The 60,948-nt window shown below is 41.1% G+C and overlaps 1 protein-coding gene across 1 annotated transcript; it reads right to left on the bottom strand.

Moving 5' to 3' along the window:
* Positions 1-3,276: 3,276 nt before the first annotated feature.
* ADGRG2 (adhesion G protein-coupled receptor G2) lies at positions 3,277-54,375 on the bottom strand. The gene is made up of 16 exons (XM_082244372.1): positions 54,335-54,375; positions 50,842-50,884; positions 39,347-39,813; positions 36,673-36,802; positions 33,893-34,049; positions 30,007-30,150; positions 27,935-28,063; positions 27,784-27,823; positions 26,578-26,690; positions 26,027-26,151; positions 25,140-25,411; positions 20,563-20,662; positions 18,509-18,789; positions 8,112-8,213; positions 6,468-6,620; positions 3,277-4,159 (listed from the first exon to the last, which is right to left on the bottom strand). Exons 1-16 carry the CDS (start codon positions 54,339-54,341, stop codon positions 3,996-3,998), a joined length of 2,427 nt encoding a protein of 808 aa, XP_082100498.1. The 5' UTR covers positions 54,342-54,375; the 3' UTR covers positions 3,277-3,995.
* Positions 54,376-60,948: the final 6,573 nt, after the last annotated feature.

Below are 60,948 nucleotides of genomic sequence, written 5' to 3'. Positions count from 1 at the left end.
ATTTAGATTCAGAATGCATTAATCTTCCCAAAGGGAATTTATTATTATACTCAATTTCTTGTTTTTTTCAGAGAACAAAATAAAAAATGGGTAGAAGATGGATTTGTTAATTGTACAGATGTACTACACGGGATCATAAGGCAGTGATCCCAGAATTGGACTAAAAGTTTACTATGGAGTGTTAAAGCTGAACACCGAGTATGTTTTTATTGCATACAGTACTTCCATAGGTCCAGCTTGGACCAATGTATGTATGCAGACCTCACGAGGGACCACTGGGGAAGCGGACAATCACAGGTAACACATTATAATGTTTACAGTTTCCACCAAGCAACAAGCAAAATTTCCAGATTCTCAACTGGCCCAAGTAGAAACTTCAACTCCCAAGTTCAAGTATAACAGTGATAAACCAATAGATTAAGAAGTTCATTATTTTGTTGCCCTGGCCCAGAATATCATAGACAAAAATGTGTATAAAAATGCAATTAGCCTTTAATTTTAAATCCCTTCATTATCTATAGTATCTGTTACATACCCCTAGTAGGCTCAGGCAAAGCTAAAATCATAAAACATTATTCCTATTGACCGAATGATGCTTTCCTCAAATGTTGCTTAGATAAAAACATTTTGAATGTATACAATGTTCTTAGGAATATGGTGCTATTGCTGACAATGTAGAGTGCTCATATGTACCAGATATTAGCCTAACATTTATATGTGCAAATATGCAAATACGGTTTGTGTTTTTTGCACACAATGGGGGTTATTTACTAAGACTGGAGAGTGCAAAATCGGGTGCAACTCTGCATAGAATCCAACCAGCTTCCAGGTTTTATTGCCAAAGTTTAATAATTAGGCTGAAGTTCGAAGATGGCTGGCGCTACCATGCACAGCTGCACCAGATTCTGACTGCACTCCTTTTAGTAAATCTCCCCCTATATCCCAAACAAAGACCATGCATCTTTATTATCGTACCAATACTTTTTACGCATCTAACTCCCAAATCACTAATAACCATTTATGTCAAAAATATCAAACTTTCTGGTAGGTGGCAGTGTTGGTTTTTGTTTTACTTGATCACTTCAATCAGGTACTTGATTGCAAGTTTTAAGAAAAAAAAATTAAGAATGGCTACATATCATCACTTAATATTATGAAGCTTCTGCTTAAAATGAACATGCCACTACTCCTTCCATAGTAACGTCTGTTAAACATCTTATAGCAGGCACCGCAGTGTACCTGACTATGGGGTTGATTTACTAAAACTAGAGAGTGCAAAATCTGGTGCAGCTGTACATGGTGGCCAATCAGCTTCCAACTTCAGCTTGTTCTATTAGGCTTTGACAAAAAAAAAAAAACTGGAAGCTGATTGGTTTCTACCCGATTTTGCACTCTCCAGTTTCAGTAAATTAACCACTATATCTTTCTTTTGTGTAAAAGATGTTTCTGTCTTCCCTTGGCATAGAACTTCTTATTTTAAATATGCAATGTGGAGGGAGGGAATATCACAGCATTTAACTTTCTAAGTGATTATTTACATTTAGCATGAGCTAGGGCTATTGGTTGTTTCCAAGGGGGCACATATGTGCCTGCCATAATCGGTAAAGTGATTGGCATTACTTTATTAGGAATAGTGACAAGTTTACTTTAAAGATAATCTGCATTGAGATAAACAGGCTGTCACTGCTGACTTTCTTGTGAAAAGGATAGTTGCCTAGCTGTTTCTCACCGTATTACCTTAATTCACATCCCTGACAATGCTAGTAATACAGGAAGATAGTCAGAATTCTGTCAGAAAAAAAACAAAACCTTTAGATCAACACAGGGATTGATTTACTAAAGGCAAACAGACTATGCACTTTGCCAGGGAAAGACATGGCCAGGTGGGCATTTGCCCCCTGGGCCGCTCTTATGCTCTGTAATAAAGGCTGCACTGCTTCTGCCACAAACATGCCTAAAGGATTCCTAGTGAAGAGAAGTAAAAAGTCCCTGCTGCTGACCTACTGAGTGCGGGATGAAGACAAGGACAAAGCACAGGTCTCCTCCCCCCCAGCACGGATGGTGTAAACTGTGTCTGAGCAGATGCAGGTTCCATGCTCCACTGGAAACTCTTCTGCCCCGGCCAGTCCCAGATGAGCTGTCCCACCTCCCCCGGCTGGCGAGGTCAGGTACCCGGATTCAGCAGGTAAGTAGAGAGTATCTAGAGCAGGGCTTCTGCTTGGAATGGGGGTCAGGAGGAGGATTGGGAGAGTGGGAGGGGGGATGAGGGAAAGTGGGAAGGGGGTCGAGTTGCTGCACTATGGGCCTCTGGTTTGTTCTTGCCCCCTGGGCCGAAAGTTGCCAGTCTGCCCCTGCACTTTGCAAATGCAGTTGCTCCAGAGCTTAGTAAATGAAGGGAAGCTATGCTGACTTCCACCATCCAATCATGTGCAAGCAAAAATTCCGTTTTTTTCCCTTGCAGTGATTGGGTATTCATTGCAAGTGAAGCTTCACCTCTTTTGCTAAGCTCTGGAGCAACTGCTTTTGTAAAGTGCAGAGTCTATTTACCTTTAATAAATCAGCCCCATAATATTTAGGCAAATATAATTTTGAAGAATTCAGTAATGACAGCATACGATTTTTCCTGGGTACAGGTTTCCTATAAAGGTGACATGGAAGGTCTGCCTTAATGATAGCGCCACACTGCCTGTATGAAAAAAAGTTACCTAAACACAAAATAGAACATGTTAAGAGCCGGTTCACATAGGGGCGACCCGACTTGCCGGGGCGACCTGTGAAGTCGCGGTGCGTGCCTCGGAGCGACATGCACGGACTTCATATCATTGAAGTCAATGCAGGTCGCTCCAGGTCGCCCCAAAGTAGTATAGGACCCTTTTTCTAAGTCGGAGCGACTTGTGTCGCTCCTATTAGAACGGGTCCTGTGCTAATCTATGGCAGGCGACCCACGGCGACTTTTCAGGCGACCAGGTCACCTGACAAGTCGCCCCAGTGTGAACCAGCTCTTAGAATAACAAATACTTTGGAAACCAGCTTCCTATGTTTCTGTGAGGCACAGGTGATGTCACATGGCTCATTGTCGAATATGGAGAGAGCTGGGTCATGAAATCCCAGGAAAGTGTGGTCCATCACAATAAAGGAGAACATTCTTGTGGGATCTGGAGCACTCAGCTCTCCTGATATGCAATTGTGACCCATAGTCAATTCACCTGTGCCTCCTGGGAACAGCAGAAGCTAAGGTTTTCTTTTATTTTTTTCATTTATTAATTTATTTTTTATTTTTTCCCAGGGGGGTGTGGTGCTGTCACCTACATTTCTGTAGAAGGCCTGCTTCAACGGAAATTGCTACCCAGATGCATTTTCTCTTGTTTTCAGGTAAGTAGTTACTTAAGAAAGGAAGTGTACATTCCCCCTAGATAATCATTTTCATGATGAATCAAGTCTCCTCTGCATATTTCATTTTTCTTTTTAAAATGACAGGCAGCTAGAAGGCAGCTGTCACATTTACAACTTAAGAAGAATACTCCATACTGTGTCAATTGTAACATGTAAATGACTGCCAAGGGAGGACATGCACCTTTTTCCAGAGTAACTGGGTTTCAAGAAATCTGCAGTTGTATAAGAAACCTTTTTGGCCATTTCATACATCTCACAGATCTAGTTTTTAACATGAAACTGTACATCTATAGCAAAAATGACAATATATAAATTAAATATATATATAATACAGTAAAGGAGAATATTATGGGGTGAGCAATCCATCAAACAAGCAATACAGACACAAATTAATATGTCCATGTCGTCTGTCCACCTTAGCTAACTCCAAAGACACTTAAAAAAAAAAAAAAAGAGGAATGACTGTCCTTTCCAATAAAAGTGAATTTCAGCTGTTCTTCATAGTCCAAGGCAGCTACGTTCAATGAATGTAGAAGTAGGACAGCCAATGCTTCTCACACATGGAGAAATAAAATTTCAAGTCATAGGAGTAAAAACTAAAACTAGATTTGATCAACAAAATGCACACTGCCACGGTTAGTCCTTTTCATAGAAGTTCTCTGGTAATCTCCATTCCAGGTGGGTGATCTTCCTTGAAACTCCTGCAGCTGGACTTCTCCATTCTGAGGCATGAAGGTAACGCCATTTCTTTCTTTGAAAACATTGCCTTTAATGATAAAAAGGTATGCTTGTGAAACATTTATAAATAGACTCCTTTGTATCCTACAAAACCAAAATATAATGGATGCAATGCAATGGATGCAGTATTTAAGAAACAATTACTAAGGCAACATAATAGATCATTTTCCTCAGCTCAATGGATCACAAAAAAGTGGTCACATGGGGGAAGATTTAATCAACTGCTCCACTGAGTATCTGGTGCATCTGTGCATGGTAGCCAATCAGCTTCTAACTTCAGCTTGTTCAACTTGGAAGCGGATTGGTTTTTATGAAGAGCTGCACCAAATTTTGCACTCTCCAGTTTTAGTAAATAACCCCAATGGTTAGGGGCTTGGGAGAGTGGCTGTTCCTGTTGAGTAGACAAGTGAGGTGCTCTGCCTGTACTCTGTACCAGTTTTTTGCAAAAATCACATGACCAATGCATCAAATTACCTATTTCTTAGGAATTATTTAACAATTAATTATATAAAAAGGATTGTTTTAATAGCTTATATATTTTTCCAGGGGAAGATGGTCTAAAAGATCAAAGTCTGTTTAAAGGGGCAGCAAACAAAGAACACAAATACGACAGTAAATATCTTTGCAAGTCTGCCCTAGTAAGAGAACCTGTAAGTAAAGTAAGTAAGAAGAGGGATTTCAAACTATTTTACTGCACAAGGCAGAGATGATCGTTTATTTCAGGGATCCTCAAACTATGGCCCTCCAGCTGTTGCGGAACTACACATCCCATGAGGCATTTTAAAACTCTGACATTCACGGACATTACAAGGCATAATGGGAAATGTAGTTCCTGAACAACTGGAGGGCCATAGTTTGAAGACCCCTGGTTTATTTGATGTCCACCATTTTCAGAGTCCTGTGCTGAGTAAATTCCATGTTTGCTATTAATACCATGTAGCCCATTTGCCAACAGGAGCGGCTGTGTGTTCAACCCCCCCAAGCAGCTGGCTGTGTGCAGGCGATTGTGTATGTCAGCGTCCTGCCCACCTCACCCTACCACTTGGTTGTGCTGTCTGCAAGGAATTAGGGGAAATGTAGTCCAGATGGGCTGCTGTACAATCAAAGCTAATGGAGTTGCAGACTCTAAAGCTGGATACACACTATACAACTTTTATTGTTAGATTTCCTTTAGATTTACTTTCAACTATGTAGTGCAAGAGCCTGCCTGACTGCATACAAATTAAAAGTGTTTAGATTTGACCTCCTATTATATGGTTTTGGTAAATCTAAAGGAAAAAATCTAAAGACAATTGTATAGTGTGTATGGCCCATAAGGCCCACAAGTCCCTGCCACATAGAACAGAACTTTTCCCTGGCTAACTACCGGAGAGCAAGGCAGACAGTGTAGGGAAACCAGTGCATGTGGACCTGTTGCTGTGTATGCCTACAAAGAGAGAAAAGCTTGGTGTGTGGGGACCAGAACCGGATATACTTGCTGTGTCCTTCGAGTAGAGGAAGGGCCTGTGAGGACCAGAGTGACAAACTGAGTCACAGAGAGTCCTTGTATCTTGGTACCAGAACAGGGGAGACCCATTTCCGTATGTGCCTACCTCAGTGCGGAACTGATCGGTTAGGACTGAGACTTCGGGGACGGCAGACCGCCAAGTGATCTGGACCAGATTCTAGTGTTCCAGGAGGGGTGAGCTGAATCATTGGTGCTTATCTCAACACTAACCCAGGTTATGCAATAGAGACTGCTTCTTGTTTAGCAGCCCCTCAGCCATGTGTTGCACACTCTGAAAGGGAGAGCTACTCGCGCACCATCTTACAGAAGGGCCCAAACGACAGCTGGTTAGCATTGACAATTGGGTGCCAGGTACTTAGAGACACCTCCAGGGAATGTATATACCTACTTGCTATTGGAGTTGTATACATAGTGTGCACATGAGGACCTGTATTTCTGGGTTAGCAGATGCCAATACTTTTAACCCTGTTTGCAACAGTTAAATTTGGTATAGCATCACTACAGTTCAATTGATTGCCAACTTATAGCTAAGCGCTCATTATCCAGTACACCATCTTTAAACCTGTTAGATTTCCTGTTTATTGATTCATGCATTGTTAAACTGTATTGCCTTAATACTTCCTTCCTTTCATTCTACTATCTAGCTGCTTGTGGCCTATTTTCTGTGCATTGATATAGAGTGGTAGCATACTAACATTTAAGTTATACAGGTGTGTGAGTGGGGTCCCAGCAGCTAAAACAGTCATGGCAGAACAGAGAAGCCACTTTATCTAGCGTCTCCTGCAGGGGTAAGCATTAAACCAACCCCAAAAAGTATAGTATAACTTACCATTGCCATTAGGGTGCATTGAGTATTCATTGGATACTAGCAATGTCGTTGAGTTTGAATTACTTGTTGACTGAATGGAGTTGCTGGAACTACTGGACACTCCTTGCTTGGAAGTTTGTTTCTTTAGTTTATTTGTTGCTGTTTTACTCCAGTCTAAATGAAGTTAATACAAAAGGCTTTTGTTACAAAATAAAAAATATATCCAAGGAAATTTTATAAAATTATATAAATGAAAAATATTTAACAAATGTATATTTTTAATAAATGTGTGTGTGTATATATATATATATCTATATATATTTTTTTTTTATTGGAATACAATATTTTCGTAGCACCAACACTATCTCCCCTTGAACTTTGACCTCCAACCCTTAAACCTCACTAAAACTCCTCCCAGCTGGCCCTGATGATAATTCATAAGGAGCCCCTGGAACTACTGGACACTCCTTGCTTGGAAGTTTGTTTCTTTAGCTTATCTGTTGCTGTTTTAATCCAGTCTAAATGAAGTAAATACAAAAGGCTTCTGTTACAAAATAAAAAATATGTACAAGGAAATTTTATAAAATTATATAAATGAAAAATATTTAACAAAATGTATATTTTTAATAAATGTGTGTGTGTATATATATATATATATATATATATATATATATATATATATATATATATATATTATATATACGATTTTAATTGGAATACAATATTTTCGTGGCACCAACACTATCTCCCCATAAATTTTGACCTCCAACCCTTAAACCTTACTAAAACTCCTCCCAGCTGGCCCTGATAATTCATAAGGAGCCCCAAACACTACGTCACCCCCCCCCCCCGACCTCTCACTCCCATATTCTACACTCCTCCCACCTTCCTATTGTTTCTTACCTGCTAGGACTCTCTCACAGTTCTCCTCTCTGCACAGGCTACTGTATGAACAGCACAGTGATGTCACTGCTACTTTTACAGGGTAATATATAGGTTTGCAAAGACATTTAGTGCACAAATAATGGATTTTTATCCTTTGGGGCTATTGAGGAACCATGTTTATTTCCCTCAAGATTTTCAAATATTGTAACTGGATATTTTTTTATGGTGATATTGTTGAAAGCAAACTCCAGCCCAATCTTTTTTTAATCTAATTAGGGTGGTAAAGGCTTAGACCCCTGTTGGATTTGAAATGTTTTTTTGGAGAGATTCCCTTCACATCCTATTCTGTCTTACTCTCATCACCTGGAAAGAGATAGGCTGGATACACACGATACAACTTCTGTTGTTAGATTTCCTTTAGATTTACCTTCAACTATACAGTGCAAGGGCTTGCCTGATTGCATACAAAGTGAAAGTGTTTAGGTTTGACCTCATATTATATGGTTTTGGTAAATCGAAAGGAAAATATTTAAAGAAAATTGTATAGTGTGTATCCAGTTTATGGGTACATTTTCTCGATGATTACATTAAGCAATCTAAATCTGAAAAAATGTTTTTCATATCCCTGTCTGTCACCATCAGGGAATTTTTTGCCCACTTCCTGTTCCGTAGACAGATACGGCAATGAACACAGCTCTAACCAGCCCTGTTCTAGTAAAAAAATAAAAATAAATTATCTGGAGTTGATGTTTATGTATTTCATTCAGTTAAAAACCTTACCAGAATTTTCAGCCAGTCTGAACTTTCCACAGCAAAGATATCGTCTCCATTGTTTGCGGACATTTTCCTTTGCCACGCAGTAGAAGAAAAATATGAAGAAACCTGAGAAAGATAAGTTATTGGAATCATATGAAAAGAAGTTTCTAGAGTCTATAGTATTACCCTATTAACTCAATGAGTAGTGATCATAAAAACGGGGCACACAGCAAATTATCATGTTCTCTAGATTGATTATTAAAAAAGACTTACAAAAAAAAATAAAATTGTGTAACAATTTCAGAAATGTACAGATGAAGAAGGCAAACTTATGTAACAAGAGCTATAGTGTTAAAGAATATGTTCTCAAGACAAATGCATTTGATCTGTCCTTCTCTAATATACTGGGTTATTAGTTTTTTCAATTTATAGGCTAAAAGACTAATGTCTTATGCACATGAATATAAAAAATGCTGCTTTTACCAACATACAGCATTTTTTTTGTCTCTAAACACAGCTCTATGTTAGCCTATGTAGCCATGAACTTTTGGAATTTGAGGTCTGTTTTAAGAGCAGCGTTAAGAGGCATAAAAGAAAAAAAAAAGCACCAAAGCTACATTTGGGGTGGAGCTTGCAAGCATCATTTATGAGCGTAGGATAATAAACGTGCATAAATGTGCACAGCTTAATAATAGCATGCAATGCCAAGCTGTGGTGCCCAAAGTAAGCAAAGTCCTTTCCTGTATTAACAGAGGCATGGACTCCAGAGTGAAAGATAGCATTTTTCCCCTGTACAAATCATTAGTAAGACCTCATCTGGAATATGCAGTTTAGTTTTGGGCACCAGTTCTTAAAAAGGATATCGGGGAACTGGAGAAAGTGCAGAGAAGGGCAACCAAACTGACAAGAGGCATGGAGGAGCTCAGCTATGAGAAAAGGTTAGAGGAACTGAATTTATTCTTTCTTGAGGAGAGGAGATTAAGGGGGGATATGATCAACATGTACAAATACATAAGGGGTCCATATAGTGAACTTGGTGGAGTTATTCACTTTAAGGTCATCACACAGGGCAAGGGGGCACTCTTTATGTCTAGAGGAAAACAGATTTAGTCTCCAAATATGGAAAGGTTTCTTCACCGTAAAAGCTGTGAAAATGTGGAATAGACTCCCTCCGGAGGTGTTTCTGGCCAGCTCACTGGATTTCTTTAACCGCTTGCCGCCCGCCCGCCGTCATATGACGGCGGAGCGGAGCGACCATTATCCTGGGCCGCCGTCACTTTAAGCAGGGCAGGCGCGCGATAGCGTGCGCGCCGCCCTGCACTGCCGGTGTCGGGGTGTCCCCGGGACACCCCCCGTCACCGGCAGGGGGGAAACAGCCAATGGGCGTGGCTGTTTCCCACGTGATCAGCTGTGTTCCAATGACACAGCCGATCACAATGAAGGCGCCCACAAGATGACCGCGCATGCGCGATCGGGAGCTACACAGCTGTCACCGGCGGTAGTAAACAGTCACTGACAGTGACTGTTTACTATGTGATCGGCTGTGAATCCATTCACAGCCGATCACAAAATGTAAACAAAGAGCAGTAACTCACTGTTACTAGCTCTTCTCTCCTCATACAGTTTCCAGTATGAGGGGAGAAGAGCTAGAAATAGTGAGTTACTGCTCTGTGTACCTGCAAAAGTAAAATCACACTAATAAATGTCCCCACACAGTCCTCAGCCCCCCCCAATGTCACCTGTCACCCAACAGTCACCTCATCCTCCTTTTCAGAGAAGCCTATCCTACCAACCCCTAACAAATGTACCTCCTTTTTCTCCATCAACCCATCCCCCACGGTTATTGCCTTTTGTTTCACTTGACCCTCCCTTCTAGATTGTAAGCTCTAACGAGCAGGGCCCTCTAGTTCCTCCTGTTTTGAACTGTATTGTAACTGTATTGTCTTCCTTCACATTGTAAAGCGCTGCGCAAACTGTTGGCGCTATATAAATCCTGTATAATAATAATAATAATAATAATCAGTGCCCAGAAAATGACACCCATAACGTTCACATGTGAGCGTAGCGATCGTGGGCAGAATCACAGCGATTCTGAACTGCGATCCGGAAATCATTGCAAATTGCGGGACGCCTGTGCGTTGCCCGTGATTTGCAATAGCACCCCAAACGCTGTGCGATGTTGCCGCCATTTCCGCCTGCCGAATCGCGGTAACATCGCGCAAACAACGCATGACGCCCAAAAAAGGTACAAGAGTTTCTTTGGGGCGTCATGCGTTGTTTGCGCGATGTTACCGAGATTCGGCAGGCGGAAATCGCAGCAACATCGCACAGCGTTTGGGGTGCTATTGCAAATCACAGGCAACGCACAGGCGCCCCGCGTTTTGCAATGATTTCTGGATCGCGGGCAAAATCGCAGTGATTCTGCCTGCGATCGTTACGCTCACATGTGAACGTAGCCTAAAGTTCACCGGTCACCAGAGACTGCCATCAGTACCGCCGTGCACCATCGCCCGTCACCTGTCACCCATCGGTGACCATCGCCCGTCACCTGTCACCCCATCAATCACCGTCACCTGTCACCCCATCAATCATCGTCACTTGACACCCCATCAGTGATCGTCACTTGTCACCCCATCAATCATCGTCACTTGTCACCCGGTCAGTGATTGTCATCTGTCACCCCATCAATCATCGTCACTTGTCACCTCATCAATCATCGTCACCTGTCACCTCATCAATCATCGTCACCTGTCACCCCATCAGTCATCGTCACCTGTCACCCCATCAGTCATCGTCACCTGTCACCCCATCAGTCATCGTCACCTGTTTGCCATATACATGCAATCACTTACTGACCGCCTAATGACTATATGTGTCGGCCATTAAAAGCGAAATACTGGGGTTATGGCAGCAGATAGCCCCCATAACCCCAATATTTTTTGAAACGGCGGGCGGTCGGCTTTCAGATAAGGGTGGTCCCAGTGGCGGATTCGCCGCGTAATTACCCTTACGGTGCAGGGGAAGAGGTGCCCCCTCCCCTCCTGCCGCGTCCCAGACGTTTTCCCAGCTTACCGGACCCGCCGGCAGCGGGGAAAACTATCCGGTCCCGGATCCTCAGAGACAGGAAGTCGAGTGAGGGCAAGATGGCCCTCACTCGACTCTATGGTCTTGGAGGACCGGAGCTACGTCAAAAGACGTTGCCTAGCAACCGGTTTAAAGGGACGCTTTTTTTTTTCTTTTTTTTTTTCCTCTTTCAACAATTTTTTTTTTCTTTTTTAGTGTAGTTGTGAGGTGTGAGGTCTTTTTGACCCCAGATCTCACAATAAAGAGGACCTGTCATGCCTATTTCTATTACAAGGGATGTTTACATTCCTTGTAATAGGAATAAAAATGATCAAAACATTTTTTTTTTTTAAACTGTGTAAAAATAAAAAAATAATAAATAAAATAAATAGGAAAAAAAAAATTAAAGCGCCCTGTCCCCGTTAGCTCGCGCGCAGAAGCAAACGCATACGCAAGTCCCGCCCACATATGTAAACGGTGTTCAAACCATACATGTGAAGTATCACCGCGATTGTTAGAGCGAGAGCAATAATTTGAGCCCTAGACCTCCTCTGTAACTCTAAGCTAGTAACCTGCAGACATTTTTAAAATTTTGCCTATGGGGATTTTTAAGTACCAATGTTTGGCGCCATTCTGTGAGCATGCGCAATTTTGACGCATGACATGTTGGGTATTTAATTACTCGGCGTAACATTATCTTTCACATTATGGAAAAAAATTGGGCTAAATGTACTTTTTTCTTATTTTTTAGTTCAAAAAAGTGAATTTTTTTTGAAAAAAATCGCATTTGGAAGACTGCTGCGCAAATATGGTGTGATAAAAAAATATTGCAACAATCTCCATTTTATTCTCTAGGGTCTCTGCTAAAAAATATATATATATATAATGTTTGGGGGTTCTAAGTAGTTTTCTAGCAAAAAATATGATTTTAGCTTGTAAACACCAAGTGTCAAAAATAGGCCCAGTCTTAAAGTGGATAAATGGACAACTTTGTGTAAAGCGCTACTTGGATGTTAGGCCTATGTATGTGGCCAGGCTGTGAAAAAGTGTTACACATGTGGTATTGCCATACTCAGGAGGAATAGCAGAATGTATTTTGGGGTGCAATTTTTGCTATGTACATGCTATGTGTTAGAAATATTGCATAAATGGACAGCTTTGTGTAAAAAAAATGTGTTTTCATTTTCTTTCCACATTTTCCAAAAACTTGTGGAAAAAAATGACATATTCAAAAGACTCATTATGCCTCAAAAATTATACGTTGGGCTGTTTGCTTTCCAAAATGGGGTCATTTTATGGGGGTTTCCATTGTCCTGGTGCTCCAGGGCCTTCAAAATGCGATAGGTTGTCAGGAAATTATATGTGTAATTTATGCTCCTAGAATGCCGGACGGTACTACTTGGATGTTGGGCCTCGGTATGTGGCCAGGCTGTGAAAAAGTCTCACACATGTGGTATCGCCATACTCAGGAGGAGTAGTAGAATGTGTTTTGGGGTGTAGTTGCAAGTATACATGTGCTGTGTGAGAGAAATAACCTGTTAATACGGCAATTTGTAAAAAAAAAAAAAAAAATCTTCATTTTGCAAAGCATTGTGGGAAAAAATTACAACTTCAAAAAACTCACCATGCCCCTTATTTAATACCTTGGAATGTCTACTTTCCAAAAAGGGGTCATTTGGGGGGTATTTGTACTTTCATGACTTTTTAGTGTCTCAAGAAATGAGATAGGCCTTCAGTACATCAGGTGTGATCAAGTGTGATCAATTTTCAATGATTCGCACCATAGCTTGTGGACTCTATAACTTTCACAAAGACCAAATAATATATACTTACTTGGGTTATTTTTACCAAAGATAAGTAGCAGTATAAATTTTGGCCAAAATTTGTGAAGAAAAATGACTAATTTGCAAAATTTTATGACAGAAACAAAGAAAAATGCGTTTTTTTCACGATATTTTCAGTCTTTTTTTATTTATAGCACAAAAAATAAAAAACCCAGTATTGATCAAATACCATCAAAAGAAAGCTCTATTTGTGTGAAAAAAGGACACAATTTTTGTATGGGTACAGTGTTGCATGACTGAGTAATTCTCAGTCAAAGTGTGAGAGCGCTGAAAGCTGAAAATCGGTCTTGGCAGGAAGGGGGTGAAAGTGCACTGTAGGCAAGTGGTTAAAAAAGGCCTGAATTCTTTCCTGGGTGTACTTAATATGAATAGGTACTAATATTTATAGGTAAAGTTGATCCAGGGAATATCATATTGCCTCTCGGGTTATCAGCAAGGATTTTTTTCCCCTGCTGTAGCAAATTAGATCATGCTTTGCTGGGGTTTTTGTCGCCTTCCTCTGGATCAACTGCGGGTATAGGATTGTGTATATGGGATTGTATGGTTGGGTTTTCTTTACTGTTTTTTATTTTTTATTGGTTGAGCCAGACTATTCAACCTGACTAACTATATAACTATGTGTGCTGGTCAATAGAATGCATTTACACTCAGCACTTTGAGTATACATACGTGCATAAACACGCGTACATACGTGACATTCGAGGCATTTTTCTGGCAGAAAAAATGCAGCATATTTGGTGCTCAAATTCATAAGCCCATGTGCATGAGGCCTAGAAGTGTAAGTTCACCTTTTCACAAAACATTTAAATGTACTATGACCCTCCCCGCTGCATTCACCTCCATGGATGATTCCTTTTCACTGGCCATGCAACTGGTGCAGCGGCCCGGGGATTTGAAAGCTGCAGTCTTCCTACCCTTGTTTTCTTAGGGACACCGGGATGGATCAGAGCGATTCAGATTGGTCAAAGTGGTAAAGTGCCAGCGCTCAATGCTCTGATCTGCCTGGACATCCCAAGGAAAGAAGGGGAAGAAGGCCATGGCTTTCAAATCCCAAGACTGCTGCATTGACTTTATGAGCAGTAAAAGCTAATCAACCATGAAGATAAATGCAGCAAAGATCAGGGGCACAGGGAGGGTGTAGTGTACTGTATACAAAGAATGGACTGTCTAACCCAATTCAAGTACTTGGCCTCATCCTAAACATGTTTTGGTCAGTAGTGATCTTAACCACTTCTGGCCCGGAAGGATTTGCCCCCTTAATGACCAGGCCATTTTTTGCGATTCGGCACTGCGTTACTTTAATGAAAAATTGCACGGTCATGCGACGCTGTACCCAAATAAAATTGATGTCCCTTTTTTTCCCAAAAATAGAGCTTTCTTTTGGTGGTATTTGATCACCTGTGCGATTTTTATGTTTTGTGCTATAAACAAAAAAGTTCTAAATTCAAAAAAAAAAAAAAACTATATTTTTCACATTCAGCTATATAACATTCCCAAAAAAATAATTAAAAATTAAATTTTTTTTAATATTTTAGGCCAATTTGTTTTCTGCTACATATTTTTGGTTAAAAAAAAAAATCGCAATAAGCGTATTTTGATTTGTTTGCGCAACAGTTATCACGTCTACTAACTAAGGGAAACATTTATGTCATTTTTATTGTTTTTTTTTTTTTTCTTACTAGTAATGGTAGCGATCTGGGATTTTTTGCGGGACTGCGACATTGCGGCAGACAGATTGGACCCTAACTGTTATTTTTGACACTTTTGGGGGGACCAGTGACATTACTACAGTAATAAGTGCTAAAAATATGGACTGGTACTGTAATAATGACACTGGAAGGGAAGGGGTTAACACTCTGGGTGATCAAGGGGTTAAATGTGAGCCTAGGGGAGTGATTTTAACTGTATGAGGGTTGGGCTTATGAAATGATCACAGAGACATGTGATCCTATATTGAAGGATCACAGGCACTTTGTGATCATTCCAGAGAGAAGAACGGTCAGCTGTGTTTACAACAGCTGACCGTTCTCTCTCAGCGGGGAGCGATTGCGAGGGTCAGGCGGCAATTGGAGCCGCCTGCCCCGTGCATTGGAGTCCCCACTGAGGAGCGGGGGCAGGATCGCGCTGCCCCCTAGCTGCAGGCGCGCGCCTGATGTAGAGCTACGTTGGTTTGCGCAGGAGGGGCTGCCTGCAGCAGTAAAACTGCGGCGGGTGGTCTGGAAGCGGTAAAGATCCAAAGGGCTAACATCTAATTTCCCAGCTGTTTTATAACCAAATATGGGTTCATTGTTGTCAAATTCAGCCTAACCATCCAAATTTGACAACTAACCTATACTACTACTTTTTTATGTTTTTAAAAATACACTTCCTGCCTAGGGTTATCCATACATTATTCAATCCTAAACTATGTAATGCAAGGGCCTGCCTGATTGCATACAAATTGAAAGTGTTTAGGTTATTAGTAAATCTAAAGGAAAATTGTACACAGAAATTGTATAAGGTATGGCCAGCATAAGAGCAGACACTTCTAGATGTCTGGTCTTTAAGGCTTCTACTGTAACCTTCAGTGATTTAGTTTCCCTTTGTTTATGGGGCCAAACTTCTTAACTGAGCTTGATCAACAACCGTTCTACTGACCAGTGAGACTGTACGACAGAGGAGGTTTTCTAATATTCTAATAAAGGTCATAGGTGGCATATTGTGGTATCTGCTCTTAGCAGGACTTCTGAAAGTGTAAAACGGAGTATAAATTCGGTTTAATGTGGAAGTAAAATATTTAAAATCACCCTTTAGTCCAATAAAGCTTACGTTCGAATATTCTGAAAACCTTTTTAACCGGTTGCCGACCGCCGCAAGTACATATACTGCGGCGGTCAGCCCCGGCCAGGCAAAGTGACGTACCGGTACGTCACTAGCCTGTCACTAGCTTGTGAGCCAATAGCGGGCGAGCGCGTGCCCGCGGAGGCGCGCGCCCGCCCCGGCTTGTTCCCTAACAAGTCAGTGCGTGTGACCGGCGGACCCGATGTCGGCCGGTCACTCGCGATCGTTCGCCATGAAGGGAGAAAGGCAGGCGGCTAATGTAAACAAAGCCGCCTGTCATTCTCCCCTGTGTAAAAATGGAGATCATACAGTTCTACCATGTAGGACCGTTGATTTCTGTTCTTACACCAGTAGCCATGTCCAATCACAGTTAGAAACACGCCCCTAGGGACATACTTAACCCCTCCTTCCCCAATAAAGTTAACCCCTTCCCTGCCACTGTCATTTTTACAGTAACAGTGCATATTTATAGCACTGATTACTGTAGTAATGTCACTGGTAACCCCAAAAGTGTCAAAAATGTCAGTCAAGGGTCTGATCTGTCCGCCACAATGTCGCAGTCCCGCAAAAAAAAAAAATCGCAGATCGCCGCCATTACTCGTTAAAAAAAAAACAATAAAAATGACAAAAATCTTTCCCTTAGTTAGTAAATGCAATAACTTTTGCGCAAACCAATCAAAATACGCTTATTGTGATTTTTTTTACCAAGCATATGTAGCAGAAAACAAATTGGCCAAAAATGTTAAAAAAATTAGATTTTTACATTTTGTTTTTGGGGAATTTCATATAAAAAAATTTGAAAATATTGTTATTTTTGCAAAATTGTGGCTCTTTTTTGTTTATAGCGCATGATCAAAAAATCGCACAAGTGATCAAATACCACCAAAAGAAAGCTCTGTTTGTGGGGGAAAAAAGGACGTTAAATTCGTTAAGGTACAGCATCGCACGACCGCGCAATTGTCCGATAAAGTCACGCAGTGCCGAATCGCAAAATAGGCCCTGGTCAAGAAGGGGGTAAAATCTTCCTGGGCTTAAGTGGTTAAAAATATTGCTAGTATATATGCTAGCATCAGTAGCAAAATGATGCTCTTTCATAGATCAGCAAGTAAGCAGGTGACTCCAGAAAATACAAAGTTAAAATAGTGAATCGTGTTGTCACTATCCTGTCTTTGCAGTGGATTGAGGTGTATGACTCACAAAACTAATTTAGACTCCATTCACGCTTGCGCGGCTACAAAGTCACGAGATTTCTAGTGCGACTTTGGAGCCTAAATAGGCTGCGACTTGTCATGCAACTTTGATGTCCCAAGTCGCTTGACAAGTCACACAAGTGTGAATGGAGCCTTAGCGTAATTACACATACATTGGTTTATAGGAACAATTCAAATATAAGCATTGCTAAAACAATGCTGGAAAAAACGCTGGAATAAAAACGTTGGTAATAGCTTTTTGTGGTAGCGTTTAGGATTGTCAACGTTTTATTAGCATTTTTGCTGTTACTTTAACTACTTAAGGACCAAGCCTATTTCTGACACTGTTTAAAAGGTTAAAATCTGTATTTTTTGCTAGAAAATTACTTAGAACCCCCAAACATTATTTATATTTTCTTAGCAAAGACTCTGAGAATAAAATGGTGGTCGTTGCAATATTTTTTGCCACTCGTTATTTGTGCAGCGGTCTTTCAAACAAAATTTTTTGGGAAATAATACATTTCACTGAATTTTAAAAAAACGAAACAGTAAGGTTAGCCCAATTTTTTTGTATATTGTGAAAGATGATGCCAGGCCAAGTAAATAGATACCCAACATGTTATGGTTTAAAATTGCGTACACTTGTACACTACGGTACTTAAAAATCTCCATAGGTGACATTTTAAAAAATTTTAACGGCCACCACTTTGGAATTACAGAGGAGGTCTTTATCTAGAATTATTGCTCTCACTCTGGCGATATCTCACATGTGTGATTTGAACACCGTATTCATTTGCAGGCTCAACTTACGTATGTGTTTTCTTTGGTGCGCAAGCTCATGGGGACGGGGAGGCTTTCAAATTATTTTTTTCTTTTCCTATTTATTTTATTTTTAACACTTTAAGAAAAAAATAAAAAATCTGATCACTTTTATTGCTGTCACAAGGAATGTAAACCCCCCTTCTGACAGTAACAGGCAGCGACGGGTACTCTTTATGGAGGGATCCATACCCCTCCACTGCACTTCAAATATTCAAAGTCGAGATCCAAAGTCAGCATTTTTGAATACCGACACTTTTTTTAAATTGGCACCATTGGCAGCCGAATAAACCAGAAGTGACGTTGTGACGTCGCTTCTGGGTTACATGATCGGAGACCGATCATTCTACAGGCATCACCATGGTACAACCACTTCTTCAAGCTGATTTACAGGTACGTCGGTTTGTGGGAAGTTGTCAAAAAAAAGGGAAAAAAAGTTTAAAAAAATGCTATTAGTGTCTAGGAGCTTTTCTCCTGGGAAAACGTTCCAAGAAACTCTACAAAAACATTTTTTTCCCTTCTCCTAGACACTGAAGCTCAAAAAATGGTAATAGCCTAAAGTAGCGTGCACGGACACATAGGATAACACTAATTCGCTTCTAGGAAAGAAAATACTAATAACAGTTTCTAGGAACTTAAAAAAATGCTAGTGTGCATGGTGCCAAAGAACTGTATAAGAACAAACCTTGCAATGAGTTGAAGATTGTGAACAAGTACTGGATGACAGTTTTCCCTGGTCCAAAGGAAAAGAAGCCGAGGCCCCATGTAATACCAAGGAGGCAGGTAATGCCGGCCACACTACGGACATCCTGGAGCATGGTTTTTCTCTGGTAGCCTAGCTGCTTCTGTTTTTTAATGCGGCAGAGTTGTATAAGAACCACCACAAACATGCTGACATTCAGCAGGAATATTATGCAAAAGTATCCAACTACTGTGATCCAGTATATAATGCCATTCATCCAGCAGCTGAAATGAGAGGAAACACAAGGCATTTGTGCTATTATTGTATGTAAAATTATAATTAAAAATTGATGTAGAATTATCTTTTTTTTTATATAAATAATGTGTGCAGTGTCTTTTCTTCACATCAAAAAAAATTGGAAAACAGGTACCAGCCCAGTGGTGAAATTGTGAACCGAATGCCTAATGAGCTAATCAACAACCCGTTCAGCCATAATCTTTTCTGGGATTATTCAGATTTTTGAAAAACAACACAGTTAAATAAAGTAAGCACAATATTTCCAGAGATTTTATGCACTGCCCCCTGTACCTGATAAAGTCTGATATGTAAGCCCGGAAAACATAGTATTTACCCAGTTTTGTAGGATTTCCATCCTCCTTTCCTTCTCGTGAAGGGGTCTTTGGATAACTACTTGATGGGAACAATTACTCTAAGGGTGGCCATAGATGGATCGATAGTTCAGCAGGGACCAGACGACTTTCGATCCATGTATGGGCAGGCTGGTTGTATAGAAGTCGATCTACCAATCGACTTCTGTACAACCAGCCTGTTGGGTTTTTTCAGTGCTGCAAACTATAGCTGCCAGCACTGATCAGTGTATTCTGACAGAAGGGAAGTCTTACCACCGTCAGAACACAATAGCACAGGGGGAGCGATTTCCCTTTCAATCTGAATGAACAAAAAAATAAATTAATAATGAATGGTCAGCTTAGCGGTAGGTGTTAAATGAGTTGCTATTTTACCACTATTTGCTTTACTAAGCAGTGCAGCAATGTGCTGACATACCAAGTACTGAGGAGTCACTTCTCTAACTCATGTACTGTAATTGTTTACATTTCAGATTGAGCTATTGAACTCAATATACAACATTTTTTTCCAGCAAAGCAGAGAAGGATAGCCAGGAAAATATGTGAAAGGAGCCCGAGGCATGAAAGGATAAGTTCACTTGTCTAAACATCTTTCATGTTACATATTAAACCCATATTTAGGGTGTAACATTTATCATGTTCAGCATCTGACCCCTCTCCCCCTGATCCCGACACTCATTGTGACAGTGAACCGGGGATCTTCTCTCTGCACTCACTGTAACAATTCAAAGAGAGCGCGTCATTGAATCACAGATCACTGTGAATCAATAAACTACATACAGCATCAGCCTTTGCAGCTGACAGCTTCTGGTTCTCAATAAACTACCAGGGGGTTGATGAGTGCTCTAGGTAATTCAGTGAGTTTCCAGTCATTCAATAATTGCCTGCCCATGTAGGAAGTACAGGCAGACAACTACACAGTCTGCAGGAGCGTGGCATTACACCCAAGATCAGCAGTGTTTACAGGTTCAGCTACACAGTCTGCAGAAGTGAGGCATTACAACCACGATCAGCGGTGTTTGCAGGTTCCTAACAAAAAAATTTATAAATGCACGTTTTCTTAGATGCAAAAAAAAAAATGTAAATTTATTTATTTATTTTTTAGTAAAGGTGAACTTATCCTATAACTGCTGATTGGGATTGGAAAAGGTAAAATATTCATTCATATTTAATACAGTAATCGATATTGCATTTTTTGGTATATTTATTTGCTTGTATACAGACTCCATATTAAGGAAAAGAAATACAAACTCAATGCATTCCCTTTATCATGACTTAGTCACAGAACCAGAAACACTAATATTCTACATATACATAAGATTTTTTTTTTTACTGGTAATTTATTCAAACTTGCACAGCTAGTAAAAGTGCAATATTTGAAAAAAAATAAATAAAAATTTCTGTACTTACAAATAATCTGCTGCCCCATTGGGATATGGAGCACTTACTTGAAGCTCATAAAGATCTTTGTTAACGGCAAGGATAATTGCCACAACCACAGCAGGAGCTCCTGGTACAAACAAAAATAGTAAGTGTAAAGATAAAATTCAAAGCGAATATATTTTAGCATGTTTCAAGGCAATGCCATAACAATTTCTAAAAAAAATGTGCATGTGTGTTTTGGGTATGAAAGCAAATGGGGAGAAATAGCTTTACTAATTGGTGTTAAACGTCTGAAAAGAGACTACTGCTTCCACACAAAGAGCATGGGTTTTTTTCTTTAACATGCTGGCACAGGACAGGCTTTTTTATTCAAGTAAAAAGTATCATTTTGTTTTAATGAAAGTGAATTTTATTTTGCTGCTTTAACCATAAAGTTCAACTGGGCTTTAAATGTTTAGGGACGGGTTACTTCCCATCTCCCAAAAAAAAAAAAACTGTACCAAGAAAAATATGTACACTGCCACTTAAAGCACTGAAGCTATTGGAATAGTATTCCAAATGGATAGCTAGTTAGTATGTTCAGAAAGATAAGAAATAGCAGCATACCAATTTTTCAAGTTGAAGTCCCAGTAAACTGCTAAATACACAACTGAAATACATATGAGGGAGGTGTTTTATCTGCCAAATGACCTGTGGTTTTGTCCATTCAGTTCTGAGATTTACACAAGTTGCCCATTCAACACAACACTGTCTGGCTAGGCAGTTAAACACATTCAGGAATAACCAAAGGGATGAGTGCATTTCAGCCTTAAACAGGCAAGAAATTGCCTGGTAAACTGTAACTTCCTTAAAACGGAAATTACGTCATCAATGTGACGTCACCAAAACAGGAAGTGCCCCTAAACAACTTTCTCTTGACCTTTTTGCATTTCAAGTTTTGTTACATCTGTTTTGGGGACTTTTGGGTCTGTTTTGACACCTTTTCTCCTTGAGCAGTAAAATGAGAAACAGCACTTAAATGAGACCACCTCTCTGTCACATTGCTCTCTCCTCTTATTATTCTCCTCCTTGTTAGCACTTGAGCACTGCAGCACAACTGATTGGCTCCTTGTGCTACATTTGCCATTTCACATTGCAATAAAAATAAAAATACAATTAATGACGTATTGATAAATATAGAGAAACATTAATATTCATGGCTTATATCTGTGTGGTGTTTATCTTTAAGGTGTACTAGTTTGCACATATAAAAAAAGCAATTTGACATACTTTCTGGTGTATTTTCCCAAAACCAAGTCATCAGTTTTACCAGGGAGACAAGATGTAGGACAATACATTTTAGGTAAGTATTTGATAGAAAAGCACTGATATTGGACCAGTATGGTCCAATTTTAAAGCACTCCCATACAACAAGTAGCATTGTATTAGTTAAGCATTTGAATCAGAGGTCTGTATTCACAGTTTACATGTTATACAGCCTTAATGGGAATAACTTAGTTGCATTACTCTTTTTTTCTAGCTGAGATTACCATGATATAGTTTGTCTTTCTGACCTGCTTCTAATTACCCCACCTTCCTAGGCTCAGTTAGCATAGTTGTCAACAGTCCCGATTAGCCCAGGACATTCCCAGAAATCAGGCCAGTGTCCTGGCCTGAGAATATCCCGGGCAAAGTCCCCGAAAATCCGCCTCGGTCTCAAACAATCAGGATGGAGGCAGCATGGAGGGAGCGTGGTATTCCCCTACAGCACCTGCACATGCACCAGTTTAAAGAACAACAAGCCAAGTGCGAAGCTGCTGCCGCCGAACAAGGAACAAAGCAGACAGTGGGGGGCAGCCCATGGATGGTGAGCGGAGCACAGGACGGCTCTGGGCACTGATGAGACGGCATTGATGGGCACTGATAAGGCGGCATTGATGGGCACTGATGGGGCTGCAATTGATGGGCATTGATGAGACTGCACTGATGGGTTTTGATGATATGGCATTGATGAGATGGCTCTGATGGGCACTGATGAGACTGCATTAATGGGCACTGATGAGACTGCATTGATGGGCACTGATGAGGCAGCATTGGTGGGCAATGATGAGGTGGCATTGGAGGGCACTGATGAGACTGCATTAATGGGCACTGATGTACACTGATGAGACGGCACTGATGGGACTGCATTGATGGGCACTAATGAGACTGCACTGATGAGACGGCTCTAATGGTTACTGATGAGACGGCTCTGATGGGCACTGATGAGGCTGTAATGATAGGCACTGATGGGTCAGCATTGATGGGCACTGATGAGGCTGCACTAATTAGACTGCATTGATGAGGCAGTGTTGATGGGCACTAATGAGACTTCATTGATGGGCACTGAAGACACTGCATGGATGGATACTGATGAGACTACACTGATGGACACTGATGAGACTTTAAAAGGTGAAGGGTTTTTTTTTTTTTATCTAGCAGTCAATGGACTTTGAGAAATTATGTTTAAAACTACGCTGGCCAATTTCTCACAGTCAGGAGAATGTCAGCTAACAGCGCTCTTTTACTTCTATCTTTTACACTTTTAGATAGAAGTAAAAAAATGCTATTAGCTGACAAAGATGGTATCTCCAGTTTTCATGTAACACTGTCCTGACTTTGAGAAATTGAGCAGTGCAGTTTTAAACCCAATTTCTCACAGTCACTCCTTGCTAACACCATTACTAAGGCCTCGTTCACACAGCGGGTCCAATCACGTCTGCCTGTCAGTTTTAGGCAGACCTGATCGGCAGGTCCATTCATCTCTATTGACAGGCGGCGTAAACACTCTATTTAACCACACCTCTTTAAGCCACACTCATTTTTCAACGCAACACTTTTTTACAGCGCCGGACACACCCATAAAAATGGAACCCCTGTCTCAAATTACCATAATGCTCTGCCTACATTGTCTTCCTGGCAAAAAGTGTCCCTAAAAATGTTTGCCAAATGTTGGCGACTACGTGTTAGATTTCTGGTATAAGTCCTTTAAGAAGTTGTCTGTGTTTCCAGGCTGTTTTGCATAGGGAAGTGCAAAATATCTGAATAAGTCATGTTAAAAAATCAAGTGCATTTGCGCACAGAGGGACCGCTGCTAATATAATTCTATGAAACCTATAAGCAGCAGGTGAGTAGTTTATATAAAATGCCAAATAAAGCAGTTATATATTAAAAGATAGTTACACATAATTAAATGCAACAGTAGCACTCCGGAAGTGCGTAGACTTAGAGATGATCTGCTGCTGCTCCTTTATTATTATTAGACACGTGCAATTCGTTTCGGTACGAATGAAAATTCGGACAGATTTCTGGTTATTCGGAGATTCGAATTTACCCTAATCTCCAAATTAAATAGTAACGAGTTTTGTTGAAATTCATTAAATTTGTTTTCTTTATTCGTTTTCTAACAAATTCCACATTTTCGGAATGATTTGAATTCGGATTGGTCGAAAAATGATCGACCGATTTGAATTCTGTGTGAAGAATAGCTGGTTGGTAAGCAGCGGGCCAGGAAGCTGGCCGCCGCGTTCTTAGATCTGATGACTCTTTAGCTGTCAGCAGGATTGCCCACTGACAGCTGAAATGTAAACAAAACAATGCCTTCAATAGAAAAGTCTGAAAAAAACAGGGTTTGGTCCCTCCTCAATCCAAGGCCCCCCATGGTGAGGGCATGTGGCCTGGTATGGTTCAGGTGTGGGGCTCGCTCTTTCCCCCCCCTTTCCTGGCCTGCCGGGCTGCATGTTCGGATATGGGTCTGGTGTGGATTTTGATAGGGACCCCACTCCCCCTTTTTTTTTTTTTCATTTTGACATGGGGTTCTCCTTAAAATCTGTTAATTGGTTTTTGTATGGTTTTTCAATGAATTAAGTGCAGCATTCCTAGATTATATATATATATATATATATATATATATATATATATATATATATATATATATATATATATATATATATATCCTATTTGGAGGCCAGAAGTGGGCCCCGTGCTGTGAGTTTCTGCAACAGAGGTTGAGAGAGCTTCAATTTGTTTCGGATTCTGTATCAAAATATTACAGAATCATACATATAAGGGTGGTTTAGCAGGCTTAACATTGCCCACATATTATCAGCACTTTTTTGGACCCACTAATGTACAATTGTTTTCAGCAGCAGTTATAGGAATGAATCGCGCTTAATTATAATTGAAAAAACATTTTACATGTTTAAATTATCTTACAAAGCTGAGAGAGCAATGTACAGTATGTTATACTGACCGAATATAACCTTTTATGCAAGTTTACCTGAGGGCTGCAAACCGTGGTCTACTTGTGAAGCTACACATTCCACCTTAGTATGTAAAGCAGATAAAGGCCTGCTGTAGTCCCATGGAAAGTGGCTAACTTTCCCTATAGTATTCAACCCAGGTTTCCAGCCCATGAACATACATTTTCCAAAAAACTAGTAATAAGACAACACATTTACTGGTTTAGTGTTTCAGTTGGATACAGCTCACATTTACCATAGTATTAGCCACAGGTAGACAACGAAATGTACCACTTTCACTATTAGCTTGAAGATAAACCAAGAATACAGATAATAAATACATACCCCAACCAATGATGCAGAACTTCAATATATATTTCCGTATATAGGTGTTGAAGACTTTTACTAGAGACAGATACATGTGAAAAGCTTCAAGACCCATCCAAGTGATGGAAACCATGAGAAAATAATGTAGAAATGCAGCTACAGAGATACAGAGGCCTGGAACCTCACTGTACATTGCAATCCAGGGATCCATCAAGAATGTTAGATTTAAGCCAATAAGGGCAGCACACAGCTGAATAAGGATTTTAGATGGGTAATCTCTGCGGATTTTCCTTGAAAAATAAATAAAATGCATGGTTAATGCAATACTTTCAGACACAGGTAACAAAATGAAAGCTACATTATTATTATAAGATGGGGGATTCACTTGTATATAATTTTCATCTTCACATTGGTTAAAGAATTGATGGTTTGTTTTTTAGTGATGAAGGTAAAGTCTTTCTAACCTAGACACAGTTTAAATCACTGTTTAGTAGAACAGGGAAGGACTGGGGCCTTACAATATCAATAGTTACATTGAGGTTTAATTATTAAAGTCATATACACAGTTCACTTTGTAGGCGAAGTTGCACTTTGTTAAGAATACCCAACCACGTGCAAGAAAAATAAAAATAAATAGCAGCATTTTTGCTTTCACATGATTGGATAATGGAAGTCAGCAGAGCTTTACCTCTTCACTTAGCTCTGTAATTAATTCCCTTGCAGAGTGCAGGCAGCACAGTGGCTAAGTGGTTAGCACTTCTACCTAGCAGCACTAGTGTCATTGGTTCAAGTTGCAACTACAGCACTACCTGCCTGGAGTTTGCAAAGGCAAATTCTCTATTTGCGTTTAGTAAATCAACCCCCTTTCTCCTTCTTTTAGGTTTTCAGGTAGATCCATTACTTACTCGAAGGCAATATAAGTTACAAGAGTCACAGAAAGAAATATGGCAGAAAGACCACAGCCAATATATGTGATGAAAGTCAGAATCAATTTGTCCTCTGGGCTTACTGGGTTATTAGGAGTCATGTCCTGAAAAAAACAAGAACACATCAAAATATAAGAATAAATAGGAAATCAAGCACAGTCAGACATATAGGCACTACAACTAGAACTAAAGGAAGGCTTGGAAACAGGCTAACTCATACAACAGCAGCAGAAATATAAGGGGGATTATAACCGCAAATTCCATTTCTGATTATCCCACTTCTCGCAAAATGTTTTTACACTGCTCTTTGCTTTTGAGGTAATAAGGGAAGATCACATAATCAGTGCTGTGATGATTAGCTTAGCTATGCCCGGGTGGCAACAAACCATTTTAATAGATTATAGCTTTAATAATTGTATAGTCTGTCACAATAATGAGAGCAGAAAGGGGCTCAGATCAAATAATGTACAGATCTCACAGAATTTATAAAAGGAATGGAATGGAGGTGCAGTATATCACATAATCCTTACCAATAGTATACCAAAGCTGGTTAGATGGTTGCATTCACAAACTGTCTGGCTATTATTATTCTGTGTTGTACTGTTCACTGTACATCCCTCTGATGACCAGCCGCCATTTCCACCTGTCAAGAAAGTGTTATTAATGCAAATACATAGATGGATCTTAATTTTATCTCAGATAGTCACTTCACGCATAACCCGATAAACTGCTGTCTGGAAATAAAAAAAAAAAAAGATGTGGCAGCTATTGTTTTGAAAGATGGAAACAATATCTAAAGCTAAACCCACCAAAAACTGATAATCAGATTTTGATCAGAAGCTGGTGTATTGAGTTTAAATCTATGACCTGGTTACTCCTCAACTATATCTCAGCTCTGACATGCTCTTGTTACCCATACTATCTTTTACTGTTCCCTGCCTTACCTCTGCTAAGTAATTTGTTGCCCGTACTTCTTTCTCATGTCTATTGGCTCTATGTCAACTGTGTTATTTGTGTCTATCTACCCCTCATATGTTGCTTCCAGTGTTTTGATTGATTGATTGATACGTCCTGGTCAGAACAACATACGGGTAAACACATAAAGTCTAACAGCTAGGGTGTTTCTATAGGCCAAAGACTTTCCCAGAAATAAAACCTCTTCTTAGACCCATGATTGGATGACAACTCTGCCTCTATTTCTATTTTTTTTTTTTATGTCTATTAATTTTTGGTTACAAACCCCTAGTTTAGCTGATGAAACTCTCTGACCTTCAACCATAGCTTTATTCCCAAGTTGGTTTATGACCCTAACCTAATTCTAGACTATGAAAGGTGCTATCAACAGTACACTTTGATTTTTGACTGCATGCTTTTGTTAACTCTGCATGCACAGGAGAAGTGGAGGATTAGGGGCACCAACAATCAAATCATATCTACCAGACAATTATCTTTTATAAAGGCAAAGAACATTATGGAGGGCAAGGCAGAGAACTTGCCAGGAACAATTAGGTACATTCTGGTAAGACGGGCAGATTGTCTGTGCTTACCTACTTTGTTGTGTCTATTCCTATGCCTTAGTTTCAATAATATTTTCACCTTTTGATGAGCTTAGCTATAATGGCTGCCTACCCACTCTTTATTGCATGCCTGAGTCGGTAATAAAAAAAAAAAAAACAAGTACAACCATCCAGAAATGTAAAGCAGCTTGCTGAATATGAAATAGTTTGACGACTTACTGTTTTTGGTGAAGTCCCAGAACACACACTTCAGCACACCCTGTGAAAACAAGAATACATTTATAAAAAAATAGGATGTTCTTGAAATTGAACCTTTTTATATGCATCAATAATAAAGGTTTTTAGATACCTCACAATGGCTCATACTTACTGAATCATTATGGGATGAAGTATCCAGGGTCACAGTAACATTCTGCTTTAAATTAGTAATTGAGAGATTTGCAACACTTGCTGATATCACATTACTAACCAAGTGCTGATATCCAGTGAGGGATGAGTCCTGGTCCAAATGGAACACAAACATGTATAAGATATTAAAACTGTCCACAGTTATTGATGATGAAATCTGTTGGAATGGCTAGCTTACTCTAAAAAAATGTTTTAATAACTGGTCTCGATGATGGCCTGCTCTAACTATATGTAGTTACAAGACATTAAAGTGGAGTTCCACCCATTTTAATAAGTTTAGATGTACGTAATCCCCTTTAAAAATACTTTTACCAATGGAAACTATTTTTTTTTTGCAAGGAAGTACCTTTTTTTTCTTCTTTATTCATCTGCACTTCTGGGTCTGGCCGCCTATAGGTGATTACATCACTCGGCGATTTGCAAGGGCTGCTGGGATGTATCCCAGCAGCCCTTGCGAATCGCCTAGTGACGAAATCTCACATTATTACACCGGCACCAGCTGTACTCAGCGATGGATTGCTTGGACTCCGCGCTCCGCCCCACCTCCTCTCAGTGAGCGCAGACTGAAAGCATTACATCCCTTAGAGCTCACTGAGAGTAGGCAGGGTGGAGGCGGGGCGGAGCGCGGACTCCAAACAATCCATCGCTGAGTACAGCTTTTGCCGATGTAATAATGCGAGATTTTGTCACTAGGCGATTTGCAAGGGCTGCTGGGATATCCCAGCAGCCCTTGCGAATCACCGAGTGACGTAATCGCCTATAGGCGGCCGGACCCGAAAGTGCGGATGAATAAAGAAGAAAAAAAGGTACTTCCTTGCAAGAAAAAAAAAAAGATAGTTTCCATTGGTAAAAGTATTTTTAAAGGGGATTACATACATCTAAACTTATTAAAATGGGTGGAACTCCACTTTAAGGGAATGCAAAACATTGAATTAAATTTTCATAGGTGTTAATAAGTGAAAATATCAAGGCAAGTTGGACTAGATTAGACTTCCCTTTTTTTACGATTAGGTTCCAATCTCTAATGTGTTAAGGGGGGGGGCTAAAGGTGGTCTCTCTGATCTCAAATCTTTAGAATATTTAATAGGTAGAAATGACAGTCACTATAGTTTTTCTTTAAAATTTTCAATTTAGTTTCCAACATATTTTATCAGTAACAAATAAATAATAAACATATTTTCCTGATAAAGAATATGCTTTCCTGAAAGCAGCTCCGGCATATAAGCAAAACCTAATTAGTGTATCTGGGTCTACATACCCAGTACAGCAATATTATTAACTATTGGTATAAGTGGCACTTTGTTGTGGTATTGAAGTCAGGTGCAAAATATTTAAAGGCTTTATACTGTAAAAACAGGTCTTACTGTTGGACTTTCAGTAGCCTGGACTTTCAGTAGGAGATCCAGATCCAATGACAAATATTTAAACTCAACAGTCTTTCTGACTGAAGCCAAAATTCTCAGACCGACAGTCCAAGCCTACACACAAACTTGGATAAATCTCAGAAGCCAGGAGGCCAATATGCTTATTGCTGGCTATACATTACAATTCTAAGGGGTAAGCTTTTCATCAGTTTGCAATCAAAGATTCTTATTTAAAGAATTTAAAAGTTAACAGCAATCTACAACCCACTTTTTTGCAATCAGTTCCCAGTTCCAATGACCAGTAGATTAAAATTGGGGTGAAAATGCCTTTTCAGTGGAATTGCCCTGGTTTTGATCAGTTTCCAACAACTGACTCTGATATTGCTAAGTAGTGTGCAGACCACTTCAATCACTCAAAAAAGAAGCAGGGGAAAAAAAAGCAAAGGCCCTATCACTATGACAATTAATATACAAAACAGTTGATTTTTGCAAGTGCTGCCTCTAGTAACCACTAGGAGTACATGTACAACATCCCTATTTTTTTTTTTTTTTGTCAAGTGTTACGAAACTAGATAAAAGGTAAAACAATTGAATTTTTCTTAGACTGTCTATGCAATCTTTACTATTTAGGGAGCAAATCGAAATTAATTATGGGTTGCCAAAATCTTACCACGAAAAATGAAGTCTTTGCAAAGTAGTTAAACTGTACTCTGGAAGCTATATCTTTATCAGCAGCTGACAAGTCATTTAATAAGGAGGCAGGGAGAAGGACCGATCCATTACTGTTTTCTGGCAGCTGAGAATCCAAAGTAACCTTTGGAATAAAGAGAGATAATATAAATATTACTAAAAGACACATACCCCAAAATGATATTGCCCACAGGACTTACAGTATGTATTAGTACAAGTCAGGCGTTGTTAAAGGCCAAGTTCACCTTTTTTAGGAAAAATTAATAAATGCACACATTTTTGCAGGAAAAAATGTATATTTATTATTTATTCTATAGGAGCCTACAGAGCATATCATCTGCCGCAGTCACAGGGGTGCAGGGGGCAGACCTGGAGCAATATGAGTGTTACATGCTCGAAAAGTGAACTTATCCTTTTATCCAAATTTTTAAAAATAAAATAAATTAATAAAAGACAGTGATGCAGTACATGTCTGCAATAAATGCATTTTCCATGATTTATTCTTTTAAAAACAATGCAGTACAGAAAAAATACCTGATGGTCCTGCCATAAATCAAGTGAGCTCTTGGTTTCCTGTTGTTGATTGAAAATGCTTCCTCTGCTGCACTAAAACCCCAAGCTGAGTTTTCAGCCCTCCCTGTTTCTCTTCCAGCAAAAAATGCAGCCGCCTTGACTCCCAACAGCCTGCCTAGGTGTGTAGGGAATAAACTCTTGAGAAATGTAGTCCGGGGGGGGGGGCATATGCCTAAGTAAATAGGAACTGAGCTTCTAGCAGCTTCCCAGCTCCTCTCCTAGCAAAATTATTTAACACTTTAGAGAAGACAAAAGGGGGGGGGGGGTATGTCTTTATATTAAGAACAGTGTACAGGTAAATATAAGGGATGATATTATTAATGGAGCTATGGACGAGGCAGAATCCCTATGGGTAGAACTTAAAAGGGAAGGCACTATAGGGAAGGTAATATTGGACGTATGCTATAGGCCGCCCAACCAAAGGGAGGAGGGGGGAGGCGGACCTCCTTTTACAGAAAGGATTGGCAGCAAGGATGGGAAATGTCATTATAATGGGGGACTTTAATTATCCAGATATAGACTGGGCAGAAGGAACCGCGCATTCATCCAATGCTCGGCAGTTCCTAAATATTTTGCAGGACAATTTTATGGGTCAGATGGTGAACGCACCAATAAGAAACAATGCGGTACTTGACCTACTGATTACCAACAATACAGACATGATCACGGATATAGAAATATGGGGCAACTTAGTAAACAGTGACCATAGGTCAATTAGTTTCAGTATTAATCATAGTAATAGGAAACACAAGGGTAATATAAGGACACTGAATTTCAAAAGAGCCAATTTCCCAAAACTGCTCTCTCTGCTAGAAAATATCAAATGGGATAGAACCCTGGGAACAAAGAACACAGAGGAAAAATGGGAGTGCTTCAAGAGCATACTTAACAAAGGGATTGGCCAGTGCATTCCAAATGGAAATACATTTAAAAGAGCAAAACTAAACCCTGGGTGGCTAAACTCCAACATAAAAATGCATATTAATACTAAAGAAAAGGCCTTAAAAAAATACAAGGCTGAGGGGTCATTGGCAGCATTCAAGCATTACAAAGAGTGTAATAAGAAATGTGAAGACGAAATCAAGGCGGCTAAAATAGAACACGAGAGACATATAGCGGAATTCTTAAAGTATATAAACAGTAAGAAAGCGAGGCCAGAACACATTGGCCCCATAAAAGACGACAAAGGAAATTTGGCCACAGAGGACAGAGAAAAGGCGAAAGTGTTAAATAATTTCTTCTCTTCAGTCTTCACAAAAGAATTGGGGGGCTACACGAACCCAGCTTGTAATGCTAAACTAAATAATACAACTCAGGAAGTACCGCCATGGCTAACAGAAGCTAGACTTGGAACTAAACTAGAGAAACTTAACATAAATAAATCACCGGGACCGGATGGCTTGCACCCGAGGGTTCTTAAAGAGCTCAGCCAGGTGATTGCCAGACCATTATTCTTGATCTTTAAGGATAGTCTACAGACGGGTAAGGTGCCAGCTGATTGGAAAAAAGCCAACGTGGTACCAATATTTAAAAAAGGGCCGAAATATATCTCGGATAACTATAGGCCTGTCAGCCTAACATCAGTAGTCTGCAAGATTTTGGAGAGGATGTTAAGGGACCACATACAAGACTTTAGTATTGAAAACTGTATTATTAGTAGTAATCAGCATGGATTCATGAAAAATCGTTCTTACCAAACCAATCTATTAACCTTCTACGATGAAGTGAGCTGCCACCTAGATAAAGGTAAGCCTGTGGATGTGGTGTATCTGGCTTTTGCAAAGGCCTTTGACACCGTTCCCCACAAACGCTTACTGTACAAACTAAGGAATGTAGGTATGGACCATAGGGTGAATACCTGGATAGAGAACTGGCTCCAGGGGAGAGTCCAGAGGGTGGTGATAAATGGAGAGTACTCGGATTGGGCAGGTGTGGAAAGTGGGGTCCCCCAATGTTCTGTCCTGGGACCAATCCTGTTTAATTTATTCATAAATGATCTAGAGCAGGGGATATCTAGTACAATCTCAGTATTTGCGGATGATACTAAACTAAGCATGCCAATATCTTCTATGCAGGATGTGGAAACCTTACAAGCAGACCTGAACAAAATAAAGGGGTGGGCAACTAAATGGCAGATGAGGATGAATGTTGAAAAATGTAAATAATGCACTTGGGCGTCAGAAACACGAAAGCAAGCTACTCACTGGGGGGGAAACATCTGGGTGAGTCTAGGATGGAAAATGACCTGGGGGTACTGGTGGACAAAAGGCTTGGCAGTGGTATGCAACAGAATAGTGGCATGTATAAAAAGGGGATTCACTCCAGAAATAAAGAGAGATTATTCTCCCACCCTACAAGACTCTGGTCAGGCCACATCTGGAGTATGCTGTCCAGTTCTGGGCACCGGTCCTCAGGAAGGATGTGCTGGAACTGGAGAGAGTCCAGAGAAGGGCAACAAAAATAATTAGGATAATGGAGGGCATCGGCTATGAGGAAAGACTACAAGCACTGAACTTATTCTCTCTGGAGAAGAGACGATTGAGGGGGGATATGATATCAATGTACAAATACTGTACTGGTGAGCCTATCAAAAGGAACAATCTTTTTAGAGAAAGGGAATACAATAAGACGCGTGGCCACTCACTAAAACTAAAGGAAAACCGGTTTAACCTTAAAATACGTAAGGGGTTCTTCACTGTCAGAGCAGTAAGGATGTGGAATTCTCTTCCACAAGCAGTGGTATCCGCAGGGAGCATCGATAGTTTCAAAAAACTATTAGATGGGCACCTTAAAGACCACAACATACAGGGGTATTCAATGTACGGTTAACAGCAAACACACACACACACACATCATAGGTTGAACTGGATGGACTGATGTTTTTTTTCAACCTCACAAACTATGTAACTATGTAACTATGTGATATGAATTTAGACCATATGTGGCATGTGCTGTTTTTTTTTTTTTTTTTTTACTGTTTTACAAAAATAAGCAACTCTAGTCAGCTTGTCTGATCTGTGTAGTGACCTTGGGTGTAATGCTGATGTAATAGCTTCAATACTTTGTAAGACTCAAAAAAGTATGGGCATAAAGCATAGTAAGCTAACTAGCATCTTCAAAAAGATGTCAGCAAGCACAGCTTATTTTTCTGGCTATAAGTGTCCATTTAAATTATTATAATCAAGTTATACTGTAAATCAAAATTTTTTATATTAACATAATTAAAAATGAATAACAATTTTAAGCCCATGCTAGATGGCAAAGAATTAGCTATGCACTTAAACATATCCTACCTGTAAACCAGAAGACGACTCAACACCAAATGATGTTTCAGTAAAATCACTGGCATTGACTTTATTTACTGCTAGAGCCAAATATTGAGAGGTCAGATTTATAGTTTGCTCAGGGAAATTTAGCTTTAAGCCAATATTATCCACAATTTTAATTAACCTATGGGATATAAAGAAAATATAATCAGAAGGGAGAAAATGGCAACATGGACACATTATATTGATTAAACAAAACCACCTTAGAACTCTTTGCTTTGAGAGATTTTTTTTTTGCCAGATACTGTAAATATTTTGGTGTGCATTTGAAGGCTGTCATCAGGGCTAGGTTTAGATAAAGTAGGGCCACTGCAGGGCAAGTTGCATGTAAGTCAATTGAGTTATTAAGCAGCTCATATATATATTTTTTTTCAGTCTACCAGCTGTTATAACCCTTCCTTACCCTATTTGAAATGAAAAAAAAAAAAATATTGCCTTTAGTTCTTCCTTAAATTACTGGATCCACCCACCTGTACCCATTATGAAGGGTTCTTACTTTCCCAGTTGGATTCCATTGGTACCATTATAGATAATACAGCAGGAGGAACTGGAGAATGCAATGGTAGGCAGAAACACCCGATACTTCCAGGTGGACACAGGAGTATCCAACCCATAAAAGCCAGGGGCAGACTGAGCTTATCAGGCACCATATCTAAGATATTACTTGTAGGCTGGGCTCACACCTGTGGGAATAGAATGCAGGTTTCCCTGCATCCAATTCGCATGACAAATTACTGTGATTAGCTCTCAATAGAGCCAGTTCACACAGCTTTGGGGCGGCCGCGGTCTGCACTGGAAAAGGGTCCTGTGCGTCTTTGGCTCTGTTTTAGGTCCAAATTCAGGCAAAGATTTGGACCTGATTCGCACCTGAAATGGAGAACAGGGACGCACCGGACCCCCTGCTGCGAGCTGTGGCCGCAGTATGCGTGAACCCAGCCTTAGGTGCACTGACCCTTTACACTTAAATCAATATAAAAATTTCCACTTCACAGAGTAAATATGGCTGAATTTAATCCTGCAAGCCCTAAGCATTGTTGCCAGGTGGTTAATAAAACTTCTAAGGCTGGCCATACATTGTAAAATACTCTTGTACAATTTTCCATTCGATTTACCAAAACAACATAACATGAGGTCGAACCTACACACTCTCAATGTGTATGCAATCAGGCAGGTCCCTTCCATTACAAAGTTAAGGTAAATCTGAAGGAAATGGATTAAGAAAATTGTGTAATGTATGGCCAGCATAAGGGTCCTGATGATGCATACCGCCTCATTTGTGAAGATCAAATCTAGTGCAAAAGCTTTTTGCACATAGACAAGTCCTCTTTAGTATGATATATTGCAAAAAGATTGCTCCATAGCTTGAGTTTCAAGCAACATATGACGTTTACGTATCTGCCATCTGCAATGAGGCTGGGTAAACTGGCTGCCTCAGGCAGTGCACTTATTCAGCAATTTTATTCTAAGATCATCTTCCCTATTCAACAGGCCTGTGATCCTATCAGGGTGTTCTGTCCACCAGACTTTTATTCAGTTTATTCAGTATACTTGTGTTTATGTTGTTTAAAATAACATGTTGAGTTTTCTTGATTCACACAAGTTAGTTATGTGCAGAGCGCAGGCACCATCTACTGTCCTTTTTTGGTATAGCTCAGTTGTTCTGCATATATTGTAAACTCAGAATGTGTTTAAATGAATTTGTTAGAAACCAGGGGCATTCTGGGGAGATCTCTACAGGAAGTGAACCAGCCACCATTTTGAGAAGATACAGCAGGGCAGCAAGACACGTCTTTCTTAATCTCTCACCATCACCCCTGAGAGAGCTTAAAAAGTGAGTTCTTGTTATCCCATCCTGTATTATTGATCATTGTTTCTTTGTTGTATGCAATATTGTACTGATTGATGTTTATTTTTATACATTTTTAGTTTCACCTGGCTTGTTCTAATAAATTTGAGATCAAAGAAATATGGTATCTGAAGTTTATGGAGCAGGAAGGTTTAGCTCTCTGTCCTAGAGACAGAACACAGGGTATGTATTATTTTTCTGGTTCAATAGTATTTATTGTTTAAAGTGAATACAGCACAGGATGGTATTGCCCTAGTAGTCCAAAAAGGGTATGTATTATTTTTAACTATTGGTGACTTGGTGAGTATTACCAGAGCTTGTTACAAACCTCCACTCCCAAGGAAGACCTGAGGAAGTGATGTCTCTTTTAAGTGCAGCAGGACAGCAGGAAAACCCAGGGTCGCCGATTGGGGGATTGCAGCATGCATTGTAAATACTTTATTTACCAAAAATTACCACAATAAACTATGTATTCATTGTTCTGTAGATGAGACATCTCAGGTTAATCTGCATGATAAAGAAGGACCTTAAACAACATTCCAATTTTTCAATAAATAGGTTTTTGGGTATATGTCATGTCATTGTTTTCACGTCATATTTAACGATAGATTGCATCATAAAGAAACTTTCAAGACCTTTCTGCATTATAAAAACGACTGTTTTATACGACATTGACATATACCAAAAAATGCAGTTTACAGTATGAGAGTGTAGAATATTATTGGGTTCATGGCTACTAACTAGCCCAGTTTTTCCAAAACAGTTTTCAGTTGTGTTGCTGCTGGCAATACATCTGTGCTAAGTGAATGTAAAGGCAATATGCAAAACAGCAAAACCATGGTCCTCCAAAAACAGCTTTGGGACTAGGAAACCAACTAGTGAAGGAAGCTCAATTAAATACCTTGTGGAGGCACTTGCAGAAATATTCTGAGATGTGCTTAAAATGGAGTTCAAAATTCCAAACATCTCTTTTGCAACTGTAGCATTAACTTCTCCGGCTAATAGGTCTTCCATATATGTCAAAGCCTTGCCTACAATAGACAAAATCAGATTACTGGAAGTCAGGTGATTGTTCTGCCTGTGAATCTCTTCTATGGAACAAATTATTTAAAAAGCAATACAGTCACATTTCATCCACATACTGAAAAAACTGACATGAGAAAGCTGAAGTAATGATACTGGCACAAAAACACAAGTAGTAGAGTCAGCTGATATAAAAAGGTTGTGTAGGAAATAAGAATGTTGCCAGATGAGCCTTGATTAGATCTCATGTGCTGTCTGAGTGCTAAAATACCATCTAAAGGGAACCAAACTTGTAAAAAAAGAAATGAGGCTGTAACTGCTAAGCTCTTTTTCTGGAGAGTCTAGTTGCCTGGCTGTGATACTGACTGTCTTCATTAGGTAACTTTGAGCCACTGACCCTAAGTATGCAGATAGGAAGCCCTACTTTTCCTCTCACATTTCTGGTTTGGATACCTTGGTTCACCCAAGTGTACTAGTACCTAACATGATGCCACATTGCACAACACCACAACATACATGCCAAGTACTGTGGTGCACTGCATTAAAGATAAAGTGCAGTGTATTTTTTTTTCTATATATGTGGGCTGCTGAAAAACACAAATACTGCACTTTAATATGTATGCAGTAATATACTGCAACTGAATGGTGTAGTGTGCAGAAACCCTTAAAGTTTTAAAGCAAGAGGGACAGCATGACAGTCAGGCAATCTGTCAGCAATCTCTGCCCCTTATGACATCTAACTACATTAGGCCTCTTTCACACGGGCGTTCCGTATTTCCGTATATCACCCCATCCGTTTGCGGGTGATATACGGACATAATGTATGTCAATGGGATTGCGGATGTCAGCGGATGACCATCCGCTGACATCCGATTTGCGTCCTTTCAATTCTGTTACATTTTTTGGAACGGAACAGAACCCTATTTTTCTTCCGTTTAAAAAACGGAAAGGACGCAAAATCGGATGTCAGCGGTGTCATCCGCTGACATCCGCAATCCCATAGACACACATTATGTCCGTATATCATCCGCAAACCGATGGGATGATATGCAGACAAACGGACCAGATGACACAAGTGTCATCCGTGTCCATAAAAAAATAAAAGTGCCGGAGCGGATCGAAATACGGTCCGCTCCGTGTGAAAGAGGCCTTAGGGTGTTGGCATTGTTCTTGTATTTTGAAAGTTAAAAAAAAAATAAAAAATAAAAAACTTTGGGTATACACAGTATATACACAAAAAAATGAAAGGAACAGGTTTTAATCAGAGTATAGCATCAAGTAAATTCAACCCCTGGGATATGGATCTGATCTGTTAAGTAACAGATGGGGTTGTTAATCAGTTTCAGCTGCTTTCGTGTTAATGAAACAACAACAGGGGCACTAGATGGACAACAATGAGACAACCTCCAAAACAGAACGGTTTTACAGGTGGAGGCCACTGAAAGTTTTTTCCCTACACATGTTTTCAGACTGGTTTTCACTAGTTTTGAATTTAGCTAGGGTCTGTGTCAATACTGGTGGCATGAGGTGATACCTGGACCCTATAGAGCTTGCACAGGCAGTCAAACTCCTCCAGGATGGCACATCAATACGTGCCTTTGCCAGAAAGACTCCCACCAGTCTCAAGAGCATGGACGAGATTCCAGGAGACAGGCAGTTACTCTAGGAGAGCTGGACAGGGCCATAGAAGGTCCTTAACCAATCAGCAGGACCGGTATTTGCTGCTTTGTACAAGGAGGAACAGGAAGAGCACTGCTACAGCCCTACAAAATGACCTCCAGCAGGCCACTGGTGTGAATGTCTCTGACCAAAAATCAGAAACAGACTTCATGAGGATGGCCTGAGGGCCCAACATCCTCTAGTGGGCCCTGTGCTCACTGCCCGGCACCGTGGAGCTCAACTGGCATTTGCCATTGAACACCAGAAATGGCAGGTCCACCACCAACCAGAGCCGAAGTGCTGAAGGCCTGTGAGGGAGCACTATAACAGACCATCAGGCTGGCTAGTTATATGTGACCTCTAGGATGCAAACCCCCCTGGATTCCCCAATGGGCCACTGTAGCTGAACCTGCATGTGGCACGGAACTGCATGTGCTATATGGATGCAACTGGGGAAACTTTCAGGATATATATTATCTGGCCTGTCACCCAGAAAGTGACTTGCATATAGTAAAACTGAAGAAACTTAAGATTTCCAGAAGGAAAAGCTCTACTCTGAAACTCAGCAAGAGAGCAGAAAGTCACACACCAGTGATGTCAAATCACATCCAACCTTAGTAAAACCAGACACAGCACACTACAGTCCTGCCTAGGAGGGCCGTTGTACCCAATATGGACTTGATGGGGGCACCAGAAGGGGCTGATCCTGCTGATGGATATATTTAATTTTATTGTCACCTGTCTAATAATGAAATCAAAGAAATCTGACATGAATTTAGTATTTCAACCAAAGTCAATTAGACACAATTTGTAATATAAACACTGGTATTGTTGGTTCTTTTTTAACTCATATGTTTTTGTCCAAAACCTCTATAGAAATGATTTTTATTTACCTAAATCAACTGGTTGGTTTGTAGTGCTGGATGAAATGTTGGATTCAGGTAAAGTTGTATAATGCTTGGTAAAATTAGTCGTTTTGGGATAAGTACTGGAATCAATACTGCGAGATGTTGTAGGCACATTGGTTACTTTTGTGCTCGATGTTCTGTTAAATGATGTAGTAGATCCACTGTTGACAGTTGTTTTAGTGCTGCTGTTAATGATTAAGGTAGATCCACTGGTAGTCGTTCTATTAGAATCAGTAGAGGTTATTGAAACAGATCCAGTTTGCCATACTGTGGTGTTCGCTACATTTTTAATAGTTGTAATAGGTTGACTGTTATTGGTCGTATGTGTAAAATTATTAATGGTTGTACTCGAACCACTGGTAATGGAAACAATGGTGTTACTGTAGCTTGTAGTTTGAAGCCCTTTGGTGGTTCCAGTGCTACCTACATCACAGATATTCGTCCGAGTAAAGCTATGAAAAAACAGAGTGTAGAGAATTAGCATTTTATTAGCAAACAGTATGCAAGATTAATCAGATTATTCCCTTGTAAATTCTTACCTCAGGAGTTTTTATGCAGAACTGAAGTTTGGCTGTGAGAAACAGCGAGTAGGCAGGCTTTTATTGCAGAAGAGAAATGCACTCCAATAAAAAACCTCTGCCTGCTCGTTGTCTTCTCCGGCACTGTAAACTGAGCTTCACATGCACAGCTTAGCTTACAGTGCCTGGCTAGCCTCTGAGTGCCAGAGATATTGTATCCACTTCTGTAATACATAATTAGGTTCATTATAGAAACAAGAATTTTTTTCAAAGATAACAATGACTTTCCAATAACCACCATTACAATATGTTAACATTCACTTTAATGCTTTCCAGATCTCTGAAGGGGTGCCACATAGTCCTCCCAAAAACAAAGCATCTTCCCATGTAATTGAACAGACAAGGAGTCACTGCTCAAGGTGGTGTAATTGCCTGATGACTCACACAGGTGCATGCCCCGGCTCCGTGAAAACTTGATAAAAGAAAAGGAATTGGCAGCACTCCAGATTGGTAATGATTAAGCACACAGTCAGTGTGTGAAACGCGTCTACCTTGTCAAGATTGTCATATTTGGATGTCCAGTCAATAAATCTGGATTTTGACTCAACCTGGAGTGCTGCCAATTCCTTTTCTTTTATCTTCCCATGTAAGACCGCTGGAGGATTATTATGTATTACAGAACTGGATACAATATCTCTGAGGAAGAATGTATTAAACACTTATTTCAAAACCAGTTGGATATCCGCAGTTATTGTACATGTTTGTGGATATATACATCCATCATGGAATATACTCAACAGTAGTTGAGGAATACTACTTCTCAAACAACACTCTAGTACCTCTGAGGTGTCTCTACAAGTGATGCATTGTAATATGTACAATATGTCATTTTCTATGTTTTTAACCTTTATTTATTTTTTGTGAATATAAATATAAATATAATTTTTGATACAGATATATGTAATTGTATAATTGCCCTAAAAATATCACTCCCAGAGGAGAAAAAATCCTTATAAGTTTTTTTGTATACTAATGATAACAAGGGATGTTGGCAAATAGAATACCCTTTATCATCTAGGACAGGGGTAATTAATTAAAATTCAAGGAAGTCCGGTCGCTAAAATTTTCTTTGGGCCGAGGTCCGAATCTGAAGTCTATATGCTATGACTCAGAAAGATGGGCAAAACAAAAAGTGTCCATCAGCGTTTCTCTTAACATAAAATATGTCCATTAGAGTACCCCTTAACATAAAATATGCCCATCAGCGTGCCCCTTAGCATAGAATTTGCCCATCAGCGTGACCCTTAACATAAAATAAGGGGCACGCTGATGGGAACATTTAATGTTAGGAGGCACGCTGATGGGCACATTTTATGTTAGGGGGCACTCTGATGGGCAAAACAAAACGTGTAAATCAGCGTTGCTCTTAACATAAAATATGCCCATCAGCGTGACCCTTAACATAAAATAAGGGGCACGCTGATGGGCACATTTTATGTTAGGGGGCACTCTGATGGACACATTTTTTTTTATGGGGCACTCTAATGAGCACTACAAAATATGCCCATCAATCTGCACACTTTAAAAACCTCTCATCAGCTTTAAGTGCAGCTATAAAATTGGGGACCACATTGCTTTCTCCCCTTGTACTCCACATACCTGGATCCAGTAGCCGAGCCAGGAGCCGCGAGCAGCAACTCGCTGCCCAGCTGAATGGGAGTCGCAGTCAGGAGCAGGGGGCGGGGCGCGTGACATCACGCCCCTACTCGCAGCCCAACAGGACACCGGCTGGGAGTGAGTCGGGAGCCGCAGTAAGGAGGGGGCGTGGTGCACACACAGCACGTCACTGGTTGCTGGGACACCCGCGGTCCCAGCAAACCAATGACTGATAACAGGAGGCGGCCTCGCGGTTCGGGCGGAAGCATCCTGTGGTCCGTCAATGGACCGCGGGCCGCCATTTAGTGACGGCTGATCTAGGATAATCTATGTAAAAGTATCTTTAGGGTGGATGACACACCCCCTCCTCATCCTCATCTAGATGATTGAGGGTAGGCCCATCTGCGGTGATTTTTTTTTTGTATTATTATTGATATAATTTCTCTTTTCTTTTTTCTAATAAAAGGCAAAGAGATTTGACCATAGACTCCTAATAGGGTATCCATGGTATTTAAACATATTATTTCTCTTTTTCTAATTGTGGTTCATTTAATTATTGTTCATTTAAATTTACCCTGTTTTTTTTTTCTCCTTTTCTCTTATTCCTCCCCCCCTCCCCCTTGGTGTTATACAATGGGGGATTTAATGGGAGAGGGATGGGATGAGTTAATGTCCAACATCCATTTGGAACATCATACTAAAGAACAAACTGATTGAAAAAAATGGATTTATCTTTTTTATTCTCCAATCTTACTAAATATTTGGAGAAGAAATCTGCCCTGCACTGGCACATCAAATCCTTTGACAGATATATAAAAGAAGATATTAACCCTATCGGGTTAGGAATCCAAATATTTTCTGAACTTGCCCATGTTTCCAATGACTTGAAGGATTGGGAGGGTCAGCTTAACAATTGTTCGAGGAATTTGATGAGACTACTGCAGGGTGAATACCAACATAGTAAATTGGATGATAAGATGGTTTTATTGTATGCCTAACTTTCCCCACTTAAGACTCACAGTGAGTATATTAATCATGAAAAGAAACTTAAAGAACATATAGAAAAATATGGGAAAGAAAGTACTGGAGGGATAAAAATGCCTTCGGCGAAGGACGACCCTATAGATGGGGTAATTAAAAAAATTTCAAAAAGGAAATCAGGGAAATAAAGGTTATCATAGTGGCCAAAATAATCTAAATGATGAATATTTGTCTGATTCTCATTCTAATTCCTCCTCCTCAGTTTCTTCCCTTCCAGATCGTTCCTTTCGGAAAAGGAAGGGTACTCCATTCAAACGACAAGAGATAGAGAGCAATTTACAACAAGCCAAAAAGCGTACAGAAACGCAATCGAATACATCTGCACAGGTCAAGAAAGGTAGTGGACATAACACCTCCAAATCCACAAACAACTTCTTTGCATATATACATTATTACCTGTTTGGCATAGACAAGAATGGTGTTGAGGAAATGACACATAGTTAGGAGATTAGGAGTCTAATCTCAACCACAGATATTAAATAAAACACTTACCAGACTGTCAATGCTGGTCAACTGCTAGTGACCTGGCTGCCATACTAATCCAACAGCTATATTACCTTATGAGCCATTGGTGTGGCAGAGCAGAAGTTCTGCCTTCACTTTCACAAAATTTGTTGTACACTTGTTTTAGGTCAGTGATGGCAAACCTTGGCACCCCAGATGTTTTGGAACTACATTTCCTATGATGCTCATGCACTCTGTGGTGTAGCTGAGCATCATGGGAAATGGTAGTTCCAAAACATCTGGGGTGTCAAGGTTTGCCATCACTGTTCTAGGTCAATGGCTCAAAATGCTGAATCCAGAAACAGCCAGGCAGCTAGCATTTTCAGATGGAAGTCACCAATGACATTCTGCGTCTTTATTTTCAGTACGTTTACTTTAAGTCTTCATGCATTTGGGACTTCTTGGGAATCTTATTTTCTATATGCAAGTCTGAAAAGCATCAGTCCAACATTAGTTTTGAGCTAAAAGTGTGTTTTCCTACAGTCAGCACTCTCATTAGGATCTGTATACAGCGCTACCAGACTGAATCTAAACAGTTTCAAAGACTTTCAGAAAGCTGATTGTGACGGGAGTCACTTTGGTTGGGGGGCCTGTGGAACCCAGCTTACCTTAGAGAGGTTGGGAAATCCCTGTCACAGGGTGGCCAAGAAAATGATGGACTTAATGGACACAGCATATGGTTTGGATTACTTCAAATGGGACAGTAATAATTATCAACAATATATCTCAAGAACTATGACGATTTAATCCCACTTTACACTGAGACCTATAGCTTGTTGTAGACCGTTGCCATGAAGTCTGTGACTCCTAAATAATCAAAGAAATGCTTTGATGTGTATTCCATGTACTTCAATGTAGGAGATGGACAGACTGATACTGGGGTCTCTTGCCATTGTCTGTATAATAAGGTGTTCTGTTTTTATACTTAGGATAATGTGTAATTTTTTATTTTGTTTTAGTTTTGTTGCCGGCAGTCTTGTCATCACAGCTGGTTTAGGTGCACTGAGTTAATTAGCATGTGAATGATAACCTTGTCTAGATGGGATTAGCCATGAGTCAGCTGTACCTCGTCATCTAACCATTGTGTGATTTTTTGCCTAAATATTCGGGTCATTGTTCATGTAGTTACTGACATACTTCTCAAGTGTATAAAAGTCTGTTTCTTGTTCAATAAAGGAGTTGTTTTTTTCAGATACATACAAGCTAAGTTCAGGCTAGTTTTGTATGTAGGGCGGCTGGAATATATATCTATGTTCAAGACTGTAGGAAGACGTATACTGATGGAAGCCCACAAACACAGTGTGGGTTGAAGGTTCCGTTACACTGATTAATGCAAGTCAAACTTTTTATAAATTCTTAAGCCAACAGGGTGAAAGGAAAAATAACAGATTTCCCCATCCATGTTATACAGCGCAGATGGATCAGGCTGTGTGCCAGCTATTGTATTCTGACTGTTCAGTGTTCTGCTGTTCAGAAGACAATTTTCTGCCTGGCTACTTTTTTCAATATTAAAAGGAAGAAATTGAAGGATGTCAGCCGAGAGGGGCCACCTACGCGGCAAATTTTGGCTGGTTTACCATGCTTATGATGATTATAGAGTACTGCTTGGACCTTGAAGAAAACAACAGAAGAGAAAATTGACAATACTCAATTGTTTTTGTGGCTGGTTCATCAGGAACCAGATAAAATACGCTCAGTGTATCGCCAGCTTTGCTAAAACTCATTTAGATTGGTGTTTATGAGCTGACATTACCTAAAATCTGAGAAGAATATGGACTTTACTATTTCTTACCCCTTTCTGAAAATGCTACTTCTGGACTGCCCTTGGCTTTAAGATTTTGAGACAGACCCAGAACAACCATGCAGATTAAGAGTGTCAAAGGGTGAACTCAGAATCTTAACCTGCTTACTTAATCCAAGCACTGGTGTATTTAGGTTTTGTGCTGCCCTAGGCCCGACTAAACGTGTGCACGCTCTAATTGAAATGTGACCCACCCCTTCCTGTAAAGACCACACCCCTTCCTGTTTATGACCCACCCCAGGGCCGGATTAACATAGGGGCTATTGGAGCTGCAGCACCAGGCCCCTACCATAATATAGGCCCTGGCTGGCCAGATTCTGTCACTGCTATTTTCTGTCACTTGTAAACAGAGCAGCCCTCAGGGTGGACACAGAGAGACAGCTGCCGGGGTACGGATGTGTTATGGACATCACAGAAGTTTGCAGGGCTGATTGGGCGGGAGGTTTGGGAGCTCTGATCCCTCCCAGAGCAGTTTTTGACTGCCTGTTATTGGTAGAGGAGAAACAGGAGGCTTTACTCTTGTCTGAGTTTTGGTATAGCTGATCTATGATTGGCTGAGCTGAGGGCAGTCTGTCACTCTGCTGCTCTTTCCCCCTCCCTCTGAGTCCTCCCCCCTCCTCCCAGCAGACAGCTTCAGTGGAACGTCAGTCTCTCCTCCACATGCAGTAAGTAAATCATGGCAGCTACTGTGTGGGGCTGGGGCTATGTCTTGGCTTTGTGACAGGAAGAACAAGGGTGAGTTTCACAGTAACAGGCTGTTTTATATCAGAACGTGCATCCAGGCAGTGAAGAAGTTACCAAATGTAACTTTATGGGAGGGGAGAGAGAACTTTGTCTGTGGGAGGTTACAGTACCAAATCCATCATATAACTGTAGTTTGATCCTCATGGACTCAGGTGCTGATAACCAATGAGTGCTGCTGCTGGATCCTGTCTAGTCTCCAATTATCTACTATAGCTCACACTACAGTCACAGCAGCACACAGGACAGATAGTCTGCTGCATTCAGAGGAAGCTAAACAACACCTCAGGGTATGCCGTACCTTCAGAGCGCATGTGACAGTGACTCAACTGGCTGCATCCAGGGTACATTTTTCCAAAACAGTGCACATTTAAGAGATACTTATCTTCCCTACAAGTAAGCCTTGTTATACTTACCTATTGGGCTGCCTCAGAGGGGAGAGGGGGGGGGGGGCGAGTACCTCTGGATTACACAGAGCAAGAATCTCCCGCTTACCCTATGGCTGCTGTCATATGAAGTCCCGCATCCTGGACCTGCTCCTCCAATAGACAGCACACTGCTGAAGTCTATCATAGGAGCCGGTCCAGGAGGCAGGATTTCATATGACAGCAGCAACACCGGGTAAGCAGAAGATCCCCGCTCTGTGTAATCCGGCAGCTCTCCTCTCTCTAATCTCCATGCACTGATCAGGCTGCATTGATGGGCACTAATGAGGCTGCATTGATGGGCACTAATGAGGCTGCATTGATGGGCACTAATGAACCTGATCTGATTGGCACTGCTGAGGCTGCATTGGTGGGCACTGCTGAGGCTGCATTGGTGGGCACTGGTGAGGCTGCATTGATGGGCACTGGTGGACCTCTCTCAGCACTCCCCAGCTCCCCTATTAGTGTCCTCCAGTGCTGCTTGCAAAAAGACTGTGGAGGTGAAGCTTCTGGCTGCTAATGATCCCGCTGGGAGGATGCCTGCAGAAGTTCGTTCTGCGGGATATGTTGAGGGAGGTGAGTTGATGGGTAATGCAAGATGTTGAGACTTGTGTGCAGGGGCTTGAGGAAGGGGTTTGAGATAGGGGGAGGTAGGGGGAGGGTCAGTGACAGCAGCGTAGGAGCCCAGTACTAGTGCTGTACAGCTAACTTCAATTGTTCCATGCTTGGCACTGCCAAATGGCCTCTGCAGTGCTGGACCAATAAATTAGGACTCATTCACACCATATACTTTTATACCATCTGCACCCTTCTTCTGCACATACTACCCACCGCCATACACTCCTAGCCCCTCTCCAAAATGTACCACCCACAGTCATACACTCCACACCCCTCTCCTACACATATTACCAACCGCCATACACTCCACACCCCTCTCCTACACATACCACCAACCGCCATACACTCCACACCCCTCTCCTACACATACCACCAACCGCCATACACTCCACACCCCTCTCCTACATGTACCACCAACCGCCATACACTCCACACCCCTCTCCTACTTGTACCAACCACAGCCATACACTCCACACCCCTCTCATACATGTACCACCCACCACCATACACTCCCCACCCCTCTGCTACACGTACCACCCACAGCCATTCACTCCACAACCCTATCCTACACTTACCACCCACCGCTATACATTCCACACCCCTCTCCTACATGTACCACCCACCGCCATACATTCCACACCCCTCTCCTACATGTACCACCCACCGCTATACACTCCACACCCCTCTCCTACATGTACCACCCACAGCCATACACTCCACACCCCTCTCCTACATGTACCACCCACAGCCATACACTCCACACCCCTCTCCTACATGTACCACCCACAGCCATACACTCCACACCCCTCTCCTACATGTACCACCCACAGCCATACACTCCACACCCCTCTCCTACATGTACCACCCACCACCATACACTCCACACCCCTCTCATACATGTACCACCCACCACCATACACTCCCCACCCCTCTGCTACACGTACCACCCACAGCCATTCACTCCACACCCCTCTCCTACATGTACCACCCACAGCCATACACTCCACACCCCTCTCCTACATGTACCACCCACAGCCATACACTCCACACCCCTCTCCTACATGTACCACCCACCGCCATACACTCCACACCCCTCTCCTACATGTACCACCCACAGCCATACACTCCACACCCCTATCCTACACTTACCACCCACCGCTATACATTCCACACCCCTCTCCTACATGTACCACCCACCGCTATACATTCCACACCCCTCTCCTACATGTACCACCCACCGCCATACATTCCACACCCCTCTCCTACATGTACCACCCACCGCTATACACTCCACACCCCTCTCCTACATGTACCACCCACAGCCATACACTCCACACCCCTCTCCTACATGTACCACCCACAGCCATACACTCCACACCCCTCTCCTACATGTACCACCCACCGCCATACACTCCACACCCCTCTCCTACATGTACCACCCACAGCCATACACTCCACACCCCTCTCCTACATGTGCCACCCACCACCATACACTCCACATCCCTCTCCTACATGTACCACCCACCACCATACACTCCACACCCCTCTCCTACACATACCACCCACAGACATACATTCCACACCCCTCTCCTACATGTACCACCCACCGCTATACACTCCACACCCCTCTCCTACATGTACCACCCACAGCCATACACTCCACACCCCTCTCCTACATGTACCACCCACAGCCATACACTCCACACCCCTCTCCTACATGTACCACCCACCACCATACACTCCACACCCCTCTCCTACATGTACCACCCACCGCCATACACTCCACACCCCTCTCCTACATGTACCACCCACAGCCATACACTCCACACCCCTCTCCTACATGTACCACCCACCACCATACACTCCACATCCCTCTCCTACATGTACCACCCACCACCATACACTCCACACCCCTCTCCTACACATACCACCCACAGACATACACTCCACACCTCTCTTCTACATGTACCACCCACCGCCATACACTCCACACCCCTCTCCTACATGTACCACTCACCACGTACACCCTGCACCCCTCTCCTACATGTACCAGAAAGCAACGGGCCGACAGGAAGTGATCTCCCCTGGCCTGACCAGTCCTGCATTCCAAATGCACCACCTGGGCCTGTAGTGGGATTAATAACGGGCACTGCGGGCCATCCTAAGGGAAGCCAGGTATTTAGCTTCTGTAATGTTATGTTAGGTCTGCACAGCTGCGCCCTTCAACCTCACCTCAGGGCGTGCCACTCACGCCCATGAAGGGCTCTTATGGAAGCCTGGGACTTCCATAGCATTGGGCCTGTTCAGCTGCACCCTTTCACCTCAGAGCGCACGCTGATGCACAGCCCTTAAAGCCCACCAAAATCCTCAGCACCAGGCCCATAATTCTCTTAATCCGGCCCTGACCCACCCTATCATCTGTAAACCACAGACCACAACCACAGTCTATCAGTGCCCATCAGCATAGCCTCATCAGTTCCCATAAGTTCAGCCTTATCAGTGCAGCCTTATCAGTGCCCATCAGTGCAGCCTCATTACTGCCCATCAGTGCAGCCACATCAGTGCAGCATATCAGTGTGGCCTCATCAGTGGCCATCAGTACAGCCCCATCAGTAGCCACCAGTTCAGCCTATCAGTGCATCATATCAGTGCCCATCTGTGCTGCCTTATCAATGCAACCCCACCAGTGCAGCTTATCACTGCCACCTCATCAGTGGCCATCAGCGCAGCCTCATCTGTGGCCATCAGTGCAGCCTATTAGTTCCCATCAGTGCAACATATCAGTGCCCATCAGGGCAGCATATCAGTGCAGCCCCATCAGTGAAGCTTATCAGTGCCGCCTCCTTCCCTATAAGTACAGTCTCATCAGTGCCACATGTCAGTGCTGCCTTATCAGTGCAGCCTCATTAGTGCCCATCAGTGCAGCCCCTTCAGTGCAGCTTATCAGTGCCACCTCATCAGTGGCCATCAGTGCAGCTTTATCAGTACCCATTAGTACAGCTGTATGTCACTGGAATAGTAAGATTACTCCTTTCTTTTAAGATATTTGGACTTGTGTTTGCTGCCACTGATTGTAATCATAGGATTATTTCACTTATTTGTATAATGACTAGGAAGTCCAGAGTCATTATACAAATAAGTGAAATAATCAGTGGCAGCAAACACAAGTTCAAATATCCTAAAAGAAAGGAGTACTCTTACTAATCCAGTGACATATTGCAATAGAACATATGGAGGTGAGCAGGTCCAAAATATTATTGCCATCATATACAATAAAAGTGTTAATTGTATATGATGCAATTTAGTATTCTCACTCAAGGACAAGGATGTTTAAAGAAATGGAATTATGTTATGGACATGATGCCTGCCATACCTGGGGGCGGAGGAGGTTAAGCGAAGCATAAGGCTGCAGTGCCACACTTATTAACATTGGCGGCCGTCGGGCCAGTTGTATTAAGTGTGGTTGGCGGCCTGTGGTCTGTCCGAATGTCCTCACCCGATGGTATTATCAATCTGGCAGGTAGCAGTGTGACTACTTTATGGGAGTGCCAGACCTCCTGGACCTTGCCCTCCGGCCCGATTCACCCCATAAGACTGGTACTATACTATAAGTGTAGTGCCAGCCAGCAGGGACCCTTTTCGTGCAGAAGCCGGGAGGAGGCTTTTTTTTTTTTTATTTGCTTTTTTGCTGCCCCCCTGCAAAGTGCCGCCCTAGGCCTGGGCCTTATTGGCCTAGGCCAAGATACATCACTGAATCCAAGTCAGAAAATTAGGAAGTACCAAAGCCACTGAACCACCACGACAGCCAGGTGGTTCAGGTAAGCAGTGCCCATATGTATTAGTCATTTTATCATGGCATTTGATGCAGATGGGTTGCTTCAGGGGAATCCATTTTTAAAATGTTTATGTAGTTAGTTATAAATCCATGCAAATTTCTTGGTAGTTCCCTTAGTTACCTTAAAAAAAAGTTATTAGTGCCATTTCACACACATGATCAGATACACCAAGAGTGAGAATTTGCAGCCAAAAGTTTAAGTACTGTACATTGCTACATTGTCATTATTGTAAACCATAAACAATAATTATATTTTATCCTATCTATACAAAGCTGATTTATTTGTTATATAATCTGCAAGTTGTACAGAAAAAAAATCCAGAAAGTGTTGTGAGACTCACCATTCGGATGACTGATTGCATTTCTCATCACAGCAGCAGTAATCTAAAAATGAAATGTAAAACATTAAGGAAACACTTGTCTATAGCCATAAAGCGATTTAGGATTATTTGGTACGACATGAAGATTTGTGTAACCCATAGTCACCCTATTTTTTCCCTCATCAGATTAAAGCAGCCTAATATCTGGTTGGTTGGTATGAGCCATTGTACACTGTACTGCACTTTGCAACTTCTCAAATAAGCCTGAGATTTTTAATGTTATCCTTACCTGTACCTTAATGTAATTGGCCTACAACTAAATATGTGGTATTGAATATATTCAGGTGTTTGGAGGCGAAATGTTGCTACAGACAATAGAGAGTGTTTTCCCAGTCTGGTCATGTAGTTTCATAAGTCCATAGGCCTTCCACAATGCCCGAGTCTGCACGAAGGAGGAATACAGTGACTGGGATGCATTTTCCTGTCTGAGGCTTTTTTCAGCCGGAATTTAACTCCGTACTGGGACCTCTGGCACAGGAAACAGCATCTCTGCCACAGGTCCTGGATGTAAATGTACTGGTGCTTGAGGATGTGGCTGGGTCAGCAGGGGCTGCTGCCTGCCTGTGTTATCCATCTCAAGTTCCCCCTCTTCAGTCTCCAGTGTAAGCCAACCCTCCCCAACCCCATCAGCCTCGGTTCAAACCAGAGAGACTCCATAGAGACCTGCTCCACCCTTCTGTCTCTTCGTCTGCCCCGCCATGCTGAAATCAGGAGGCTCCAGATGTGAAAGAGGCTTTAGTATGTGAAAGTGAGGGCGGGGGTGTAATGTAAAGGGGGCTTCAGATGTGAATAGTATGCTCCAGATGTGAATGGGGCATTCAGGTGTGATGGGGGATACCCTGATGTGAAGGGGGGGCTCCAGATGTGAATGGAGCTTTTAGGAATAAGAAGAGGGACTCTGATGTGAAGAGGGGGGGGGGGGCTTGATGTGAAGGAGTGCTCTAGATGTGAATGGATGTGAAAAAGGGGGCTCTGATAAAGGGGGCTCTGATAGGGGGGCTTCTCATTTTCACAGTCAGTTGCTATCCACCAAGGCATCTGACCAAAATGTTCCTGGTCTCAGAAGTTGCTGACTGACTATTTTATGAAGATCTTTAGGGTAGGTTGAATAGCAAACGTAATGGAAGTTGGAGTTGTATTTTTTAAATGACTGTGTTGAGTGTTCTTTGTGTTTGTTACTTCACCATGTCCACTTTAAGCCCTTCTCAATGTTAGTGCAATCTGGCCAAATCCACCATTTGGCATCAAAATATTTCTATTTATTTTTTATTTTTTTTTGGAGGGGGGGGGGGGGTAGTAGGAGCTATAGGAAAAGGGTCATGTTGGGAGGTATGGGAGGTATGTAGAGAGGGGAGACAAGAATTGGGGAGGGGGGTGGAAACCCTTCATCTATTTTCTGAGAAAAAAAAAAGCCATACCAATTGCTTCCTGTGAGCCAGGGTTGTGATCGCAGGCAGAGTGCCACCATCCCCTATAGCCTCAAACTATACTACACATGCTTCTTACAGGACATTTGCCTGTCTGTACAACATTTGTTTGCAATAACATGAATGTGGCATGCCTAACAAGCCTAGTGTTTGCAGGCAACTTACAGATTTTTAATGCAACCACCTAGCGATATACTCTATATTACCAAAAGTATTGGGACGCCTGCCTTTACAGGCACATGAACTTTAATGGCATCCCAGTCTTGGTCCATAGGGTTCAATATTGAACTGGCCCACCCTTTGTAGCTATAACAGCTTCAACTCTTCTGGGAAGGCTGTCCACAAGGTTTAGAAAATGTGTCTATGGGAATGTTTGACCACTCTTCCAGAAGCACATTTGTGAGATCAGGCACTGGTGCTGGAAGGGAAGGTCTGGCTTGCAGTATTCTATCTGGTTGAGGTCAGGCTAGTCAAGTTCCTCCACCCCAAACTCGCTCATTCATGTCTTTATGGACCTTGCTTTGTGCACTGGTTCAAATCATTTGGTGGAGAGAGATTATGGTGTGGTGTTTTGTTTTTTAGGGGTTGGGCTTGGCCCCTTAGTTCCAGTGAAGCAAACTCTTAGGGTGTCAGCATACCAAGTCCTGACCTCAATCCAATAGAACACCTTTTGGATGAATTAGAGCGGAGACTGCAAGCCAGGCCTTCTCGTTCACATCAGTGCCTGACCTCACAAATGCACTGCTGGAAGAATGGTCAAACATTCCAATAGACACACTCCTAAACCTTGTGAACAGCCTTCCCAGAAGAGTTGAAGCTGCCTGAAAAGGGTGGGCTATCTCAAAATTAAACCCTACGGCGAAGACTGGGATGCTATTAACCACTTGCCGACCACCCCACGCAGATTTACTGTGGCAGGGCGGCTCGGCTGCGCATAATCAAGTAGACCTACGTGATTATGTGCACGCGGTCGCCGGAGCCGCTCTCCTGCTGTGATTAGACACAGCGGGAGTCAGACGGCGGGAGGAGTGGGCTCGATCGCCGCCGGCCTCTCGCAATTTTCAGAGAAACTGACAGAATAGCCGCTTGCCTTTGTAAACAAATCAGGCGGCTCTTCTGTCAGACAGGCACTGTGAAATCTTGTGAAAACACCGATCTCTGTGTGCCTGTCACAGAGCCCCCTCCCCCCCACAGTTAGCTAGCACATTTACGCATACATTTACCCCTTGATCACCCCCAGTATTAACCCCTTCCCTGCCAGTGTCATTTATACAGTAACAGTGCATGTTATTTAGCACTGGTTTTTGTATTAATGTCACTGGTCGCCAAAAAGTGTCAAAAATGTCAGTTAGGTATCCGATCCGCCGCAATGTCGCAGTCCCGCTAAAAAATTGCTGATCACCGCCATTACTAATAAAAACAAACAAAAACAAAAAAAAGTCCAAAAATCTATCCCATAGTTTGTAAACGCTATAACTTTTGCGCAAGCCAATTAAAATATGCTATTAAGGATTTTCTTTTACCAAAAATATGTAACAGAATACAAATTGGCCTAAACTGATAAAACAAATGTGATTTTTTAATTTTTTTTTATTGGGAATGTTTTGTAGCAGAAAGTAAAAAATATTGTGTTTTTTTTTTCAAAATTGTCGCTCTTTTTTTGTTTATAGTGCAAAATCTAAAAACTGCAGAGGTGATCAAATACCACCAAAAGAAAGCTCTATTTGTGGGAAAAAAGGAAATCAATTGTATTTGGGAACAGCGTCGCAAGACCACGCAATTGTTAGTTAAACTAACGCAGTGCTGAATCGTAAAAAATGGCCTGGTCATTAAGGGGGTAAAACCTTCCTTTAAGTGGTTAAAGTGCATGTGCGTGTAAAGGCAGGCGTTCAAATACTTTTGGTAATATAGTGTATATCAATAACCTGTTCTCTTGTTTTACTTGCTCTTGTGTCTATGGGCCACAAAATATGTAAAGTGATTAGGCAGAATATTTAACAGATTTCAGAAGGAAAGGGGATACCTACCAATCATATTCGTTGCTTGTATGGATAGGTTGAGGTTTTTGTATAACTCCACATTACATATAGCAAAAGAGTCATTAATTAGGATCCTGCATTCACCTTGGCTGGAAGACAAAGAGAAACAAGATAACAAATTTTAAAATAATATAAAAATAAATATGTCAGAGGAAATAAAAAATAATATAAAAAAAATACAGTGGCACATGCTAAACTTTTCAAATTTCTGCTTCATGTTCTGTAAGTGAAAACTGCTCAGTTACTGGACTCTGCCATGATCTATAAAAACCCAAATGAATGCAGCTCTGTATTCCATAATAAACCATTACCTGTATTCTTAAATACAACTAATGTAGGTAACTAAGTATGATTTGGTATCAGTATTTTGCAGTCCATTAAAGAGCTGTCTGAGAGAGAGGGGGATGAGGTATTCCACATGCAAAATGCTGACAGGGAACATGCTGATAGAAGAAGAGAGCAGAGAGCTAACATTACTAATCTCCTGCTGCTCCTTTACTGTCCAATCAACAGGCTAGGAACAGGGTGAGATCATCAGTCTATAATGTAGAGCGATAGTGAAATCTTAACCACTTCCCGACCACCCACCGCCTTTTTACGGCGGCAGGGTGGCTCTCTTGCGCAAACCGATGTAGACCTACGCCGGTCGCGCGCGGGAAGTTAGGGGACGAGCGCAGCAGGGAAGCCAATGCAGTGGGCAGGTGGCTCCGATTGCCGCCTGACACCCACGATCGCTCCCCACTGAGAGAGGAGGGTCGGCTGTTGTAAACACAGCCCACCGTTTTTCTCCCTGAAATAATCACAGAGCTCATGTGATCCTTCTATATAGGATCACAGGTCTCTATGATCATTTCACAAGCCATGCCCCCCCCCCCCCCACAGTTAGAATCACTCCCCTAGGCTCACATTTAACCCATTGATCACCCATAGGGTTAACCCTTTCCCTGCCAATGTCATTATTACAGCAACAGTGCATATGTTTAGCACTGATTACTGTAGTAATGTCACTGGTATCCCCAAAGGTGTCAAAAATGTCAGTTAGGGGGGCGATCTGTCCGTTGCAATGTCGCAGTCCCGCAAAAAAATCACAGATCACTCCCATTACTAGTAAAAAAAAAATAAACAATAAAAATGACATCTCTTTCCTGTATTTAGTAGACGCGATAACTTTTGCGCAAATAAATCAAAATACGCTTATTGCGATTTTTTTTACCAAAAATATGTAGCAGAAAACAAATTGGCCTAAAATGTTAAAAAATTTAGATTTTTACATTTTTTTTTTGAGAATGTCAAATAGCAGAATGTGAAAAATATTGTTTTTTTTTTTTTTCAAAATTGTCGCTCTTTTTTTGTTTATAGCTCAAAAAAAATGAAAATCGCATAGGTAATCAAATACTACCAAAAGAAAGCTCTATTTGTGGGAAAAAGGACATCAATTTTATTTGGGCTCATCGTTGCACGGCCGTGCAATTGTCCGTTAAAGTAACGCAGTGACGAATCGCAAAATAGGGCCTGGTCATTAAGGAGGCAAATCCTTCTTAAAGTGGTTAAAAAAAAAGTAAATGGCAAAATGTAGTAGTAAGCACTGAATATTCTATCGCATTAAGACACACTTACCTATATAAAGTATCCCTCTAGCTTCACTCTTACACCGCTGACGGGGCTTCCATCTTCACCCGGTCTTCCTTCCAGGGTTTGCAGGCTTCGGCTGTTTAAATGGCCGAGCCGTGATAACATCATTCCCGCTTATACACACAGGAGTTACGAGCATGACACATCACTCTGGAGTGACGGCACATTCAGTTTGCCCTCACTTCAGAGCACAGTGTGCATGCATTGGTGACTTCACCGGCTGAAGTCATTGTGAAAATCTCTTAAAAGGTGCACATTTAGGAGATATTCATTGTACCTACAGGTAAGCTTTATTATAAGCTTTTAGCAAGGTACAAGTGACTAAGTAGTGTTTACTACCGCTTTAATGGTTACTGAGAAGGCAGTGTACCAGAACTGTGGTGCATAGCAGGGCTGTGCAAATCTCAGGACTGAACAGAGATGTATAGTAACGAAGTAGAACTACTTAAGTACTGTACTTAAGTACCGAAATGCGGTATCTGTACTTTCCTAGAGTAGAATTTTTTTCTCCTACTTCTACTTTTACTTCACTACATTTTTTCGATGATTTCGATACTTCTACTCAAGTATTTTTTTTTTGTGCTGCATAGTTACTCGTTACTTTTAAAAAAATTACCACTGCCAGAACAGTAGATGGCAGGTTGCATAAAGCTCAAAAAAATGTGTATAATGTCATTTGTAAATCAGCGCATCCGAAAATAAAGGCTGTGTATAATAAAAGCTGCTATACCAAATCTTTCCAATAAAAAGAAAATATGAAACAAACAAATAAATGGTGCTACAGCGCTTAAAGTGCATCAAGAAACTACTAACAAACACCGGTTAATCATTTGAATAAATCATTTGAAATAATAAAAACAATATGATGTTCATACTTTTGACTTCTTTCTTTAATAACTACATAACACAGTACTTGTACTTCTACTTTCAGTACTTGAGTAGAATTTTTTTTTCAAAACTACTGGTACTTTTTACTTTTAGTACTTAAGTAGCAAATGTTTTGAAAAAACTACTTGCAATACTTAAGTAAAAAAAATGTTGAATACTTTAGTACTTCTACTTAAGTAACTTTTTCTGCAAGCACTTCCACTTCTACTCAAGTAATTTTTTGATCGAGCACTTGTACTTTTACTCAAGTAGAAATTTCGAGTACTTTATACAAGTCTGGGACTGAATAGATTGAAATGTTAATCCTTTAGCAGGTAAAACAGCTCATGTATATACATTTTAGATGTCTACATGGTTCAGCTTTAAATTCACTTTCCTGAATGGTGAAATACTCGGGAAAACACATAAGTCAGAGCTCACACTTCAACCCAAAATGAGATAAAAGTCCATTCATATTTGTTGAAATATGAAGCAAGCTGGGCCTGACTAACTTACAGTTGTTTTTTTTCTGTACAGCCCTAGCTAATGTCTCTCAGCAATACTTAACTGAACAGAATCACAGCCTATTCACCTACAGTTGAATCTACTAAGAGAGTAGCATCTTTGCCTGGGGCCCTGGTGTGGAGGTTGGTCAAAAAATTGCCCCAACCTCCTCCCTAGTGCTAACCTCTACTCAGCAGTTTTCTTCCCTGCAGCTGCCACTGGCTAAAAACAGAGATACTTGTTGCTTGTGGGTGTTGCTGAAAAAGAAAGTCGGTAAGCTTCACCAATGAGCAAAGAGAAAATAATGTAGACTAGGTTGTAGGACCTGTCATTCCTGTGGACCCCTCTCTCTTTGCTGCAAGTGCTGACACCCTTGTATGTTAGGGCTATTAACCACTTTACCGCTGCTCACTAGAGCTCTACTGCGGCAAAGTGGCTCGATAATGTCTGGCGACGTAGACCTACGTCGCCAGACATTCCCCTATCTCGGCGGCTCGCGCACACGGCGCCGGAGGCTCGCTCCCGCTGTATTCAGTCACAGCGGGAGTCGGGCCGGGGAAGGAGCAGCGGTGATCACCACCGCTCTTCCCCGATCGTCGGGGAATTGAGTGTGGAGATCCGCCCGCTTGTGTAAACAAAGCGGGCGGATCTCCTAAGTGACAGGCAGGGTCAGATTGCAGGGTTCAGCATAGCTGAACCTGCGATCTGTCCCTGTGTCATATAGTCCCCTCCCCCCACACACGTTAGTAAGCACCAGGCATACATTAACCCCTTGATCACCAATAAAAATTAACCCTTTCCCTGCCAGTGTCATTTTTACAGTAACAGTGCATATGTATAGCACTGATTACTGTAGTAATGTCACTGGTACCCTTAAAAGTGTCAAAAATGTCAGTCAAGGGTCCGATCTGTCTGCCGCAATGTCGCAGTCCCGCAAAAAAATTGCAGATCGCCGCCATTACTCGTTAAAAAAAAAAACACCAAAAACGACAGAAATCTTTCCCTTAGTTAGTAAACGCAATAACTTTTGCCCAAACCAATCAAAATACGCTTATTGCGATTTTTTTTTACCAAAAATATGTAGCAGAAAACAAATTGGCCTAAAATGATAAAAAATTTTAATTTTTACATTTTTTGGGGGGGAATTTCATATAAAAAAAATGTGAAAAATATTGTTATTTTTTCAAAATTGTCGCTCTTTTTTAGTTTATAGCGCAAAAAGTAGAAATCGCAAGGACGTAAATTTCGTTTGGGTACAGCGTTGCATGACCGCACAATTGTCAGTTAAAGTCGCACAGTGCCGAATCGCAAAAAGTGGCCCAGACGTAAGACAGCAAAATCCTCCAGTGGTAAAGTGGTTAAAGCAAAAAAAAGTGCAGCATATAAATAAGCTTTGGCATAAGCTGGCCATAGACAGAGGGTAAAAACAACCAGATTGGGAGACTGTTTAATGTTTACTGGCAGCTTCAGTAATCGTTTGTGTACATGTAGGTCTCGGTGATGTGATCTTGATCTTCATCTATCTGGCTCTAACCAAATTGTAATGCTTTCCTTTAGGCTCTCCTCCACATATTGATCATTTCTTTATCACACGTAGCCTTTACCTCAATAACACCACACATTTGTAGACAGGCTGTGGCGAACATATTGCGCTAAAGTAGATCTGTCAAATGTATTTTTTAAATTTAAATAGAGTTGGGGGGTTAGATTTTCTGTCAGGTTTTTATTTGTGTTTGATGAGATTTTCCATCACCAGTATAAGGAATGGGGAAAATTATTTTTAACAAGAAAACATATAAATCAGTAAGTAAAGGTGGCCTAAGGTGACAACAGGACTCCTTCGCTGTGAAAAAACACTGATCAGCAGTTGCAGCCGATTGGCTATAGCTGCTGACTGGGAAAAGTTTTCAAACATACCCGTTCCCATTTGGGGACATCCATGCATGGATGGAAACTGAGCCAATCCCTGGTGAACTGGCTGAATTTTGATCCATCTATGGCAAGCTTTAGGGGAAGATCAGTGCTTATGTCACTGTAGATCCAGCACTGTGCATATAATGGTGTCATTGTTACAAAGGTGTAAAATGTAAACATATACTGTATAAAAGGTGCATCTCATAAAATTAGAATATCATCAAAAAGTTAATTTATTCCAGTAATTCAATTCTTAAAGCAAAACTCACTAGCTGTAAGCCATAATCATCAAAATTTAATGATAGAAATGCTTAAAATATATCACTATTCACTTTTTGAATTGAGTTACTGGAATAAATTAACTTTTTGATGATATTCTGATTTTATGAGATGCACCTGTACATGTTTCATATATCTAGATGTTTTAAAAAAATACGATGCAAACAACATTTAGGCACGCATGGAAGTGCGGAGCAAGAAACATTTTTAAAAAAGGAAAAAAAATATACTTACAATGGTATCATAATATAGTTTATTTGATTATCCTTAAAGAACTTGTTTCCACTAAAAACACAAATACATGAAAAATATTAATAAGCTTGCAATGCTAATCAATATGCAACAGTACAACATTATATAATGCTTAAAGTGGTTCCAAAGCCTTAAGGTATTTTTACCTTTTTGCATTCAAAACCATAGTGCAGAGCAATTAAATATGACATATTTGTTATTTGAATTACACAAAAAATTAGATACTTTAATAAAAATAAAAATGTGAATGAAAATGCGGATAACTCTAGTTTAACCAATCAAAGCCTCATGCACATGGATGCTTAGCATCTCCAGTGTGCTGAGCTGTAAAATCCTTGATGCTTTCTGGGAACTTTTCCAGGGAGATGAATGTGCTGCGTACAGCCTCCAAAACAAGTGAATGACTGTATGACATACCAATGTCTTCTTCATCAGCATTTACCCACAGATGCTTGTATGGTGCTTTTCCCCAAACAGGAAAGTGATGCCTTTGGGGGGGGGGGGGGGGGGAGCACCAAACATGCATGCATGGTTAAACACTGATGCAGAAGTCATCAGGGTTACCCACCCACTGCCATGCATGACCATTTTCTTGTATCAACAGCTGTATGCATCACGTATGGCTTCTGCCAGAAAGCTCCAGGGATTTTACGCCTTATTACACAGAAGCTGGCAATTGTCCATGTGCATGAGGCCTAAATCTTTCCTGTAAAGACCAGAAGTTCAGTGAAGTAGCACTGAGAGAGTAGGAGCCAGCAGCACTGAAAATTGTAAACTGCAAGTGCTGGGGAAAGCGGTTTCACAAATAGTTTAATGGGGCATGTTTATCAGACATGGGAGTAAGTCACACATGTGCAAGTCACAAGCAAGTCTCAAGTCTTAACCTTCAAGTCTCAAGCAAGTCCCAAGTTACTGTGGCGAAAAGCAAGCAAGTCAAGTCAAGTCCCTGCTAGAAGTCAAGCAAGTTAAGTCAAGTCATTTATTTTGGTCAAGTCACAAATCAAGTCAAAATACTGATCTACCCCAATTTTCACCTTTAAATCAGTTAAAAGTCAGTGGTCAGGAAAGGTTTTGTTTTGTTTTCAACATTAACAAAACTGCTTAGTGCTTTTTTCTTGGCATATTAAAGAAACACTTTGAATGCCCAAACAGCT

Source organism: Pelophylax lessonae (genome assembly GCF_965119305.1).
Source record: "Pelophylax lessonae genome assembly, chromosome: 2".
NCBI classification, from domain to species: Eukaryota; Metazoa; Chordata; class Amphibia; order Anura; family Ranidae; genus Pelophylax; species Pelophylax lessonae.
This window is presented reverse-complemented; position numbering and strand designations above follow the sequence as displayed.

What these genes read in the sequence shown, in the direction of transcription:
- ADGRG2 (XM_082244372.1), bottom strand. An exon ending in TCTGCAAGTGCCTCCACAAG is followed by an intron (nt 34,050 to 36,672) that starts GTATTTAATTGA and finishes TATATCCCATAG; the next exon opens with GTTAATTAAAATTGTGGATA. An exon ending in GTTCTGCATCATTGGTTGGG is followed by an intron (nt 20,663 to 25,139) that starts GTATGTATTTAT and finishes TGTTTGTACCAG; the next exon opens with GAGCTCCTGCTGTGGTTGTG.